This window comes from Balaenoptera musculus, chromosome 15, assembly GCF_009873245.2.
Source record: "Balaenoptera musculus isolate JJ_BM4_2016_0621 chromosome 15, mBalMus1.pri.v3, whole genome shotgun sequence".
In the NCBI taxonomy this organism is placed as follows: Eukaryota; Metazoa; Chordata; class Mammalia; order Artiodactyla; family Balaenopteridae; genus Balaenoptera; species Balaenoptera musculus.
This window is the reverse complement of record NC_045799.1, coordinates 10,620,837-10,692,026: the sequence shown is the minus strand read 5'-3', so window position 1 is coordinate 10,692,026 and position 71,190 is coordinate 10,620,837. Positions and strand designations below refer to the sequence as shown.

General features: G+C 48.5%; 1 protein-coding gene across 2 annotated transcripts; it reads right to left on the bottom strand.

The window, feature by feature from the left end:
* Positions 1-35,292: 35,292 nt before the first annotated feature.
* On the bottom strand, positions 35,293-52,644 carry KCNG1 (potassium voltage-gated channel modifier subfamily G member 1). Of its 2 annotated transcripts, none has more exons than XM_036824192.1 (3): positions 52,212-52,287; positions 40,484-41,283; positions 35,293-36,553 (listed from the first exon to the last, which is right to left on the bottom strand). In XM_036824192.1, exons 2-3 carry the CDS (start codon positions 41,255-41,257, stop codon positions 35,783-35,785), a joined length of 1,545 nt encoding a protein of 514 aa, XP_036680087.1. In that variant the 5' UTR covers positions 41,258-41,283; positions 52,212-52,287; the 3' UTR covers positions 35,293-35,782. The 2 variants fall into 2 exon arrangements, with proteins under 2 accessions (XP_036680087.1, XP_036680086.1); XM_036824191.1 differs by lacking the exon at positions 52,212-52,287 and adding an exon at positions 52,411-52,644 and having other exon boundaries at positions 35,294-36,553.
* Positions 52,645-71,190: the final 18,546 nt, after the last annotated feature.

Below are 71,190 nucleotides of genomic sequence, written 5' to 3'. Positions count from 1 at the left end.
ATGACGGAGACAGCAGAACATTAAAGCACACGTGGGATATTTGGCAATGTCTGGAGACATTTTGGTCGTCACCCTGGGGATGGGCAGGGGAGTGGGTCACCAGCATCTAGTGGGTACAGGTCAGGGATGCTGCTACACATCTTACGATGCACAGGACAGACTCACAACAAAGATTTACGCGACCCCAAATTTCAGTTGTGTCAAGGTCCAGAAATCCTGCTTCAGTCAATGACAATCGGGCCAGAAAGAAAAGAAATGCAGAGGGGTTTATGAAAACATACAGCCAGGGGAATCTGCCTTGGTCTAGGGAAGGCTTCTTGGAGGAAAGGCCTTTTGAGCTAAAACGTGAAGACCGCATATGCCCTGGAGGAGAGGAGGTGGCAGATGTTGGGGTCTTGAGAGGGGGTGTCAATTCTTAACATCCTTTTCTTCTTTAAGGAGGTTCAAAACCAACAGAGAAAGAGACATGGGATTTAGGGAGACGAAGGTGAAAATTCTACCTTGATAACTAAGAAAGCTACTTAAGGACTTGGCTTAGGTTCCACCAAACTGGCTGATACTCTGTCCCCGTCCCACCCCGTCCTCACCATGCACTTACTGCCCCAGTGGGTAGGCCCACCCCAGGGAAAACAGATGTCCTACTACTCACTAGAGTGCACCCCCCGCCACCAATCTCAGAAAGACAGGAAGGGGCCAAAGCACATACGCCCAGTTCCCTCGCCCCAACTCACCAGCGGGATAAATCAGTCGCAGTCATCCTCTCCGTGGAGGCATGAGAGGGTGAGCGAGGGTTGAGAGAAGCTAGGATTGACGGGGTCAGGCCTTGGTATTTTTTTAAAGTTCCCCCTCCCAGGCTGGTCCGATAAACTACAGGATGCCCAGTTAACTTTGTACTTCAGATAAACAACAAATACATTTTTGTAGTTCAAGTAATGTCTCAAAGATTGCCTGGATGTACTTGAATTACAAACGTATTTGTTGTTTATCTGAAATGCAAAGTTAACTGGGGCGTCTTGTATTTTTATTTGCTGAACCTGGCAAGCCTGTGAGCCCAGGTGATTCCCACCCGCAGCCAAGGTTGAGAACGGCTGACCCAAGGCAACGGGAGGAGTGGGAAATAAGTATACTCCTCCCACCTTTGTTCTTCTGACCCTAAAGCACAGCCATTAAGCCTGTGGACGGCTGGGGCTGGGCTGTGCCCTGGGGCGGGTGGGCAGCGGGATGGCGGTCTCTCGTGCCCGTCCTGGGCTTGTCTTCTTGAACCTCAATACCAGCCAACGCTTCTTGTGGATCCTCCTAGAACGACGGCTCAACAGTCGACTGGGAAAAACACGGTCTTTAAATCAACACAAGCCTACTCCCCACTGAAAATGAACTCCCTATTCTTTTCCCATCTCAAATTATGTCCAGCTTTGTTATCCAATATGGCTTATCAGAGGTGCGGTCACGAGATTATATAGACTCCCATAATTCAAGCCAACAGTATATATATATATATATATAAAATATTATTATACCACTCTTTTTCCTTTGGGTTTATTTATTTTTGGCTGTGTTGGGTCTTCGTTTCTGTGCGAGGGCTCTCTCCAGTTGCGGCAAGCGGGGGCCACTCTTCATCGCGGTGCGCGGGCCTCTCACTGTCGTGGCCTCTCTTGTTGCGGAGCACAGGCTCCAGACGCGCAGGCTCAGTAGTTGTGGCTCACGGGCCTAGTTGCTCCGCGGCATGTGGGATCTTCCCAGACCAGGGCTCGAACCCGTGTCCCCTGCATTGGCAGGCAGATTCTCAACCACTGCGCCACCAGGGAAGCCCCAAGCCAACGGTATATTGCCTCGCATTCGAGTATAAAGTCTTTACGATAGCCCCTGGGACAAATTCATGTCCAAAGATTCCTTGTAACTGAATTTGCAAGTAAATTGAAGTCGAAAGGAATGAAAGGCTGAGCTCAAATCCACTGGCGCTTGTGAGTTGTTAAGACCAAAGCAGTTAGGGTCCAAATTCATCTGCCCTCGTTTCTTATTCTGCTCAGACTCAGCTGTGTAGGGCCTGTAAGGATACCAGGTGGAGTTAGGGGGTCCTTCAGCAGCTGCAGCGGGGGCTGTTTCCCTCTGAACAGGTGCAGTTCCTTCAGGGTCTCAGAGGCTGGACTAGTCACGTGAGACCCCCTGTTTAAAGAGCTGAAAGAGGGAAAGTGAAACACAGGTGTGGTGGCCCCGGCCCTGTGCCCACAGCCTTTTATAGGGAAGCAAGTTCCAGCCCTGAGCAGCCCCCAGGCAATGATACTGCCACACCCACCTCCTGGTCTAATCCAGACCCATGTTATTATTGCTAATGACAGCAGAAAATAACACTGGTGCCAGTTCCATGGGGATGCAAGCTGAAGGTGCAGACACCACAGCCGGTGAACGTAAATCCAGTTGGAACAGAGAGCTTGTTCTGTAAAAGGCCAGAAAGTAAATTTTTTTGGCTTGGTGAGACATATTTGTCTCCCTTGCATCGTCAAAGGAGTCAGAGACAATACCTACTTAGCCAGTGGGCATGACTGTTTTGCAATAAAACTTTATTTAAAAAACAGATGGTGGGCTGTAGTTGGCTGACCCTTTAATTAGGAGCAATATCTCACTAAAAGGTTACTCTGGGCACTAGCCACTTATCATATTTAGAGGGAACATCCATTTACACATATGTCCTAGTTTTCTTATTTTGTGCCAAGTTTTAAAATGTGAGGGTCTTGGAGAGTTCCCTGGTGTCCTAGTGGTTAGGATTCTGGACTTTCACTGCTGTGGGCCTGGGTTCAACCCCTGGTTGAGGAACTAAGATCCCACAAGCCGCGCAGTGTGGCCAAAAAAAAAAAAAAAAAAAGCGAGGGTCTTATTTGAGGTCTTTTCCTTCATACTCAGGATAATCATTTATAGCAAAGAATGATCCAATTCAGTTGACTGACTGCATGCCAACACTGTCCTATGTGCTTTATAGTTATTAATTTGATTTCTATGAGAACTTGTCAGGTAGATTCTATTATTATTCTTGTTTTACAAGCAAGGAAACTAAAGTCCAGAGAAATGGAATAACTGGGTCAAGTCTACCCAGCTAGAACGTGGTAGAGACAAGATTTGAATCCAGGCAGCCTGGGCTGGTCCAAAGCCTCTTTCTGTTTGCTACCCCTTCGAGTCCTATTTTTCTAGGGTCCTTATGGGAAATGGGCATGAGCTCTTGGTGAGCAGGTGTGTTCGTCCTGGGCCCTGACTCTTGATGGGAAATTTCTTTGGCCTGCAAAGCCTGCCTGCTGGGTATGTTTCTTACTCCTCCTGCAGCTGTTGTTTCAGCTGCAGATTCCAGAACTGAAGTTATTGCTGAAACGTCTGAACCCCAACCTTGGAAGGCTGGTGAGGACCACACTTCTGCAGGTGCTCCTCCAGACATTCCACTCCTCTTTCCCTTAGTTTGAAGGAAATCCCAAACATTATCATTCCTATTCATTTTCTATTGCTGTATAACAAATGACTGCAAACTTTGCAGCTTAAAGCAACACAAACTTATTATCTCACAGTTTCCGTGGGTCAGGAGTCTGGGTGTGGGTTAGCTGAGTCTTCTGCTCAGAGTGTCACCAGGCTGAAGTCAAGATCTTGGTCAAAGCTACAATTCTCACCTGGGGCTTGAAGTGCTCTTTGAAGTTCACTGGTTCTTGGCAAAATTCACTTCCTCATAGCTGTAGGACTGAGGTTCCCGTCTTCTCCCTGCTGTCAGCGGACTCTTGCTGTCTGCTCCTAGAAGCTCCCCATAGTTCCTTGTCACGTGCCCCCACAAGCAGTTCAGGACATGGCTACTTGCTTTCTTCCAGGCCAGCAGGAGCACATTCCTCTGACTTCTTCTGTCCCTGACAGCTAGATAACGTTTAAAGAACTCACCTGATTAGGCCAGGCTCACCAAAGATAACCTCCCTTTTGATGATGAACTCAACTGATTAGGGACCTTATTTACAACCACAACAATCCTTTTTGCCTCTAATGTAACATATTGGGTGAGTGGTATCCCTCGTATCACACTCAAGGGCATTAGTGAATGGGGATCATCTTGGATTTCTGCTTACCACATCATTATATCCATACCTTTTTTAAAAAAAAATAAGGACTTAAAAAAAGCAATAACTGCAATACTATTATTGTATGTTGAGTAATAATTCTTTAATATTATTAAATATCCAATAAGTATTCAAATATCCAGTTGTCTCATAAATGTTAGAATTCTAAAAATGTTTGAATGAGGATTTAAATAAAGTCTACAAATTCCAGTTGGTTGATATATGTCATCTATCGTTTTTTAAAAATTTTTTTATGCTGCAAACATTTTAATGATTATTGTTGAGCATACATTTTGGAACTTTTTTTACTTCAGACTGCAACAAGTTAAATAAATGTTTATAATATACAAGGAAAATACAACCAAAAGTAAAACTTGCTTTAAGTTTGCCTCGTATCTAAACCAGTATTTCCCACCCCCCCCCCCTTAATATATCTTTATTTTTGAATTGCACAAACACACTTAAGAATTTGATCTTTATAGTATGGCATTTAGGAAATAAAAATATACTCCCACCTCAAAGAAATAAAAAGATTGTGCATGATTATATGCCAAACAAAAGAGAAAACACTAGATATACTCTGATAGTGCAGGCATCATTAAAAAGGAAAAGAAAAAGCTTGAGATGCTCATTAACTCTCTATGTCATCTACCTTTTAATCTACAGATGTCACCCTCCAACTTTTCCTTTTCCCTGGCAGTATGTTTGTTGAAGAAACTGGGTTGTGTGTCCTGTAGATTTTCCCACAGTCTGGATTTTGCTGATTGCAGCCCTGTGGTGTAATTTAACATGTTCCTCTGTCCTCCGTATTTCCTATACATTGGTGTTTAGGTTTAGTGGCTGGTTCAGATTCAGGACTGATATTTTTGGCAAGACATCTTTACAGGGGGCGGTGTGTTCCTGCAGCAGAAGGCAGATAAAGTCTGGGTGTCTCTTTGTTTATGATGTTAGCAGCCCTTGATGGTGGACATAGCCCTTGCCTATACTGATTTATTCACCAGGGTTTGCAAAATTGTGACCTGTATTGATTTTCATTCTTCCACTGTTCCTGCTCTGACAGTAGGAATGAAGCTCATATGTTTCAAACCACCTTCATTCCTCCTTAATTCCCTGATCAAATTGGATTTGGGGAAACAGAGTTCCAGGCAGAACCCATTTTGATGGTCTTCTCAGACTTTGGATTTGCCTTAATTTCATCAAACGATTTCTTTGCTTCCATCTAAGAAGTTGGCATATTATCTCTATATTAAGGCTCTTGTTCCTTATTTCGTTATTAGTAAACTCTATCACCTGTCAGTGGGTGATGCCACACTATGTAAAGTCATGGTCATAGTTTATGTAATTGATAAATCCAGAAGACACACGGAGGATGGTGTCCTCAAGAGCCTGTGAACCAGCCATGTGAATTCCAGAAGCTTCTTCTCTCAGTACCCAAAGCCATTAAGAACAAAAATTCCCTCAAAATAGTAATAGAGTTTGGGGCAGCCAATTGGGCAGAACCTACCTGGGCTGGGCAGCAATTATTTAAAGCCAGACTCTCTGTAATGCAGTTGAGAATCCCAGACTGCAGACCGGCTGAAAGCCACAGTAAAATCCAGTCATTGTTATCAAAAATCTGCCTCTTAGAGGTGAAGCATTACTGGAACCAAAAGATGGTCACTTATAATCAAATCACAACCTAGACCCAGACCTGACCTCGTTACCAATAATCAATCATGTCTCCTCCATAACAAATTTCAAGGTCCTAGCCAATGGTGGATTCACCATGAAGATAATGAAGTTTAAGCTTTGGCCCTCTCACCTGCCTGGGCCCTCTTCAAAGCCCTGAATGAGATCCTACTAATTTTGTAATTTTTTTTTTTTTTTTTTTTTTGGGCCACACTGCATGGCTTGCAGTATCTCAGTTCCCCTACGATTAAACCCGGGCCATGGAAAAGTCTGGAATCCTAAACACTAGGCCACCAGGGAACTCCCTGTAATCCTTTTCTTAATGAAAGTCCCTAAATTATATAAGCATCAGGGCCCCCAAGCCTGGCTCCACCCCTTTCCTAGCCTTTCAACTCACTCCCTCTATTGCCTCAATTCCAACAATGCCTTTGCCCACCAGACTGTACAAATCCATGGCCCTACAACCTACTCACTGTACTCCCCAGCTCCCCTCTCCCCATATTTTCACTTTCCTCTAACCCATTTTAGATTCTATTTTCCATTGCTATAATCACTTTCTAACATACTCCACACCCTTGCCCCTTTTGCTATGTTTATATACTCCATTGGCAAAATCCCAGCCCTAATTAAATCCAGCCTTCTGGTCTACTCCTGCACCTGTGCAGCTCAACGTAGCAGGAGAAAACACCACCCTGCTGGTGAGCTGAGCCAGAAGAGCAAAGCAGAGATGAGACATCATCCTTTCAACGACTCTTTCCCGATCCTTCTAACTAAAATCTCAGGACTGACTCTCATTGGACATTTAACGGTAGCAAGCAGGGACGGGATACTCTGATTGGCCAGGTCTGGGTCACATACCCACCCCTGAAATGGGGCTGGGGGTAGGGTAAGCTCCATCCAGACCCATGGACTGCAAGTGGGGGAGAGGTCATTTTTATTTTGAAACGTAGGTTTTATTATTATTCAGGAATGATGAGGCTAACAGGTCAGGAGATGGCTGCCATTGAAAAGATGGTTTTGTACCCACAGATTCCAAAAAACAAACAAACAAACAAACAAAAATGTGTCATGGGGGAGAATGGGGGTTGGTCAGAGTGAGGGGGTGGGAGAAACATTGACAAGAGCCTTCCTTGTGGTTTCCATGAGAGGGAACAAGGAAACAGGGTAAGCAGCCTCAGGACTGGCTAGTTTGAGTAACTTCAGTGGGCTCTGGGGCAGAGAGGCTGTCCCTAGTGGCTTGGTCCCTGGGCCAAGTGATCAGAGCAGGTGGATAGTGGCCTGGAGTGTGAGCGCCAGCAGGGGAGGTAGTGGGGGTGTGGCTCTGAATTGGCCGGTTTGCATATGAAAAGCAAGCTCCAGGGCAAGAAATTTACCATCTTTAGGAACTGACTAACTCTGGGAGGGGCAGTCCCTTCAGGGTCTGCAAGGCCCCAAACATCAAAGCATCAAAAATACAGAATAAAAAGATGTAATTAATACAGTTCTCCAAATAAATATCCAATTTCTGTGGCCAGAAATGGAGACAGATGCTGGGCAAGCAGAAACAAAAGATCCACTACAGAAATACAATTCCAGCCGTTCTCACCCCAAATTAGGACTCTGCTTACCTTGTCAATTTTTTATCCTTGCTCTCCCAGAGGGATGCTCCTTCTTTGTCACTGGGATTTAGTGCACCCTCAGGCCTCCGGGTTAGTCCTGTCCTGGGATCCCTAACAGAATGTGTAGGTCTTCTCCAGGTTTCTCAGCCTCAGGTCACCGGGTCCTCGGGGCCGCACCTGCTCCTGCCATTCATTCTGGATCACTGTGGGGAAAAGCTGACAGTTGACAGTGGCCGTGGTTCTCACTTCCCCTGGCACCAGGCCCTCTTGTTTTGTTTAATTGTGACCAGAAATTGTGCCTGCTGTCGCCAGGAGCAGGGGGTGATCGGAGCCACGTGAGATGTTTGTCTTCAGGCGGTAACGGGATTGTCAGTCACCTCAGAGGCACGAACGTTGGACAAAGTGAGAGACGCACCATCAGGGCACCTGCCATTCGTTTTGAGACGCTTTGGGCTGTTCAAGGGACTGGGCCCTTTTTGTTCCCACCTCCGTATGTGTTGAGCTCTTTCCCAAGGGAGCTGGGCATTCATTAGAAGCTGCGGATTAGAAAGTGCCTCCTTTGTGGTTTTGAGGTTGAATCATGTCAGAAGTGGGAGCTGATGAACCAAGGTGGCAAGGAGCGGGGGTCCTGGATTCTGTGTGGGGAGGGGGCTCAGGTGCACCCCCTTCCTCCTGCAGGAGGCTTTTGTGCTCAGCAATCATCCTTCTCTTTTCTCTAGCAGCCCATTTTATCTCTCAGCTTCTTCCAGCAGGAGCTTCTGAAAACTGAATTCAACAGTTTTCTCTGCTGCTTGTAAATTGCGTGAACTGAGCAGTTTCCCTGGCGCTGGACTGGTGTTTGGGTTTTTGTCAGCGGTTGTTTGGGGATCCCCTGGATCTATATGAGTCCAGACGAGTCTGGTTTACTATGCTGATCTTCCCCCAAACCCACCCTTCCTACAGCAGAATCCCCAGCTCTGAAAGTGGTACCACGCTTCCAGGTGCTGAGGCCACGAAGCTTGTAATCATGCTCTCTCTCCCTTATTCCCACATCCCATCTGCCATCAAACCCTGTCAGCTCTACCTGCAAAATACACCCAGAATCTGGACCTCTGCTGGTCCAAGCACCATCACTTCCAGCCGGAACTGGTGCATCCCTGGTCTCTGCTCCTACCTTGCCTGCCTCCATCTGTTCTCCCAAAGCAGCCAAAGGGAATCTGGTAACACCTTGGTGGGTCCTGCCACACTGGTGCTCAAACCCCTCCCCTGGCTCCCATCTCACTCAGAGTAAAAGCCAAGTTGTCCAGAGCACTGCCAGCTGCCCTCTCACTTCTACGGCTTTGTCTCCTTTGCTCTCTCCTGCTCACTCTGCCCCAGCCACACTGCCTCACAGCTGTGCCGCCAACATGCCAGACTTGTGCCTCAGGGCCTTTGTATCGGCTTTACCTTCTGTTTTGCCCAAATGTCACTTTCTCAGAGAGGCCTTCATTTACTTAATTAAATTAAAAAATCAAAAATTTAAAATGCAGTTTTAAGTTACACCTTCTCTCGGACTTCCATGCTTTGTTTTTCTCCATGGCATGTCACCCTATGACATAATTATGTTTTTCCTTGTTTATTTGTTTACATCTGTCTCCGTCACTAGAAACGGCAGCTCTGTAAGGGCGAGACTTGTGTCTGTTTTGTTTCCTGCTGTATGTCAGTGCCTAGAACACAGTAGGTGCTCAATAAATATTTGTCAAATGATTGGTTGAATCACTCTGGCAACCATGTTATGGTCTGAATAAGGGTTTGGAATTGGTGATGACCCATTAAAAAAAAATCTGCATGATGTGTCTGTTTTGAGGATGCATGAGGGCCCCCTTTTGTCCACTGCTCTCAGAGGCAATTCACTTGCCAATTTGGTGGCTGAGGGAAGGAGTAAACCGATTACTCTTCCCTGTGAGTGAAAAGTTCCACGGATACTGTATCTACACATTCTTTGCAAATGTCACTGGGGGTGAGTCATGGGCTGAGGGGTTGATCCATGGAGCTGGCCCCTGAGCCGACTCGATGACTAAGTCTCCCCCATGTGATGTCACCAGAGTCAGAATGACCCCCCGACCCTCGCCAAAAGGGAAAAGCATTTTCAATGAGGATGCCTGAGCCGACTCGGGTGCAGCCAGGCTGGACCTGGGTAGAGTGGCATAGGTCGAAGGCGTGACCTTCGGGGACACTTCTGTCTGGCAAGTCACTCCTCTTCTTGGAATTTCCTTGTGTGTAAAGTGAGGATACCATTTATTCATTCAACCAATATTCATTGAACACTGAGTAGAGGCTGGAGATGTTTAGTGAGCCAGACAGACAGGTACCTGTTTTCAAGGAGCTCACAGTTGGTGAGAGATGTAGATGACAAACAGGTGAGGAAAGGAGGACAGTACTTGCTCTATTGAGAATGTCATGGAGGGAATAAAACAGGATAGTGGCAGAGAGAGTTGGGGGCCAGCGTCAGCAGGACAGTCAGGAGGAGATGGCAGCAGGCAGAGACCTGCAGGTGGGGAACGAGCCATGTGAAAATCTGGGTGGGGGAACCAGCAGGGGTAAAGGCTCTAAGGTGGGAGAAAGCTCTGTGCATTTGAGGACAGAGGCTGGTGTTGCTGGTGGTGGAAGGGGGTGAGGAGAGGAGACAGTGTAAGGTCAGGGTCAGAGGACGTAGGCACTGGGAAGGTACAGTGAGAAATTTGGGTTGTGTTCTGTGGACCTACCAAGTGCTAGCTGCCATGATGTATAAAGAGCACAAGGGCAAGAAAGGTGAGTCCTTCCTTCTGACGTGTCTGGCGGGGCCTAGACCCCTGCTGGAGCAGAAAGACCTCTGGTGAGTGTTCCCTGGGCTTCCTCAAGCCTGCAGACATTCCCGGGAGAAAACCAGGCTGTCCAGAGCTGTGCCATATGGGGAACCAGAGACGGATCCTGGAGTGGGTGCAGGGTGGCTGGCTGAGCCTGGGTTACCTTCACCTGGGCCACATCAAGCCCTTGATTACCAGAGAACAACAGTCTCTGAAGAAAGTGAGCTACGGAGCTGACATGGTCCGTCTCTCTCATTTTCTGCTTCTCAATTACAGGATCAGCCCGACGCTGCTGCCCCAGTACCAGGAGGGGGCACTAGTTGGCTTTGAAAAAGCTTGTCATTTTGTACACTTGTACTTCAAAAAAAAATGGAACATTCTTTAAATCAACTTTTAAAAATTCAAAACATATTTTAGTCTCATTTTAAGCAATTCTATTCATGAAGTCATAGGTTTGCTGTACTGGTTTAATCTTTTCCCTAATATACATGAAAATAAATACATCCCAACCATCATAACTATAGCCATACTTTATACTATATAAAGTACTTTATATAGTACTTCCTGTGAGCCAGGCATTGCTCAAACAGCTTTATAAATAGGGCTTCATTTAATTCACACAACTTTGTGAGGTGAGTCCTGTTGTCATCCCTGCTTTACAGATGAAGAAAAAGAGGCAGAGGTTACCTGACTTGCTCTGGATCTCACTGTGGCCAGTGGCTTCAAGGTTTATGTGAGGTACCTTGAGTAGATAAAATCACAGGAACAGAAGGTTGAATGGGGTTACCAGGGGCTAGGGGGAGGGCAAATGGGGAGTTGTTGTTTGATGGGTATAGAGTTTCAGTTTTGCAAGTTCTGAAGGTCTGTTGCACAAAAATATACTTAATATACTTAATACTAATGAACCGTGCATATAAAAACAGTTCAAGTGGTAAATTTTATGGTATGTGGCTTTTTAAAACAACAATTAAAAATTAAGGAACTTCGGAGATTGGTTCAAGGTGGCGGAGTAGAAGGACATGCTCTCACTCCCTCTTGCGAGAGCACCGGAATCACAACTAACTGCTGAACAATCATCGACAGGAAGACACTGGAACTCACCAAAAAAGATACCCCACATCCAAAGACAAAGGAGAAGCCACAATGAGACATCAGGAGGGGTGCAATCACAATAAAATCAAATCCCATAACTGCTGGGTGGGTGACTCACAGACTGGAGAACACTTATACCACAGAAGTCCACCCACTGGAGTGAAGGTTCTGAGCCACACGTCAGGCTTCCCAACCTGGGGGTCCGGCAACAGGGGGAGGAATTCCTAGAGAATCAGACTTTGAAGCCTAGCAAGATTTGACTGCAGGACTTTGACAGGACTGGGGGAAACAGAGACTCCACTCCACACTACAAAGTAGTGTGTGCATTGGAACCCAGAGGAAGGAGCATTGACCCCACAGGAGACTGAACCAGACCTACTTGCTAGTGTAGGAGGGTCTCCTGCAGAGGCAGGGGGTGGCTGTGGCTCACCGTGGGGACAAGGACACTGTCAGCAGAAGTTCTGGGAAGTACTCCTTGGCGTGAGCCCTCCCAGAGTCCGCCATTAGCCCCACCAAAGAGCCGGGTAGGCTCCAGTGCTGGGTCGCCTCAGGCCAAACAATCAACAGGGAGGGAACCCATCCCCACCCATCAGCAGACAAGTGGATTAAAGTTTTACTGAGCTCTGCCCACCAGAGCAACACCCAGCTCTACTCACCACCAGTCCCTCCCATCAGGAAGCTTGCACAAGCTTCTTAGATAGCCTCATCCACCAGAGGGCAGACAGCAGAAGCAAGAAGAACTACAATTCTGCAGCCTGTGGAAGGAAAATCACATTCACAGAAAAACAGACAAAATGAAAAGGCAGAGGACTTTGTACCAGACGAAGGAACAAGATAAAACCCCAGAAAAGCAACAAAATGAAGTGGAGATAGGCAACCTTCCAGAAAAAGAATTCAGAATAATGATAGTGAAGATGATCCAGGATCTCGGAAAAAGAATGGAGGTAAAGATCGAGAAGATGCAATAAATGTTTAACAAAGACCTAGAAGAATTAAAGAACAAACAAACAGAGATGACCAATACAATAACTGAAATGAAAAATACACTAGAAGGAATCAATAGCAGAATAACTGAGGCAGAAGAACGGATAAGTGACCTGGAAGACAGAATGGTGGAATTCACTGCCACAGAACAGAATAAAGAAAAAAGAATGAAAAGAAATGAGGACAGCCTAAGAGACCTCTGGGACAACATTAAACGCAACAACATTCGCATTATAGGGGACCCAGAAGGAGAAGAGAGAGAGAAAGGAACCGAGAAAATATTTGACGAGATTATAGTAAAAAACTTCCCTAACATGGGAAAGGAAATAGCCACCCAAGTCCAGGAAGCACAGAGAATCCCAGGCAGGATAAACCAAAGGAGAAACACGCCGAGACAAATAGTAATCAAATTGACAAAAATTAAAGACAAAGAAAAATTATTGAAAGCAGCAAGGGAAAAATGACAAATAACATACAAGGGAACTCCCATAAGGTTAACAGCTGATTTCTCAGCAGAAACTCTACAAGCCAGAAGGGAGTGGCATGATATATTCAAAGTGATGAAAGGGAAGAACCTACAACCAAGATTACTCTACCAGGCAAGGATCTCATTCAGATTTGATGGAGAAATCAAAAGCTTTACAGACAAGCAAAAGCTAAGAGAATTCAGCACCACCAAACCAGCTCTACAACAAATGCTAAAGGAACTTCTCTAAGTGGGAAACACAAGAGAAGAAAAGGACCTACAAAAACAAACCCATAACAATTAAGAAAATGGTAATAGGAATACACACATCGATAATTACCTTAAATGTGAATGGATTAAATGCTCCAACCAAAAGACACAGGCTCGCTGAATGGAGACAAAAACAAGACCTATATATATGCTGTCTACAAGAGACCCACTTCAGACCTAGGGACACATACAGACTGAAAGTGAGGGGATGGAAAAAGATATTCCATGCAAATGGAAATCAAAAGAAAGCTGGAGTAGCAATACTCATATCAGATAAAATGGACTTTAAAATAAAGAATGTTACAAGAGACAAGGAAGGACACTGTATAATGATCAAGGGATCAATCCAAGAAGAAGATATAACACTTATAAATATATATGCACCCAACATAGGAGCACCTCAATACATAAGACAACTGCTAACAGCTCTAAAAGAGGAAATCGACAGTAACACAAAAATAGTGGGGGACTTTAACACCTCATTTACACCAATGGACAGATCATCCAAAATGAAAATAAATAAGGAAACAGAAGCTTTAAATGATACAATAGACCAGATAGATTTAATTGATATTTATAGGACATTCCATCCAAAAACAGCAGATTACACTTTCTTCTCAAGTGCACACGGAACATTCTCCAGGATAGAACACATCTTGGGTCACAAATCAAGCCTCGGTAAATTTAAGAAAATTGAAATCATATCAAGCATCTTTTCTGACCACAACGCTATGAGATTAGAAATCAATTACAGGGAAAAAAAATGTAAAAAACACAAGCACATGAAAGCTAAACAATACGTTACTAAATAACCAAGAGATCACTGAAGAAATCAAAGAGGAAATCAAAAAGTACCTCGAGACAAATTACAACGAAAACACAACTATCCAAAACCTATAGGATGCAGCAAAAGCAGTTCTAAGAGGGAAGTTTATAGCAATATAAGCCTACCTCAAGAAACAAGAAAAATCTCAAGTAAACAATCTAACCTTACACCTAAAGGAACTAGAGAAAGAAGAACAAACAAAACCCAAAGTTAGTAGAAGGAAAGAAATCATAAAGATCATAGCAGAAATAAATGAAATAGAAACAAAGAAAACAATAGCAAAGATCAATAAAACTAAAAGCTGGTTCTTTGAGAAGATAAACAAAATTGATAAACCATTAGCCAGACTCATCACGAAAAAGAGGGAGAGGACTCAAATCAATGAAATTAGAAATGAAAAAGGAGAAGTTACAACAGACATGGCAGAAATACAAAGCATCCTAAGAGACTACTATAAGCAACTCTATGCCAATAAAATGGACAACCTGGAAGAAATGGGCAAATTCTTAGAAAGGTATAAGCTTCCAAGACTGAACCAGGAATAGAAAATACGAACAGACCAATCACAAATAATGAAATTGAAACTGTGATTAAAAATCTTCCAACAAACAAAAGTCCAGGACCAGATGGCTTCACAGGTGAATTCTATCAAACATTTAGAGAAGAGCTAACACCCATCCTTCTCAAACTCTTCCAAAAAACTGCAGAGGAAGGAACACTCCCAAACTCATTCTATGAGGCCACCATCACCCTGATACCAAAACCAGACAAAGACACTACAAAAAAAGAAAATTACAGACCAATATCATTGATGAATATAGATGAAAAAATCCTCAACAAAATACTAGCAAACAGAATCCAATAGCACATTAAAAGGATCATACACCATGATCAAGTGGGATTTATCCCAGGGATGCAAGGATTCTTCAATATACGCAAATCAATCAATGTGATACACCACATTAACAAATTGAAGAATAAAAACCATATGATCATCTCAATAGATGCAGAAAAAGCTTTTGACAAAATTGAACACCAATTTATGATAAAAACTCTCCAGAAAGTGGGCATAGAGGGAACCTAACTCAACATAATAAAGGTCATATACGACAAACCCACAGCAAACATCATTCTCAATGGTGAAAAATTGAAAGCATTTCCTCTAAGATCAGGAAAAAGACAAGGATGTCCACTCTCACCACTATTATTCAACATAGTTTTGGAAGTCCTAGCCGCAGCAATCAGAGAAGAAAAAGAAATAAAAGGAATACAAATTGGAAAAGAAGAAGTAAAACTGTCACTGTTTGCAGATGACATGATACTATACATAGAGAATCCTAAAGATGCTACCAGAAAACTGCTAGAGCTAATCAATGAATTTGGTAAAGTTGCATGATACAAAACTAATGCACCGAAATCTCTTGCATTCCTCTACACTAGCAATGAAAGATCAGAAAGAGAAATTAAGGAAACAATCCCATTCACCATTGCAACAAAAAGATAAATACCTAGGATATTTTATCCTAGGATACCTAGATAAAATACCTAGGAATAAACCTACCTAAGGAGGTAAAAGACCTGTACTCAGAAAACTATAAGACACTGATGAAAGAAATCAAAGGTGACACAAACAGATGGAGAGATATACCATGTTCTTGGATTGGAAGAATCAATATTGTGAAAATGACTATACTACCCAAAGCAATCTACAGATTCAATGCAATCCCTATCAAATTACCAGTGGCATTTTTTACAGAACTAGAAAAAAAAATCTTAAAATTTGTATGGAGACACAAAAGACCCCGAATAGCCAAAGCAGTCTTGAGGGAAAAAAGCGGAGCTGGAGGAATCAGACTCCCTGACTTCAGACTATACTACAAAGTTACAGTAATCAAGACAATATGGTATTGGCTCAAAAACAGAAATATAGATCAATGGAACAGGATAGAAAGCCCAGAGATAAACCCACGCACCTATGGTCAACTAATCAATGACAAACAAGGGAGGCAAGGATATACAATGGAGAAAAGACAGTCTCTTCAATAAGTGGTGCTGGGAAAACTGGACAGCTACATGTAAGAGAATGAAATTAGAACACTCCGTAACACCATACACTAAAATAAACTCAAAATAGAGACCTAAATGTAAGACTGGACACTATAAAACTCTTAGAGGAAAACATAGGAAGAACACTCTTTGACATAAATCACAGCAATCTTTTTTGATCCACCTCCTAGAGTAATGGAAATAAAAACAAAAATAAACAAATGGGACCTAATGAAACTTCAAAGCTTTTGCAAAGCAAAGGAAACTACAAACAAGACAAAAAGACAACCTCAGAATAGGAGAAAATATTTGCAAACGAATCAATAGACAAAGGATTAATCTCCAAAATATATAAACAGCTCATGCAGCTCAATATTAAAAAAACAAACAACTCAATCCAAAAATGGGCTGAAGACCTAAATAGACATTTCTCCAAAGAAGACATATAGATGGCCAAGAAGCACATGAAAAGCTGCTCAACATCACTAATTATTAGAGAAATGCAAATCAAAACTACAACGAGGTATCACCTCACACCAGTTAGAATGGGCATCATCAGAAAATCTACAAACAACAAATGCTGGAGAGGGTGTGGAGAAAAGGGAACCCTCTTGCACTGTTGGTGGGAATGTAAATTGATATAGCCACTACAGAGAACATTATGGAGGGTCCTTAAAAAACCAAAAATAGAATTAACATATGATCCAGGAATCCCACTACTGAGCATATATGTGGAACCTAGAAAAATGGTACAGATGAACCAGTTTGCAGGGCAGAAATAGAGACACAGATGTAGAGAACAAACGTAGGGACACCAAGGGGGAAAGTGGTGGGGGTGGTGGTGGTGGGATGAATTGGGAGATTGGGATTGACATGTATACACTAATATGTATAAAATATAAAATGTATAAAATAGATAACTAATGAGAACCTGCTGTATAAAAAATAAATAAAATAAAATTCAAAAATTCAAAAAAAAGAGAAATAGATTTAAGGAAAAATATTGATTATGAACAATAGTAATACATGCAACAAAAACTGTGACAATGTAGGCAAATAACAGAAGTTTGCTGAGTACTGCTGTATCTCCTAACTAGTTTGGGACATTAGCCAAGTTAAAATCAATAAGTGCTATAAACCACTTTATGTTGTTCTTGTCAGATTTCACCACCAGGGTGATAGATGGTCTGTGTTTGAAATGTATACACAGCTTGTGTAGAAAGGTTGGAATCAGCTTACAGCTTAAACCAACCCAAACAAACCAAGTGGAGACTGAATCCAGGTATGGACTCAGGAAGAGTGGACACCGTCATGCTTCGAGATTCACAGATCACTATCTACAACTTGGCCCCAAAGTCATGGCAAACATTCCTGGCAGCAAATGCAAAAACAATAAATGTTGTGCACAACCATTTCTGTTTTCTTAAAAAAAAAAAAAAAAAAAAATTAAGGGACTTCCCTGGTGGTGCAGTGGTTAAGAATCCACCTGCCAATGCAGGGGACACGGGTTCGAGCCCTGGTCCGGCAAGATCCCACATGCTTTGGAGCAACTAAGCCTGTGTGCCACAGCTACTGAGCTCGCATGCCACAGCTACTGAAGCCCGTGTGCCTAGAGCTTGTGCTCTGCAACAAGAGAAGCCACTGCAACGAGAAGCCCGTGCACCGCAACGAAGAGTAGCCCCCGCTCGCCGCAACTAGAGAAAGCCCACGTGCAGCAACGAAGACCCAACGCAGCCAAAAATAAATAAATTTATTAAAAAAAAAAAAAGTAGAATAAATTTTTTTCTTATTCAAGGTCCAGCCGCTTAGATATTCCCCAACAGAATATAAAGGTTCAAAGGAAGAAAGGTGTGTGTGGGAGACCCCACAGCATGGTATCCGTGGGAGAACACAGAGATTGGGGACCTCTCCATCCACTTCGTGACAGCCATGCTCCACTGGTGTCACCCCAAGGGCCCTTTTCTGGGAGAGGATTCTGAGCAGGGTGGACCATGCACTTGACCTAGTAAGGTTTTTTTTTTTTTAAGTTTAAGTATGTAGTCATTTTATCACGTATTTAATCTCTTCCCAACAAATGTCACGAGACTCTATTAAGTGTTTTGGCTTCAAGGATTAAGCCTGAGATTTATTTAAACTTTGCAAATTGAACTTTTAAAAAAGAGATGTTTGCAATGTTTAAAAAAATCCAAACAATTCAAAAAGATAAAGAGTAAAAAGGAACTATTATTCCCACCCCCAGCTCTCAGACCCCCAGTTCCCTTGCCCAGAGCAGCCATGGTTATCAGCATCCTGTGTCTCCCTCCCGAGATGGTATGTGTGTGCACAACCATAGATGTAAAGATACCCTTCTCTTAAATATAAATGTGACCATAATACACACCATTCCACACTGTTAACAATGTCCTTTTGAGATTGTTCTAGCTCAGTACATGTAGATAACCTACTTCTCTTAAATAGCTCAATGACTATCCACGCTATGCATGTGCCCCAGTCAAATCAACCAGTCTCTTTGGATGAAGGGGCTCTTCAACTTTTTTTGTGCCATTGTTACTGAACACAACTTCCTGTGCCTGACACATAGTGAGGCCAAACAAATCAAAATATTGGAGCTCGGAGCAGAGAAAGTTTTATTGCAGGGCCAAGCAAAGAGAACAGGTAGCTCATGCTTAAAAACCCTGAACTCCCCAATGGTTTTTGGGGAGAAGTTTTTATAGGCAAAATTTGGGATGAAGGCTGCAGGATGTGTGACTTTCTCCTGACTGGTTGGTGGTGAGGTAACAGGGCAGTGTTCCAGGAATCTTGTGCTCAGCCTGAAGTTACCATCCTCCACTTGGGTGGGGGCCTTGGTTCCAGCAGAACTCAAAGATATTGTTATGTGTAGCCATTGAGGAGGAACCAGGATCCTACTTTAATCGTTGCACTATCATTTTTTGATTGCTCTGCCTTTGTTTCTGCATTCTCCTACTTCCCTGATTTGTAAATGTTTGAATCTGCCCTTTGGTACTCAGGGAAGGTCTAGGAGGCTGAAGCCTTTATCCTGCAAATAAGAAATGGGGGACCTGAAATGTACCCAGGAGAGCCCCACAGGGTCCTGCTTGGTTCCACCATAGTTCCCTTTGACAGGCTGGTGAAACTAAAGGACATCTCAGAAAAAATGTTTTTAAGAGCATAAAGTAAGATACATAGTGACACAAGGGAAACCAATTACATGGAAAAACATATCTATCCATGGACACTCTGGGAGTCTGTGGACCCTGGGATAAGGCCCCCTAACTGGTTCCCAGTCTTTTCTTCTACTATAAACTGCTTCAGTGAACATCTAGGTACATATACCTATTTATTTCTGTAAAATAAATTTCTAGAAGTTGAATTGCTGGGACAAAGATCTCAGTTTTCCATGAAAAAGTACTGCCTCTACATAAAAAAGTGTATTTATAAAAGTAACACTGTCATTGGGAAGACACTTTGTATTCTGTTACAAGTTAATCACTAAAGGGATGTTGCCTATAAACTTAAATTATCCATAATGGCCCATCTCTGGGAACCCTGCCTCCCAGGTAACAAGTGTTAAACTAAAATACCTTTGTTTAGCTCATAGGAAACATCCTGACCAGGCCCACCTGTGAATGGCTTCGGGAAGGAAGAAATGAACACATCCCATCCAGAGTCTGGCTGGAACCAGGACTTTACCCCCTCCCCTTTTAGTATGAAAGAAGACTAAATGAATTCTAACTCGGGGAAGATGGTTCTTTGGGACACTAGTCCACCATCTTCTTGGTCTGCTGGCTTTCCAAATACAGTTGCTATTCCTTGCCCCAGCAACTCATCTCTTGATTTATTGGCCTGTCATGTGGTGAGCAGTATGGGCTTGGGCTCGGTAACAACACTAGTCCCCAAAAATGATAGTGGGTCAAATTAGACCAAAATAGAAGGACGCTTACCTTATACTTGGATCAACAGGTGATCAGGTAGAACATACATAGGTGATAAATTTATCTACGAGGGAATTCAATCCTTGTGATGTGATAAGGAGGCTCTAGGTGGGCAGGTGGGTGATAGCTTCTTAAAAAAGGATGGCCAAGGCAAAACTATAGAGGGGGTGGCATTTGAGTTTGAGGACTAAAGAATGAGAAGTAGCCAGACATGTAAAGATATGGGAAGAGATTGTATTTTTCTCATGCTTACATTATCCAAGTTTTGGGATTGATTTCTAATCTAAGGTTGAAACCATGAAACTATTGTGAAGAGAGCCCATCAAATGTCTACATGACATGGAACAGATGTTAGAGACCACTTGAATGATTTCCCCCTGCCGGTATGGAAGGGTCTAGGAGAACATGGAGAATAAAGGAGAGCCTAGGAGAGAACTTCTTCCGGATGCACAGGTATTTTAGGGTTCTTACCTCCTTTATGGAACTTTACAGACCTGAACCTTTACAAGCAGGGTCAGTGGGTAGAGCTGTCTTGACTCCAGGTTGTAGTTCTCAGAAAGACCAATAGGTGGCGGTGAAGGACAAGAAACAGACAGCACTTCGTAGCGTCTACAATAGATGGCTGCAGTTCAGGTTGAACTAATTACTCCCTGAGTGTAGCTCAAGAGTACATGAATGCCAGCTTCTGGTACATTAATATGTCTGAGGACATGGGAGCTCCAAAGGAGGAAATTAATAAGGGTTTATGTAGCACTTGTTATGGGCCAAGGAACCTCAAGCTTATTTGCTTGCAAACCTTTTCCTCCCTCCTCCCTCCTCTCTCCTCCTCTCTACTGCTAATCAGGCTTGGTTCTAAGTTCTCTCCAGGCCTGAGCTTCTTTCATCCTGATCGCACAGCCATGAAGTTTAGACGGTGCGTTTCAGAGTTTACCGTGCACACCAGTCCCCTGGAGAGCTCATTAAAATGCAGCTTCTGATGCAGTTGGTCTGGGTGGGGCCTAAGAGTCTGCCTTTCAACAGGCTCCCAGATGAGGCTGGTGCTGTAGGGCCTTGGACCTTGCTTTCAACACTGAGGGTTCATTAAGTTTGAGTAAAATAGGCACAGAGGTCTTAAGGAACTTGGCCAAGTCCTCCACCTCATATATGGCCGAGCTGACATTTTTTAACTCACTCAGGTCAACTACACATCAGGGGAGGTGGAGAGGCCACTAATTGATGCTGAGGGGTTAGCTAATTGTTAAGTGTTACTTTGTGTTGGGTCAAGGGTTGTTTTTTACTAAGGGTGCAGAGTTAGCATTCAGATGGGAGAAAAAATATCCATCTTTATTTCACTAACCTCTAACTGAAGTTTAGCATTTCCTCCCACCACGAATGTAGCAGCAAACCTCCCTAGTATTAGCCATGTCCGTGATCTAGGATGGAGTTCAGGACCTGTAGAGGAATTCAAGACGTGCCACCTCCAACTGTGCTGCTTTGGCATATTGATAATGTTGAGCTTGAAAACCAGCAGGTGCAAAAAGGGCTCTCTGGCCTCTCCTTTTCTTCCTGAAAGCAGGGGATAAACTCCCAGGTGAAAGAGGCCCTCCCTGTACCAGGAGGAAAGAAACAGTCCTATCACCAATGATGAGGCTGAGAAAAATCTGTACAAACAGACCTTGTTAAAATATTTCACCTTCCTTTATGTTTTTATTTTTTAAATTTATTTATTTATTTATATTTTTGGCTGCGTTGGGTCTTCGTTGCTGTGCGTGGGCTTCCTCTAGTTGCGTCGAGCGGGGGCTACTCTTCGTTGTGGTGCGTGGGCTTCTCATTGCGTTAACTTCTCTTGTTGCGGAGCATGGGCTCTAGGTGCGTGGGCTTCAGTAGTTGTGGTGCACGGGCTTAGTTGCTCCGCGGCATGTGGGATCTTCCCGGGCCAGGGATCAAACCCGTGTCCCCTGCACTGGCAGGCGGATTCTTAACCACTGGGCCACCAGGGAAGTCCTCATCTTCCTTTAGTCTCCCCATAATTTTAGTTATTTTTCCATAACTGCTACTCTTTCTTCAACCTAGTATATAAGCACTAAGGCCTCGTCACTTCTTTGGGTCTTCATGTCCTTATGAGGAAATGTCACATAAAACTTTTATTAAATCAATTTCTATGCTTTTCTCCTGTTTATCTTTTGTTGCAGAGCCCAGTTGAGAACCTAGAAGGGTAGAAGGAAAAAGCTTTTTCCCTACATCTATCCCCTACATCTATCACAGAGAAAATTCCAGATATTTTCATATTATATTACACTTGCTGCAGGTATCTTGAAATATTGTTTATGTTCCTCAATGTCTCCAAATTATGGTAATTATTAGAACCACTGCTATATCTTATTAATTCATGGATAACAAAGAAGTTCATTTATTACTGAACTACCTGTTCATTTAAAAAATATTTAATAACCGTGTTTCAGTATGATAGGCTTCTGTTGCAATCCTATACATTTTATTTTATGCATTGAAAACTATTGTTCTGAGCAGGTGCCCATGGTCTCTGTTTTAGTGCTGTGCTTTCCATGTCCTGTCTTATTTAACTTTCAAAACAGCTTATTGAGGTTTGGGCTGTTATTTGCACCCTTTTTTTGTGGAGGAGGATACTGAGGCTCAGACAGGTAACTTGGTCAAGGTCACCTACCTGGAGAGTTGGAGCCTGGATTTGAATGAGGCTGTTCCTACAAAGGGAAGTGTTGGTGTTAACGGCTGAACCTGTTTAGAAGGATTCTCCAAAGACAGAGCCCAGGCACAGAGCAGGCACCACGAGGAAGTCTGAGCAGTCCCTGCCTCTTCCTGACCTTCGCTGGCAGCTGCATCTGATTGGTGGATCCCATGTCACGTGCCTGTGCCCTGGCTGCAAGGGAGGCTGGGAAAGCGAGTCTAATAGTGGGAGGCTGGCTCTGCACCATAAAGTTGGGGATTCCTCAAAGCTGGAAGGAAGTTCAGAAGACAAAAACCAAACCAAACCAAACCAAAAACTAGTTCATTACAAACCCTAGCTATAAACCTGGCAGCCCAGGGGATGCAAATTTCCGGCAGTGCACAGGCTATGGGCTGTGGTTGGCAGATAATAGTAATTACAGCAATGCTAACTGAACACTTACTATGGGCCAAGCAATATTCTAAGCACTCTACATGCAGTAACTTATTCTATCTTCACAACCCTATGAGAGAAGTATTATCATTAGCATACCCATTTTACAGACATGGAAACTGAGGCTCAGAAAGGGGAAGTTGTTCCCTCTTAACCACCTGTAGTGTCATCCATTGAATGTGCCTATCCTTTGAGTGGCTTGTGTACTCTCCAAGCTCTGCCACCCTCTATTGCCTGATACTGTTCCTAATTCATACATGCAGGCTGCCAGTCTGGGCTCTTTAGTTTTACATTTGAGTTTCCCACCCCTGCCCAGTTCTCTGAGATTTTTGGGGTAGAGATGAGGGGGAGAATGTCTTGCAGGTTCATCTGAGTGGTTCTTGACCAGAATCTCTGGCATTGAGTCCAGGTATCTATAATTTTTCAAAGCCCCAGAAGATTCTAGTGTGAGCAGGGCTGAGCACCTCTGGATTGCTTAAAAATCTTAGGCCGGCTTGTGTGATGAATCCCGATTACACACTGTCCCCTCACTGGATAGGCTGTGTCTCTTTGCAAATGTGTACGGAGCAGGGGTCAAGGTAGGCACCGGGATGCAGCGGTGGAGGTGAAGAGAGGCACAGCCGCTCACAGTGGGGTTGCTGGGGGGTGGGGATAGGGAGTGAGAAGGCAGGTGGGAAGAGCATCCCAGACAGAGGGGACTCTGCACGCATGAAAGTCTGGGGTCAAGAGAACTTGGAGGGTTTGGGCATGAACTCTCACGCCATCAGCTGCCACTTGCCCGTGCCCGGCCCCCTCTCCCTCTGCCTGCATGCCCGTGTTCCTGGTTGCAGAACCCTTATGTGCCTGGAGCTTCCACGAGAGGATGGAGAAGTGAAAGAAGAGGAGGCTGGGGAGCGGAGCTGGGGCCAGGCTGCGGAGGACTTGAGACCACCCTACACCTCTTAGATGTTAGCCTGAGGGCCCTGGGGAGCTGGGTGTTTTATTTGGGACTTTTAAAAAGCATCTGGGCTTCCACAAGCTGGTAGAGGTGGTTTGGAGCAGCAGCTAAGGTAATCAGGTGTCCTGGTTTACTCAGGACTTTGAATTCTAAAGCCAGGAAAGTCCTGGGCAAACTGGGATGGTTGGTTGCCCTACTAGAAGCTAAGCGTCCCCTCACCTTTGTCTCCGCAGGATTCTGGTCCCACCAGTGTAGGTTTAGACCAGTGTTTCTCAAACTTCACCATGTATACAAATCACCTGGATTCTTGTTGAAATGCAGACTCTGATTCCACAGGTCTGGGATGGGGCCTGAGAATCTGCATTTCTAACAGGCATCCAGGGGGCACAGGTCCATGTTTGAGTAGCAAGGGTTGAGAGCACACTCAGGCTCACTGTAAACCAGCTACTTTGGATCACAACTAGGAGAGAGAGGCTACGATCACCCAAAAAACGCATCTATCTCCCAAGGCAAATGCAAACCAGTCCTCTCTCTAATGGGTTGCTCAGGCCCCACCCAGACAGCAGAAAAATTAGCTGCTGAATATATTTTTGTTTAAAATCCAATGCACACCTCTCGCAGGCAGCACCCACCACAGGCACTGTCTACTTGGTTTGATTTCCAATTATTGGGTCCCTCCTGCTTGGGTGCAGTGGGGCTGCATTTTGCATCTTTCTCTCCCCCTCTCTTTTACTTTTATCTCTCGTACTTTTCACTCCACAGCAGCCTGGGTCAGTGTGCAAATGAAAGACAGTCCCCTGGAAAACGACAACCCTTGTTGGGCAGCCTGTTGGAAAGAGATTGAAAGCAGTATTTTTTTTTCTCTGTCCTCCTGTGCAAGTAGACGTAGGTTTGTTGCAATTGCTGGAAGGAACAACATTGACCTTTGAGCTTCTAGGAATGCTTTTTTGAAGAGTCTCCGTTATAGCACTGCCATCACCCCTGCTCCCTCTCGCTGCTGCTTACATAGAATGGCTCCAGGGCTGGGCAGTTCAGCACGGTGAAGCTGGGTGGTATGTGAATTTGGCAAGTTTCTTGTCCTAGCTGTAAATGGGGATAGTGACTGTGACTGCTGAGCTGGGCATTCCCTGTTGGCTCCCAGACCTATTCTCTGCCCTGAGAAGCTGACTGTTAGGGACTACATCCCTTGGGCATCCTGTCTTCTGGCTTTGGGTTGGGTTTACAATGGGACGTACCTGTAGAAGACAGGTGTTGTTATTTATTACCTGTTCCCTCCTTACTATAGGTTGCAGCTGTGCATTTCTGTGACCACAGCTCCTGCCAAGCAGATGCCGCTATAGCTCCAGCCCTGGGTTGTTTGCCAATTACTAATTATTGCTTCTCAGCTCCAAATTCACCCTTCAATACCTGCTCTGCCACGGTGGAGAGTTCCTTTCCAGCATCTCCCGTTTGCAGTGAGTGCCACGTTAAGCTTTCTCAGTAGAGGGCGCTAGAGGGACACTGCTGGCTCTGCTTCTGTTTTTATCTGTCATTCACTTTTAGTCCGTGAGGTGGAACACGTCTCCAGGACCTGGCCAATCAGAGCACCGCCTCCTCTTGGCCCCACTGATTGACTCAGGGATGTGCAGGTGGTCTAGGCTCCCAATCAGAGTGAATCTCAGGGCTTATGGCAGGAGCTCTCCCAAAGATGCCTTGCTCTTTCCTGTTAAGACTTGAACTTGAGAAGATGCGAGGCTGGGCTGCTGCAGCCATGTTGTCACCAGGGAGGGAGAGTCCTGAGCTGCCAGGTGAAACAGGAGCGCTCACCACAGGGGTCACGAGAGTGAAGCCGACAAGGTGGGGATTGTAAGATGGGGAGAAAGACTCCTCATGACACTGAGCTGTGACCTTGACTTTTCAGTGATGCGAGCCTATGCATGTCCTCTCTCCACATTCCTTCCTCCACCACCACGTTCCCTCCCACCCCCCTTAAGCCAGTTTGAGTTGGATTTTCTGCTATTTAGAAACATAGCAATCCTGCCTGATAGAATATCTGTTTAGATTTTTACAAAATGGCTTTAGGGAAAGAACTATTTCTAAATATCTGCTCTTTGCCGGGAACTTTAATGCATTATCTCATTTAATCCTCTCACCATCCCCTCACAGCCCTTGTAGGGTGGAAGGAAGGTGTGTTATCATTATCCCCATTTTCCAGATGAGGAAACAATGCTCAGGCAAGGTAACTAGTCAAGGCCACCCAGCTAGTCAGTGATGGAAGCAGATGACGGACCGTGCAGAGTGGAAGCCAGTTGTCCATCTTCTCAAGTGGCCAGAGCCGTGCATCACAGCAGAGGGGTGTCCACACTGGCCAAGGAGGAGGGCAGGGGTGAAATCCAGATCCCTGAGTAATCGTACAAAAATGCAGCTCCGCCACATTCATTCTCTGCTAACGAAAAGATCTCCAAATTGTGGTTCTGCCAAGTCTTTTGGAACGAAGTGTGAACGTGCATTTGTAATTAGCAGCCGCTGTGCAGGCAAATGAGAAAAGTGCGAATGTCCCTTGAAATGTTATAAAAAGTCAGGCCAAAGCATACCTCCATTACCTTGTGTATGCTATTAATTTATCAGACCCTTTTCATTGTTGCTGGCTGAATTTGGGGAGAATAATTAACAATAATAGCAATAGCTACTGTTTGTTGAGCACTGACTATGGGCCAGATTCTGTTCTTGGTGCTTTGTATTCTTTATTTCATTTAATCCTCATGTCATCCCAGTATGGTGGGTGTTACTGCTCCTTTTTTTTTTTTTTTTTTTTTTTTTACAGAGGATGAACTAGACGTTCATTTACTTGCCCAGGGACACACAACAAGGCAGTGGCTTGTCAGGGAGTTGAACCTGAGATTCTCTGGCTCCAGAGCCCAAGTTCCTTCTGTTTGTCCTGGGACTTGCAGCACTTCCTGCTCCTTCAGGGTGTCCCACTCACATAAATTAAGAAAACCATATGGATTGACTCCTCTGAAGACCAGTGTTACCGGCTGGCTAGAGTGCTAAGTTCAGCTTGAAGATGCTCTTATTGTTAAAGGTGTCTTGATAGATGCTAAACTTCACAGGACCCTTCCTGGACTTCTAATTCAGATTCAGGTATGTATCAGTCAGTTAAAATGACAGAAACCCAATTTATTGGATCACATGAATGAAAAGTCCAGGGGAAGGTATGGCTTCAGGCACTGCTGGTTCCAGGGATTCATTGTTGACATTAGAACCTAGTTTCTCTCTCTCCATCCTTTGGTTCTGTTTCCTCTGTATTGGCTCCGTTCTTTGGCTCCCATATGTGCACCATTCAGATTTATATCCACTGAGGAAGAGAGAGGTTCTTTGCTGATAGGGCCTCTATAAATCCCAACATCCATTTGGAGGATGGAGTCCAGGATGTGGCAGCCCTAAGATGCCCTCAAGGACCCAGGTACTCACGTTCCTGTTCTATCATCCTTGGTACTTGGCTTATATCTTCAGAGTCACTTCACTGTCCAAGACAGCTGTTAGAGACCCAGCAATCACATCTATGTTCCAGGAACAGGGAGAACAGAAGAAGGACCATTTACCCCCTCTTCAGGAGCCTTTTCAAAGCCCCTACAAGACTTCACTTACATCTTACTGGCCAGAACATTTTCATTTGGCCCCATCTAGCTGCAAGGGAGGCTGGAAAATAGAGCCTTTATCTCAGTGGCAGTGCACCTGGATAGAACTGGGGCTTGTTAGTAAGGAGGAAGGGGAGAATGGGTGGTAGATGAGCCACTAGGGTTTCTGTCCCAGTGGCCACTGCCAGATGCTGGGGAGGCAAACTACAGGTGCCCACTAAACTTGGCAGTTAGTGTTCTGCTGGGGTCTAATAGCTCCTCTTCAGTGAAATAGATTATTTCTGAAAGAGTTCTGGATTAGAGGTCAAAAGTTCTGATTGCTGATTCCAGCTCTGCTATTAACTGGCCGTGCGGCCACATACACCTCATTTTGCCTCTTGTGTCTTAGTTTCTCCAACTGTAAAATGGGGACTATAGTCATATCACTCGGATATGCCTCTGACTACAAGTCAGATATGCCTCTGCCTCTGAGAATGCCTGACTGACTAGCAGTAGGGTGACCAACTCATCCTGGTTTTCCTGGGACTTTCCTGAGTTTAGCACTGAATGCTAAATGCTAAATGCAGCATCCTGGGAACACCCTGAGTTCTAGGCAAACTGGGATGATTGGTCATTCTAAGTAGCAGTAACTTAAATCAGAAAGGCATTTATCATTTGGAGGTAGGTGTCCCTGGGTGAGTTCAGCAGCTTTACGATGCCTTTATGGACCCAAGCAGGCCCTTTGCATCTTTCAGATCCACCCTGCTTGGCAGGTTGGGTTTCCTTCCTCCAACTTGCCATCCCCTGGTCATGAGTATGGCTGCCCAGATTCAGCACCTGTTGTCTTAGGTTGGCCTCCCTAGAAGCAGGGGGCTGAGATGGGGAATGAGGCGCATGTGCTTTACTGAGATGTGCTCTCAGGAGAAAGCTGCAATGGAGAAGGGAAGCAGGATTGCGCAGGGGAAAAGGTAAGCAAAGATGTGGTTTTGCCTGGAGTTTAGTTTCTGCCTGATCCCACAGGGAGCTCTGAAGCATGAACAGCATCACAGAACAAGTTCCACCTTGAGGCAAGGGGCTGAGGACTTGCACCCCTGTGTCAGCCAGCCAGTGGCTGTGAGCTGGCTTGGTGGGGTAGGGCTGTAACCTCGAAGGCATCTCTGGATGCTGTGATTCCCTGGAGAGGGGGCTGCCCTGAGTTATGACAACACAGCATCTGGGGGCTGGACAACTACAGCTTCTTCTACCCATGTCCTCACTCAACAGCATCCAGGGCAGAAAGGAGGAAAGAGGAGAAAAGGGCTTTCTCATATCAGAGGGAAAATCTCCCCAGCAACCTCAGACAGACTTCCTCTGGGGTCTTGTTTGCCAAAACTGGGTCACATGCCCACCTCTGACGACTCATTGCAAAGGGTGATGGGATTACCATGGTTGGTGTAAACCTTGGGACTGGGCAAACAGGGGACCTGCTGGTGGGGAAGATGGGGAAGGCTTTCACATGGGCAACTAGCAATGTCTGCCCCCAACACTGCCCCAGCTCTGGGGCTGTGGTGAGGTCCAAGCACTGATCGCAACTCTGTAGACACGAGTGGTTGTTACTTATTTTCCCTCTACCTCTTTCCCTGGTCTCTGCAGGCAAATAGGTTAGGCCTCCTTAACAGAGATGAGGCTACCCTCATAACTCTCCCAGATCCTTTGCTGAAGTTCTGGGCAAACTTGGGCTCTTGCCTTGGGCACGTGGAGGAGGCTGGAGGGCCCACCCCAAGTCTCTGCCAGAAACCATAAATCTTAGTGTTTGGGGATGTGCTTTCAGCTGGGCCTTCCAATTTATTCTCCTTCAAAAGCAAAGCACAGCCCAGCAGCCCGGGATGGGTAAGACTGAATAGCTGAGGGCAACAGAATAAAGGTATTGCTTCACTTTTGCCAGTTCCCTTCCCTTCCCCAGAACTGCCCCTAGAAACCTTGGTTGACCTCACTGCTGAGTAATTTTTATGCCTGTTTCAAAAGCCTCTGAGCTTCTAAAATGAGGCATTTTCCATCTAATCTTCTTTATGGAGAAACAGCTTTTATCTATTTAGCAGCTATTCTGTTAAATGGGGTCACATACCCACCTCCTTGGGCTTGTCCTTATTAAATGGACTTGTCATTTAGAGAATGATTCTAAGGACTTCTGTTTTGTGTCCCATGTATACATAATAATAAACATGGTGGAATGTCAATAGCTACCAAGTAATCCAGACCTGGGACGTAGTCCTATTAGGTTCTTTTTGCCCCCTATTTTTAAAGGCAAGGCTAGTTGGTGGCTTTAAATTTATTACAACAAATTTATTTATTTGGACATTTCCAGGTCATTTGGGTAAATGGCATGTTCTTTTCAGAAAAGAAAATGAAAAAAATATTTCGGGCTCTGTTTTATGTTTTCAAACAAACTCCCACAGTATCTTTTTATACATTTAATTAAAAATACATGGATGTTGATGGAGGACTAAATTCACACGGTGGAGGGACTTCCCTGGCGGTCCAGTGGTTAAGACTCCGTGCTCCGTGCTCCGGGGGCATGGGTTTGATCTCTGGTTGGGGGAACTAAGGTCCTGCATGCCATGCAGAGTGGCCAAAAAAATAAAATAGAATAAATAAATTCACATGGTGGAGGTGGTTTCCAAGCAGACATCATCGGGTGACCTGGGGGTGGTGGTCGGTTATTTGACTGCTTAATTGTGGTGCCTTTATACAGGAACAGATTGTAATGAGAGTCATGCCACCATATGTATGAACAAATATGGTTGATATGTGTATGTATTTTGTAGGGCTCTGTATAGAAGTAAGGGATCCACAGATTCATTTATTCAGCAAATACCTATTGAGCACTTACTATGTGCCAGGTGCTGTCGTAGACTGGGGATACTGCTGTGCAGGTCCCTGCCTTCATGGAGCTGACCATCTAGTGGAGAAAGAAAGCCCATGAGCAATAAATATATAAGGTACTGGGTGATAATAAGGCTCTCAGAGAAGGATGAAGCAGGTTAAGGGGCTGGGTGTTTTAAATATAGATTTTATTATTATTCAGGTACGGCGAGGCCAACAGATCAGGAGACAATTGCCATTGAAAAGAGAGTTTGTTATACTCATAGTTCCCAAGTGAAGGGGGCATGCCACATCGTGGGGGGACACATGGGGAAGCACAGGGCTGGTCAGAGGCAGAGGGAGGGGGTAACTGTGGGCAAGAGCTTTATTGAGGTTTTTGAGGGAAGGAGTGGGCGAGGCAGGGTAAGCTGGCTTAGGATTGGCTAGTTTGAAAAATTTCAGCGAGCCCTGGGCCATAGGGCTGTCATTGGTTGTCTGATCTGGCCCTGGGATGATTAGGGCATGTGGATAGTGGCCTGGTGTGTGAGAGCCCAAAAAGGGAGGTGGAAGGAGGTGGCTAAGGGTATGGAATCTGGATTGGTTGGTTTGTATTTGAAAAGCACGCTTGTGGGTGAGTGGTTTACCATCTCTAGGAATTGGCTATCCCTGGAAGGAGCAGTCCTTGCAGGGTCTGCAAGGTCCCGGATGTCAAAGCATCAGAATACAGAAAAGAAAAGCCATGGTTAATACACTGGGGGCATGCTAGGAGTGTGGTCTTTTATACAGGCTGTGGGGAGGAGGTCAGATAAGGGCTCTCTGTTTAAGTGACATTTGAGCAGAGACCCTAATGAAGAGAGGGAGCACATGGATATACCTTAGGGAAGAGTCTTCCAGGCAGAGGAAACAGCAAGTGCAAAGGCCCTGAGGAGGGACTGTATTTGGTCTGTTCATTGAATAAAGAGTTTGGTGTAGCTGAAAGGAGAGATGAGGAGGAGACAAGGAGACCAGGTCAGGGAGCTGGGGCCGCGAGAGACACTGGCTTTGACTGAGTGGGATGGAATGTCACCAGGTTGGGGGAGACACTCTGTGCAGAGGATGAGTATGATTGGAGTTGCATTTCAACAGGGTCCGTCTGGAGCTGTGCAGAGAACAGATGGGAGGGGAAGCAGGAGAGCAGGGAAACCAAGGAGGAGGCTTCAGCAACAATCCACGTGGGAGAGGATGGGGGCTGGACCACTGGAGGAGGTTAAGTGGCCAGATTCCTGATATAAGTTAACAGGACTGGATGGAGAGATAGGAGAACCAGTGTTAGGAGGAATACTATTTTTTTTATTTTCTGGAGGAAAATGTATGTGAGGCCGTTTTAGCAAATGTAAATCTGAGTGAAAATCACGCTTCCTTTAGCTGATGTCTTTTTTTCTTTTTTTCTTTTTTTTTTCGGCTGTGCTGTGCAGCTTGCAGGATCTTAGTTCCCCAGCCAGGGATCCAGCTCAGGTCCTGGCAGTGAAAGTGCCGAGTCCTAACCACTGGAACACCAGGGAATTCCCAGCTGATGTCGTTCTCCATGCTCCTACAGCTCCCTGCGCCTGCACCCCCATCATCCCACGTGTGCAGAAATCTTTTATTCACCTTTTCTCCATTAAATAATAAGCACCTCTGGGGCAGGGACTGAGTCCAGTTCTGTTGTTTTATTGTTTTGTCCCCAGCTGCTCTGAGAGGGCCTGGCTCACTGTAAGGTCTCTGGAAATGTTTGTTCAAAGAGTGTCAACTTTGCAGATCTGAGTGTTCTCCCTAGGAGGAAGGACTCTCGCAGTGGGGCCATGGGCCCACAGGCTCCCTCGACAGCTGGTGGCATGTCCAGGGCTTCCCCACCGCTGGGCTTTGCACTGGCTGTCCCTTCCCCTCCTCCCGGTCCCCACTTCAATGTCACCTACTCAGAAAGTCCTTCCTTGACTCCCTTCAGGGGCTGCCCTCCACCTCTCCTCTGGCCCCAGTCGCTGTCTGCCAGGTCACCTTGTGCTCACCAACATCAGAAATTATTTTCTTCAATTTGCATGTCACTGTCTCTCTCTCTCTCCCCATCACTGTGCGGGCCCCATGAGGGCAGGGGCCTGGTTCTCAAATGTTCACTGGGGCAGGAGGTGGGGTTGGTGGCCATTCTGATCCCCTCCAGTGGGAAGGGTGCCCATGCCCAGCAGCTGCGGTGCCAGGTGCTAAAGGCTCCCACCCGTGCTTCCTGGGGGACTGGCTTGGCTGGCTGGAACTGTCCTGCAGGATATGGCAGGGGTGTCCAGTCAGGACCGGAACTGAAGAGAGGTATGTGGGTCAGAGTTATGCAATGGCAAAGGCAGATCCTGTCTTTATTTTGCTCCTCATGGGTTTTTAGCATTAGTCTTGATTTTTTAAAAATATTGCACTGAAATATGATTTATCTTGATTACTAAGTTTTTTTTTTTGACTCCCCCTTAAATTCTGTGCCCGAGGTGAGAGGTCCCAGCCCTCCTCAGAGGTGGGCTGAGAATCTGTACTGTGAAATCAGCCTTTCCCAATCCCCACTGTGAGTCTTAGGGAAGCACTGAGCTCAACGGTAGATGGGGGATGTCCATGTGACCTAAAAAATAAGACACATTTGGGAAAGGTCTGCTTTGCCGTTTCCCCTAGAGCAGTGATTTTCACTCACCGTGATTTTCACTGCATGGAGTTAGTTGCCTGTACCAGGGTCAAAAGGGAGGCCCCATTGGGGCCGGGGGAAGAATTGTGCCCCCAACTTCCATCAGAACAGCCCTTATTCAGTCCAATTTACAGCTGGGCTTCTTCATCAGATTTCATATTGCTTAAAAAAAAGTGGAAAAGCCACGATGGTCAGTCGATGATGGTCCTAGAAGTGGCTAGTTAGGTGTCCTGAGGCCTCCGGATTCTTAATTAGGGCAAAGGATCCTTAAGCACCACTCTGGGTGTGAAGGTCAGTATCTCGAGCCCCTTTGTCCCTCACGGGAGGTCTTGAGAGGTGCCTGCGTCTGGGCCTCCGCCTCAGCCACCAGCACAGATGAGAATCTGGGCAAGAAGATGCCATAAACCTGGACCCTCAGTGACCCCAGCTCCTCCTCTGCCCTCGGTGTGGTGGGCGCGCGACTCCCCTCCCAGCGTGGCCCGTTCTGGGTTCCCCCAACTCAAATGGTATTGGCTTTCCCCTCCCTGGAGTTTTAAAGGCTGTTTGTGTGTCACGCTTCTGTCTGTGTTGCGTTTTCAATTGTCTTCCGTTCTCTCTTAGCCACTTCGGAGGGGGGAAAAGCTCATTCCATAAATCTAAGGTATTATTACGGTGACGGCACTGCCTGATCTCTATGACACACACCGGGCTCGGGAAGGTAGAGCTAATTAGTCGGAACACTTACTTTTCAGGCGTGAGTCACTGGAAGCAGGTGTCAGGGGGAGGCTTTCACGAGGCCCTCGTGACTTGCATGATATTTCCAGTCGGCATCACTGCGTGTACACTGTTTAGAGGTAGCCCTGCCCCCTGCCTCCCCACTGGGTAGGGGGAGAGAGAGAGAGACAGAGAGACAGAGAGACAGAGAGAGAGAGAGGTGCTCGGACGTCCCGCTATCCAATGTTAAAAGCAAAAGCCGTTCTACTTTATGGCCCTTTTTCTTGCTTCCCCTCAGTCTTTCATTCATTCCACAAACGTCTGTTGAGTACCTGCTGGCTGCCGGGCCCTGTGCTAGCTGTTGGGAGTCAGCCGTGAGCTCTAGCGCTGAATCCCTGCCACGATAGCACTGACCTCCTTGGGCGGGAGACAGACCATAAGTGAGGAGCAGAGAAATAAACAAGGCAATTCCAGAGGCCGATAAGTGGATGGAGAAGATAAGCTGGGTGAGAGAGAGAGAGAGAGAGAGAGCGCGGGTACCGTGCGCGCTGGAAGGGATTCTATAGACAAGTGGTCCGGAAGGTGATGGGAGGAGCCAGCTCTGCAGAGTTCGGCAGGAAGGGCGTTCCCGGCGGAGGGATCTGAATGTGTGAAGGCCCGGGGCGGGAAATGCGCTGGGTGCTTCTAAAGAGCAGTTTGGAAGCCAGCGTAGTTGGATGGCGTGAGCGAAAGAGAGACACGTGGGAAATGGGGCTGGAGAGGGCGGCAGGCCCAGGCAATGCCGGGCATTTGCGCTTTATTCTCAGCGTGATGGATGCCGCTGTGGGTTTAGGCAGGACAGTGATGGGACCAGATTTGTTTTCGAGCTTGCTTTCCGCAGCTGGCCGAGGGGAGGGGCCGGGGCCAAGGCCGCAGGCGTTTGGGGTGGAGAAGCCAGCGATGCTGCGGTATCCGTGAGGCGGAAGGCAGGCGTGTGACCGCCACCTGGGCGCCAAGCCCCCTCTCCAGACTGGCACCGAGGGGCTCTGAACTCTGCAAGCAGAGTAAATCTGGTGGGCTGCCCTGGGTCTCCCTCTCTACCTGGCACCATCCACACTGCATGAGATCGGGAGGTGTTCCTGGTCGGGTGGGTGCTCTGTAGGTCTTTGAGGGGCCCAGGGAGGCCTTTGGGGGCTTCAGACTATGCCCTCAGATGGCCCAGGAAACTGTGGTCCACCTTCCCAAAGCATCAACCTAATGTCATCTAGGTTTACATTTAGATTCAGATAAACGGTCTGAAGCATTTTTTTTTTCAAAAATTAAAATAAATGTGGCATAGAATTAAAAAAATCCACACTATTTTTTTTAAAGAGAAAATCAAGTGATTTCACCTTTGTAGTCAGCAGTGCTGACGTGGTATCTACTTGGCTGTTAGGGGTGCCTTGGCGGAAAAGTTTGAGAAACAGGCCTTAAGGTGCAAAAGTGGAGAACAGCAGATGGGAGAGAAGGAAAAAGGAGGGAAAGAGAGGCCTGGAGGTGGGGGGAATCAAAGAGAAAGAGGAGCGAGGGACTGCAGTCTTTACCAGCAGTTTCCCAAAGGTACCTGCCCTGTTTTCCTCCAACCCCACGGGGACCCCACCAGGCATGAAGGACCCAAGGAAACAGGCCCTTTTACTTCTGGTTCCCACACTGGCTGGCCTTGCTGGGAAGCGCCGTTTCCTCTCTTAAGAGAGCTCCATGGAAGGCTTTTTCTCTCTTTTTCACCGGTTTTGTTTAATTGCACATGATCCACACTAAAGACAGACGTGTAGCTGCTGCTGTTTGTATTTTTTCTCTAGGCAGCCCCAGAAAGCAAGTCTTTGCTGGGCATGTTATTTACATGGTGGAAAGAACAAGCCGTTTCCTTATTAGGGAAACAGGCGTGGGGGCTGGGGCGGGCGGGGGGACCGACAGGGCTGTGTGCTGGGCTTCCCTTCTGGACTCTGAGGACCAGGGACCCCCTGCGGATGGATGCTGGGACATCCTCCCTGGGGCGTGGCTCGGTCTCTCCTAGGCCAGGGCTGCGCTCAGAAGCAGCACGTGCCTTTGAAGGCTTCTGTAGTGATGGCGATAGCTTCAAGCCTCAGAGGGCGGGTAGGGCTGGGGGCGTCCTGGCGGTGGCGGTGGCGGGGTGTGTCCTCTGGGCTCAGTTGTTGTCTCTGGTGTCTGAGGAGGCACTTCCAAACAAGATGTCACTGTCGTGGGACATGCTGCTCAGCTGCGACTTGGTTTTGATGAGGAACTGGGTCCTCCGGAACATCACCCTCTCTTGCTCCTGCTTGAGCTCCAGGTAGGAGCGGGAGAAGGTGTGGAAGATGGAGGTCACGGGGAAGGCCATGAGGAGAATGCCGCTGAGGATGCTGCTGAGCGCCACCACCTGGCCAGGCGTGCTCCTGGGTACCATGTCGCCATAGCCCACAGTTGTCATGGTGATGACGGCCCACCAGTAGCAGGCGGGGATGCTGGTGAACTCAGGGCTATCGGCCATCTCGTTCTCGATGACGTAGAGGAGGGGGGCAAAGAGGGCGATGGCCACGCAGAGGAAAAGCAGCAGGAGCCCGAACTCGCGGGTGCAGCGGCGGGCCGTGAGCCCCAGCGTCTGCAGCCCCAGCGAGTGGCGGGCCAGGCGCATGACGTACAGGATACGCAGCGCCCGCAGGACCCGCAGCACCAGCCCCACCTTGTCCAGGTAGCTGTTGCCTGTGCCGGGCTTGCGGCGGTCCGCGGCGGCGCCGTCCACCAGCAGGGTGATGTAGTAGGGCAGGATGGCCACCATGTCAATCAGCGTCAGCGGGCTCCGCAGGAAGGCAAACTTGCTGGGCGCCTGGATGAGACGCAGGAGGAACTCGAGGGAGAACCAGCCCACACACACAGACTCCACGATGAAGATGTTGTGGCACATCTGGGAGCACTGGCCCTGGGAGAGAGGGGAGAGGTCAGCGGTCCCACCAGCAAGGAGTACGGGGCTCTGTCCTGGCTGGGCTGCCCGGGTGAGAGGTGGTCTGGGCACGATGCCTGTCCCCGTCCTGTGGCCCCAAGTCCTCTCTTTCTCTGGTTATGCTCACTCCCTGGTTGATCCCGTGCAGACCTAGGGCTTGAAGTACCATCTCAACACTGACCATTCCTAATCTCTCTCTAGCCCAGACCTCGCCCCTGAACTCCAGACCCCAGACGGGCTGCCTCCTGGGATGTCTGATAGGTGTCTCAAACTCATCATGTCCTGAAACGGGCTCCTGATTTCTTTCTTCTTAAAATTTGTTTTTATTGAAATGTAATTGACATATAACATGGTGCACAAATTTAAGGTGTACAGTGAGTTGATTTGATACATTAATATATTGCAATGTGAATAATTATCGTTCCGTTTATTGTGTTGAGAACATTTAAGATCTAGTCTCTTTGGGCTCCTGATTGCCTGCACACCTGCCCACCTGTGGATTCCCTTCTTAGCGATCAGCAATCCCATTTTTCCGGGTGCTCAGGACAGACTTGGCCTCATCCTGACGCCTCCCCTGTAATCCTCATGAAATCCCACTGGTGCTTCATTGAAAATGATTCCAGAGTCAAAGCACTTCTCACTCTGTCCACTGCCCCACCCGGGTCCAGTCACCGCCCTCTCTGACTTGCACAGTTGCAGGCACCTCTTCCCTGGGCTCCCTGGTCCCTGCAGTCCATTTCGCACACACGGCCAGAGGGACTCAGAACACGAATCGGATCCTGTCCCTCCTTGCTGAGCATCCTCCGTGGCTCAGAGAGATGGCTCAAGTCCCCCAGGGGCACAGGTGGCCAAGCCACCACCTCTCCCACTTCCTTGCCCCCTGCCTGCCTCACTCACCTGCTCCAGCCCCACGGGCCTCCTCACTGCTCCTCCAACACCCCAGGCTCACCCCCAGCTCAGCATTGACTTTTCTTGACTTTCCCTGCAGGATTCCTCTTCCCCCAGATGCCCGTATCGCTCTGCCCTCCCTTCCTCCAGCTCTTTGCTTCCATATCACCTTCCCAGGGAGGGCTTTTGGGACCTGCCCTGTTTAAATGCCACCCCCCCCCTTTGTCCGGTACCCCGATTCCCCTTATCTTGCTCTATTTCATCGTAATGCTCATCATCTTTTAATATGCTCAGTAAGTTACTTATTTATCATGTTTATTGTCTGTCTCAGCCCTGCCTGCCTGCCCCACTGCCCCAGGAGACTGTAGCCCCACAGGGCAGGATAGTTTGTTATTGTTCACTCTCAGGACCCCAGTGTCTGGAAAGGCCCAGCACGCGCCCAGTGATCAATTCATATCTGTTACCAGGATGGACGGAAGAGCCCTGGCCTGGTGTTTAGACGGGGTGTCAAGTGAAGGCCAGTCAGGCAAAGGGAAAACGGTGGAGGTGGCCCAGGTTGGGTGGAGGCCTGCTGGGGAGCGCAGCCATCTCACTCATCGCCCCCTGATGGCTGTCCCAGGAGAATTCAGTCTTGAGGCTGCCTCACTGAATTTTTCAAGAGAAGCTGGAAATTTGGAGTTTTACATGAAATCTCCTGGGTTTTAAATGTTGTGACAATTTAATACAAAGAAAGCACTCCGTGGTCCACTCAAACACATCTGTGCGCTGCATCTGTCATGTGGGCTGCCAGCTTGTTGCTCTGGTCTGCAGTACAACTGGATGGTGGACCGTCCCCAGTGGGTTTGGACCTCAACCTCAAAGGGGCCTTTGGCAGAGAGGGAAGGCACAAATGGTTCTACCTGGGGCATCTTGTTGGTTCCCGGGCACAGCTGGGTTCTACCACACCTGCTCTGCCAGCTCTTTCTCTAGGAATATGTGAGAGGCTGGAGAGATGAACTAGTACTTGGTGAGGCTTTGAGGTCTCAGACCTCTGGGACAGGAAGCCCCCTCCTCTGGGAAGCCTTCCTGGAGTGCTTCCCCTCCAAGTATCCCCAGCACAGTTGGTGGTCCTCTCACAAGAGCCCCCTTGGCTTGTGTGTCATACTTATGGTCACGGGGCTGTCACCTAGACTTGAGCTCCCTGAATCTGGAGACTCACTCTGGTCACCCTGTCTGCCCTGTGGAGCCTGAATACAGTAGGCACTCAAACGTGTGCTCAGGTGAAACAGTGAACCCCACTGGTCCCCCAAATGAAGTAGAAGAACAGCAGTTTTACTGAGTCATGAAAAAGGCCGGGTATTTTTTTTTTTTAAAGCAACTATCAGAAGTTGAATAAAACTGTGGCTTTGTTAGTATTTTCCTGATAAAATCAGTATTGTGTACGTTGGAGCCAAGAAGAAATCTACACTAAACACAGGTGTTTCCAGACAGGTCTCAAATGATGGGCATTTCCTCTGTTTTTGGTAGGCACGTATAATCCTCATAGTGAGCACTTTCTGCACGCAATCGCCAGGCAATGTTCCAATCACTTCCCGTAGACCCATTCACTGAACCCTCAAGTGCTGTGAGGTGAGCCTGTTCACAGACTCTTGGACATGTCTGGAAACTGAGGCACAGAGAGGTTAAGTAACTTGCCTACAGATACACAGCCAGAGTGGATGAAGTGGGATTCAAATTCAGGCCGTCTGGCTCTAGCCCTGCCCTCTTCATCACTACCCCTTATGCTTCTCAAAAGTTCATTTTACTGGTTGAGTGCTGTTTTCTTAACACTGGTTTTTAAAATTCAATATATTAAAAAAGAAGTGCCAGAAATTCCCTGTGAGTTATAAATGCAACACTATTGCTACTTTTTCCATAATATATGTGTGTGGAAAAACCCTCACGTGGTGAGTGGTTCTAATGTTTGATCAGAGAGTTCATGTAAAGCCCTTAGCACATGCAGGGTACACAGCCAGTGCTCAATAAATGCTGGCTGGCATGATATTTATGTTGAGTTCCTACCGCCATACTACCTATTTCTCTAATGCCTACACAATTTGCACCGTTTGAACCTTTTGGTCTGTCTTGAGACTTGCTTCCAGAACCCCTATGTATGGGGAAAGGGTCCCAACTAAAAGGCTGAGGGTTTCATACATAAGGAGGCTGAACTGTGGGGCTAGATGAGGTCCCAGGCTGCCATGTGGCACCCATATTTCCATGTTTAAGAACCAGACTAGGGACTCAGTCAGACCTGGGTCTGGGCAAGCTGCTTTGCCTCAGTGTTCTCAGCTGTCAAGTGGGTGTGAGAACACCTCCCATACCAGGATGCTGGAAGATCCGCTGAGAAGATAAGTTGCAGGCAGAGTGGCAGCCCAGCCCTTGGCTCCTAGTAACTGCCGGCTAAGTGAGTGGTATCCCTGAGAATTGGACACACACCCCGTCAGGCCCTGGAGTAAACACTTTATGGGAATTCTCTTATTTAACAGAAAGAAATGCTCACTATTTGAGGTCATGTGCACACACACACATCTATCAATAAAAATCATATTCAGGACCCAGAAAAGCTTTCTGGGATATTTTCATGCAAGGGAATTAGGAAGACTGAGAAAGGATGCAAGTTAGTGAAATAAATTTTGATGGTATATGTCATGTGCTTAGCTGGGGGCCAGGTACATCATAAATCACATCATCCATGACATCATCCATCCATCCATCCATCCATCCAACAGAGAGTGGCTGAGTGCCTCCTCCCTGCTGGACAATGTTGCGGGGGGGGGGGGGGGGGGGGGTGGGGCACAGCGCAGACCTGCACAGGCATGGAGCTTGTGTTTGAACGTGGAGACGGGCAACACACATGTAAACACACTTACAAACATATGTAAGCACAATGATGGACTGGGGTGCTGCTCAGCCAGTGCACTCAGGGAAGACCTCCTGGAGGAGGTGACAGTGCAGGTGAGAAGGCTGTGTACTTCTGGGAGGAGAGTGGTCCTGGGATCTTACCTTCTCCTCCTCCTCCCTCAGGCTGGGTAAGGTGCTGATGGAGAGGTTGACGGCAGTGACGGTGACAAAGAGCACCGACAGGCAGGCGAACACCTTGCCGGGCAGCCCTGAGTGCGGCCTCTCTACCATGTCGCGCAGTCTCCGCATGCAGCGGCCCAGGCGGCCCTCGCCCTCCGTGGGGCCCTCGCTGTCGTGGTCCTCGCTGTCCAGCGGGTCGTCCTCATCCTCCCGCTCCACCATCTCGGCGAACTCCTCGATCTTCTGCAGGTAGCGGCGCTTGCAGCAGCCGTCCAGGTGGTCCTCGGCGATGCCCCAGTAGAGCAGCTCCTCCTGGAAGGACAGGGCGCACATCTCCCGCAGCAGCCGCAGCTTGCCGGCCCGCAGGAAGGTCAGGATGGTGCCGAAGGCCCCCGGGTTGCGGTCGAAGAAGAACTCGTTGCAGGTGACGTCGTAGTCATCGCACACGTTGAGGATGTCGTCGAAGTTGGTGCAGGCCTTGAGCTGGCCCAGCCGCGTTAGCGGGAACTCCTCCAGCGTGGTCCAGGGCAGCGAGTACTTGATGCCGCCCACGTTGATGATGATCTGGCGCCTGCGGTCCTCTGGCTGGCCGCCCTGGCGGGGCTCGTCTTGCGGCCGCAGCCGCTGGGCTCGGCGGTAGAAGACGCCCTTGAGTGACTGGCTTTGGGGGAAGAAGGCCGGGTGGAAGGAGGCGTCGGAGGCGCAGCTCAGGGCGCTGTAGTCGTAATCAGAATTGTCTCCCGGTAAGAGGGTCATTTTGGGCCTTCACATCCCTCTCGGGCCTGTGGGGAGAGGGGAGGAAAGACCCACAGTGACTCCTGAGTCTCCGCGGATGATGCTGATTCTGCAGATATTTGCTGATATGGACTGAATTGTGTTCCCCCAAATTCACAGGGGGAAGCCCTAACCTCCAATGGGTTGGTATTAGGAGGTGGGGCCTTTGTGGGGGTGATTAGGTTTAGGTGAAGTCATGAGGGTGGAGCCCCCGTGGTGGGATTAGTGCCCTTATAAGTAGAGGAAGAGACACTAGAGGTCCCATGTGAGGGCACAGTGAGAAGGTAGCCACCTGCAAGTCAGGAAGAGAGCCCCCATCAGAACCCGACCATGCTGGCACCCTGATCTCAGACTCCTAGCCTCCAGAACTGTGAGTAATAAATGTCTGTCTGCTGTTGTGGTTACGAGCATAGATTTTGGAGCCACGTGGCCTGGGCAAGTTACTCGACCTCAATGTGTTTCAATTCCTCATCTGTAAAATGGGTATGACCATATGATCTACTTCACAGGATTACTGAGAGGATTCAATGAATTATGTACCATCTAAGACCACTTAATAGAGTGCCTGGGACATGGTAGGTACTCAATACTTGCTGTCTACTATTATTTTTAAAATTATTTTATTTTATTTATTTTTTGGCCATGCCATGTGGCTTGCAGGATCTCAGTTCCCTAACCAGGGATTGAACCTGGGCCATGGCAGTGAAAGCCTGGAATCCTAACCACTAGGCCACCAGAGAACTCCCACTGTCTACTATCATTATTAGTATTTAACTCAAAGGGACACCTTGTATTCCTTCCATACATGGAAAACTGATATCACTTGCCATAAATCAGGGTCAATGTCCAAAAAATGCACAGTTATCACAACAGTCCCGTGTTTGCTCATATATCAGTAAACATCATCTTGAGGATACAGGAATGAATCGGACAGGCATGCTCACTCCTCCAGAAGGCCCTCCTTGGCTCTTCCAGCTAAATCGAATGTCAGGCCCACCCCCGACCCCCATTTATCTTCACTGCACTTGCCACCTGTTTTCGAATGATCTGTGTGCAAGCCTGGCTCCTTTAGTAGACTGCTTGCTCCCTGGGGGAAGAGCGTGCTTTACTCATCTCTGAATCCCTGTGCCCAGCAGTGTAAAAGCTCCAAGAAATGCTCAACAAATGAGTACGTCTCCTGTTGGTGAGGCCAACATGATGAGGGCACTTCTGAGAAACTGAGGTCAAAATCTCAGCTTCCATAGACGTCTTCCTTCCCAACCCTCAAAGCTAAGGGTTTGTGCCACTAGAATGAGATCGCTTATTCATTCATAGCTCATGGGCTGCATTTGGTTCACAAGTATTTTGCCTTGCTGGGAGAAGATTTTGAAAATGGAGACATTTCATGTAAAAATTCGTATATCTTGGTTTCTTTTGAAAAATCAGACTATCTGGTAATATTTGACCCAAATTCCAGCTGAGAAATGACTGCCCCCTTTAGGCAGGGCATGAATGCTACAATCCACCACAGTCCCTACCCTTCCCTGTTGTCCTCCTAACACCCACTTTACTTCTCTCATGTATGTTTCCTTCCTGGCCCCTGTAGGCATTTGAGTTTGAGACCCCTAGATGACAGCAACAGAGCTCTCCAGAATTCAGCTGATCCAGGGAAAAGTAGTAAGAGTCTAATACTTTGCTTTTAAAAATCACCACTCCTCCCCCCAGCTCAATCCCCCATGGATGCAAGTGGTACCAGCAAAGCCTATCAATTACAAATGGAAACCTATTTCCGATACCTGAGTGTCCATCTGTGCTATGGACATGTTCAGGGGAAACACACGTGGGTGCACACACATACACGCAACCCTGCATGGATGAGAAGCAGTGTTTAACAGGAGCCACGGCGGTTTCCACATCTGAAAGGGGCACCTTCCTAACAAAAATTCTTTCACAAAAGCAAATCATCACTCCACTCATTTATCTTTGGGGCAAGCTATAGTTTCACTCAGGTTTTGGAAAACTAGGGTACACCCGTGTTTGAAAAAAATGATTTGATTTTAAAGAGTTGAGTGTTTTTAACTTCACCTAAAATTGGAACTCATCTCCTCAGGCAAAGCCTGCCAGAATCCCTTGGAAGAGAAAGATCGCTTTTAAGTGCAACCGCTTTTCAGCTCTGCTGCTTTATCTTTGCCACCAAAGACAAGAGGGAAAACGACATTCTGTTTGGCAAGAATAGTGATGAAGGCAAAGGAATATTCCTCTCATCCTGCAAGCCCTGGAGAGCTTTTGTGAAACCCCACATCTGTAATCACTTCTCTTCTTGCAGAATTTCTTCTTTCAACCCTCCTCGATTTCCCTCCAGCAGAAAGCTCCCCCAATTAACGATTCCTCATTTTTTTTCTCTCATGACCCGTGTCAATTGTGAGTTAAAGCCTCAGTCTCCTGTGTGGAAAGTTGTCCTGTCTCAGAGACTTGTTAGTATGGAGAGGAGAGAAAAAGCATGCTTCGTTCAGGCTGCTTGTATGCAGAGGGCCAGAGGGCCCTGGGGAGGCCCAGATGCTGGAATTTGCTAAGCGAGGGATGGGCACACTTCTCCTGAGCCTTTGGTCTTGGGGTTACCCAGTCTGATGGGTGTGGGGTGACGGTTCTGCATGCTAGAGTCTCGGGTGAGGATCATAGATCAAACAGGCTCTGAAGTCCTGCTTCTGGAATATAATGCTTCTTTTCACCCAGTCTGATACCCTCACAAAAAGGCTGATCTTTTAAAATTTCCCTACAGTGTTAGGTTTGTCAGTTCTCGAGCATGGTGGAATTTAATGATTTTGCCTCTTAGGGTCTATATGTCTACTTGGGAAGAGGAAGCCATTTGAGAAAGGGGCTCCGATGGTGGGGATGAGGAGGAGGAGTCCTGAGGGAGCTGTCATTCATTCAGTCAACACTTATCATGTGTCGGACTGGGCTAGGTCTGGAGGCACAGCAGAGGACAAGACAGACCCAGCCCTGTCCTTATGGAGGTGACGTTCTAGTGGGGGAGACAGTCTCTAAATAAGTACACAGGCTGTAGCGAGTGTTGTGATGAAAACAGAACAAGGTGACAGATGGGAAATGACTGGGGGTCAATGTTAGCTGGAGGGCTAACCCAGGAGGGCTTCTCGGAGGAGGGGACCCTGGGGGCAGAGCCAGCCCTGGGAGGACCTGGGGGAGGGTGCCTCAGGTGGTGGGAATGGGAAGAGCCTGCTCCCCGACCTGGGGATGGGCTTGGATGGTCAAAGACCAAAGTGAAGCCCGAGTGGCTTGGCAGAGTGAGTGAGGGGAAGGTAGTAGAAGATGAGTGTGGGGGCATCGGCAGGCATCAGATGGAGCTGGGGTTTATTCCTCGTGGGCGAGGCATCCTCAGGAGAAGATTCAGGCTGGGTCGGGGAGAGCAGGCTGGAAGCCCCTGTAGTCATTCTTGAAAGAGACCATCGAGGTTTGGATCAGCGGAGGGGTCTGGAGAATTGGATGGATTTGGGGTGGACTTTGGTGGAAGAGCTGACAGGACCTGCTGCAGGACTGGAGTGTGGTGAGGGGGAAAGACTAGGCTGCAGGATGATTCCAGTGCCATTCACCCAGGTGACCGATAGGTGGTGCTGTGATGAGGCCTGAGTTAGAGGCAGCCTTTCCTGGCTGTGGGATGATGGACAGGAGAGGGTGTGGGCAAATCAGGGAGAGAGAGCAGGGATGGGGGCCTCGCACATGGATGGATGGGTGGTGTCAGACCACCAAAGCTGACCTGATGATCATGTGTGGTCGGGGAGGGGATGGTATTAGCTGATAGCTTTGACCTGGCTGGGCTGGGGTGGGCAGGAGGGCCAGGCTAGCAGAGATATGGCGAAGCCCAGAGGCCGGTATTCCCTGTGCTCAGTGCCCGCCGCCCAGCACCCACTTCCCTGCTGAAGCTGCACTCCACCCCAGGCCCGAGTGGTCAGTGCGGGTAGACACCACTAGGGGGGCTATGGTAGGCAGAATAATCCCCCCAATCCCCACCCTGCCCCGCCCAAAAGATGTCCGTGTCCTTATTCGAACCCCTAGAACCTGTGAATATGTTAGATTATGTGGCAAGCAGGAATCAAGCTTACAGATGGAAATAAGGTTGCTAATCAGCTTCCTTTGAGGTGGGAAGATTTTCCTGGATTCTCTGGGGCCTCCATGCAACCACAAGGGTCCTTAAAAGATGGCAGAGAGAGGTAGGAGGGTGCATCAGAGTGTTGCAACGCTGCAAGAAAGACCCGACTAGCCAATGCTGGCTTTGAAGATGGAAGGGGCCATGAGCCAAGGAAAGCAGGCAGCCTCTGGAAACCAACACAGGCAAAGAATGGACTCTCCCCTCCAGAAAGGAACGCAGCCTGCCCACACCTTTATTTTAGTCCTGTAATGCCCATTTGAGACCTCTCTTCTCCAGAAGTGTGAGGTAGTAAGTTCGTGGTTTTTAAAATTATTAATTTTTTTTTTTGGAGTATAGTTGATTTACAATGTTGTGACGTTCGTGTTGTTTTAAACCACTCAGTTTGTGGTGATCTGTTACAGTAGCAATAGGAGACAAATACAGGGGATGTTGAGAAAAAGCTGGTTAGACTTCAGCTTGGGGGGCAACTTGCTGACTACCCCAAGACGGGGAAGCAGAAGAGCCCACTAGCTCTGAAGTCAGAACATCTGGGTTCAAGCCCAGTCATTCTGTGACTTTGGAAAAGTCATGTCCTGCCTCTGAGATGCAGTTTCCTTCTCTGTAAAATGGGGATATGAGTTGCTCCAACCTCCCTGAGTTATGCTGAGGACTAAAGCAGATATCACAGGTGATGTGCTTGGCCCAATGCCTGACACCCTGTGGACCCTCAGTGGGCCTGCTGTATTATTATTAGCTATGAGGGGGGTTTGTCGTCCTCCCCCTCCACCAGCCAATGGTGACTCCTTTCTTGACCTGATCAAGCAGGACCGGAACCCAGTATTGTCTGACCCCAGAGCCCGTTGCTGGAGGGAGTGCAGTCTGGTATAGCCTCTGGGAAAGCCATCAGGGGTACTGAGGGGAATGTGCCTTATGACCCAGGAAACCCACTCTTTGGTATATTCCCCAGACCTGGGTCCATAGGGGTTGTGATAGACATTGTCTGTAATATATTATTTACACTCAAATAGTTGACTCAGCATCTGCTTCTGGGGACTCATATCTAAGCGAGGAACAAGGCACAAGAGTGTGCAGCTTGTGTTGCTTTGGTGCTAGGAGGTCTCCCAGTGTCCCTCCCAGGGGGGAAATGAACAAGCGATGCAGATGGCGGATGCCTGGAGGTTGCACAGGAATTAGAAGCAACGGACTAGATGTAGGTTTAGCAACACATTTAGATCTTAAAAACATGGTGCCGAGTGGAAAAAGGAAAAGAAGTTTATAGCACTATGCTATTTATGTAAATGAACACACACACAACATTACATATTTTACAAAGACTTGAGCACATGTAAGGACCTCTATCAACCACAGGGAGGGTGCCTGGGAGGGCAGGGGGAGGGGAACAAGTGTGGGGATTGGAATGAAGGGAACAGTGACTAAGGTGGCCTGGCACAGGCCAGTGATGAAGAGTGGTATGAAGTAGATTGTGGTTAGCACAACCCTGGGTTTTAATCCAGGTTTTAGAAAAAAGAAGAAGAAGAATACGAAAAAAATCAAGCCACTGGGTTCGGAATCTCCCTGGACTCAGTGGAGATACAGATTCCCAGGCCCCTCCCCAGAGCCTCTCCATCAGAATCCCCAAGGGGGAGGCCCAGGAATTGGCATTTTCGAAGGCTCCCTGAGAGCCTGCTGACGTTTGAGAGAGAGGAAAGGGAGGGGCCAGGAAAGCCTGCAGACCCTCTAGCTGCTCTGGGCTATGGCAGGAAGCCCCCTGCCCAACTGCTCAATCTCCTTGGGGTTCTGGAAGGCTCTGTGGATCCCACGCTAGGGGAGCTTCACTGGAGAAGTGGAGACCCTCTGTTTAGAGAGAAAAACCTTCTGCACTGGGGCTGCCTTGATCAAATGCCCCTTTGTGAGCCCACAGATCCGATGACACTCCCCATGCAATTTCTTTTCCTTCTTCCTGGGAGAAAGATGATTTTCACGAGCTATGATGGAGGGCTGAGGATACATTTCCAGAGAGAAATGAGCATTGAAGCCAGGAGGAGTTCTGAGGGGCAGCCCCCCCCCCACCATGAGGCTGCTCTGTGGTCAGCATCTGACTGAGGGTGGGGTGCAGGGCCTGGGGGGTAGGACTCAGGCGTGGGGAGCAGGATGGGAGGAAGGTCTAAGTCAGGCTTGCCTGGCTGTCACTGCTGCTTTTGTTAATACCCATTTGGCCCGATACAGCCATCTGCACCCACTGAGGCGCCGGCCCTCTTCTGGGCCTGTTTCCCCCTATAAAGTGGGGATAAGTGTGCCGACCTTACCGGGCTGTTATGAGGATCTGGTGAACGGAGGTTTGCTGCAGGTACGATCACTGTCACTTGATCTCTCATCCCCACGGCCACATCCCATCAAGGACAGGAAGGATTCCACAAACTGTTATGTACTGATCCCAACTGCTAAGACACCTCTTGGGTCTCTCCAGGGTTTTGACAAACTGCTGTCCTCTCTCGACTCCACTCTTCCAGTCCTAGGCCTGTCCCTCTTCTGAGCAGGAGGTGGGGGGATGCAGAGAGAGCACCAAACACTCACAGTGCTGGAGCAACACCCGTCACAGCCTCCCATCATCACACACTAGGTGCCAGGCACTGTGGAAGAGCCTTAACTGTGCGAGCCCACGTCCTTCCCTAAGAGGCAGGTGTTACTATTAACACCCCCATTTTACAGATGAGGAAATTGAGGCTTTGAGAAGTGAAAACTCATGACTCTGGCGATGAAACCAGACTCCAACTAGGTCTGTGGGATTCTGACCAAACCTCTTTGACTCTGCATTTTACTGGGCCCCTGCATTGCTCATTCCTGGTGGAGCGGGGAGGGTGTCCAGCACCAGGAGCAAGCCAGGGACGGGGTCTCTCGACTCTATTTTCTATGCACAAGCTTTCGAAAAGTCTTTGAGGATGGGGAGAAGCAGGCAACTGCCCATAGCTGGGGAAACATCTTTATTCCTACTGGGTATTTGCACAAGAGCAGAGTAAGAAATCAACAAAACTCCTGCTTGCGTCAAGTTCTCAGTTGCCATTTTGGTCTCTCGGCAGAACTCTCCTATGGTGTAGACAGGCACCAGCCAGGGGTGAGGGTGTGGCCTCTGGACCACGCTGCCTGGCTCACCAGTTACCACCTGTGCAGTCTTCCGCAAATAACTTCACCTCTCTGTGCTTGAGTGGCCTCAGCTGTAAACTGGGGGTAATCATCGCACTCTCCTCCTAAGTGCTTGGAGCCGTGCCTGGCACATTAGAAGGGCTCTGTGCTTGCTAGAATGGCTTCTGCACAGCACGCTTGGCGCCTCCCCTGCCCGCTCCTCCCCTTGCATTTCCTTTCTCAGAGGAGGAATGTGAAGCAGACAACTCCTTCCAGAGGGCTGGACCTCAGTGCCGGCTCTCCATCTCACCTGGCACTGAAGTCAAGTCACTCGCTTGGCTGGGCCTCAGTTTCCCTGTCAGCAATGTAAACTGATGAGGCACGTTCCTGTGCTTGGCAGAATAGTGGCCTCCCAAAGATGCCCATGTCCCAAGCCCTGGATGGAACCTGTGAATATGTTACCTAACATGGCAAAAGAGATTATGCTGCTGTGATTAAACCGAGGGCCTTGAGATGGGGAGATGACCCTGGATCGACTGGTGGGCCCAATATCACACAGGCGTCCTTAGAAGAGGGAGGCAGGAGGATCAGAGTCAGAGAAAGAGATGTGATGACAGAAGTAGAGGTTGGAATGATGCGAAGCCAGGAGCCAAGGAGGCAGGCGGCCTCCAGCAGCTGGGAAAGGCAGAAACGGATTCTCCCCCAAGAAGGAACGCAGCTCTGCTGCCCCCCTGATGTTAGCCCAACGAGACCCATTTGGACTCCTGATCCCCCCAAACTGTAAGATAATAAATTTGTTGCTTTCGGCCACTAAATTGGTGGTAATAGGTGGCAGTAAGAAATGAACCAAGTGCAATGCAACTCTCTTAAAAAAAGAAAAAAGCAGTTTTTCCTGAGCTCCTCGGTCTTTGGTTTCTTTCTGCCCACCCCGCTCCACACTTGCCAACTTGTGTGATCCCCTGACCCCGAGCGGGTGTCGAGGGCACCCCACTGATCTCTCCATGCAGCCCTGCCCCTGCCGGTGCAGCTTCATCTGTCAGGGTTAGGGCTCCTGGCTGGGCTGACTCAGAGGTGGGTCACGCCGCATTAATCCTCAATTAAAACGTTAATCCAAACAGATCCAGCCATTAGGCTGGCCCAGGTCCTGGCATGCTGGATCTCTGTGAGATGCTGTGCCCGCGTGGGGAATCCATCTTCCTTGGCTCACTCCCGTCCTCCCTCGTTACAAGCCAACCATGCTGGACCTCAGCCCTGCTTCCTGCGAGCTGGGGCCCAAGTCACTGGGGTGGGGGGGATATTTGCTGGCAGCTGGGCTCTCTCCTCCACCCCGCCACCCCCAAAGAGAGAACATGCCGGAGACGCCCTTCCCCCCAGACAGAGGCGGCCTCTGGAGCCTCCCTACTCTGCTTCTGGCAAAATAACAGTTTGCCTTCTACCAGGAGGGGCTTTGCGGGTGGGAGCCGGACGGTCCGTTTCTCTCTGCCTCCTTGCAGCCCCCCAATTTGGGAACACAGGCGTTAAGTAGAGGCACAGGCTTGGAGAGCAGTGAGGACCTTGGAGCAGCAGGAAGGGGACACCGGCTTAAACAATCCCTCGTTTCTTATTCCTTAGCAAGTGTTGAGGCCGCGTGTCTGTGGTCAGCTGCGGCGGGGAAGGGAGGAAGGAACAAGGGAGAGCATGGCGTGCCCGCCCGCCTGGGGAGACGCAGGTGTAAGGCTGTGACCACAGGGCAGGGGGAGAGCTGAGGCACCGTTCGGATCCTATCTGGAGCACATTCACTCCGTGTTCTGACTTTGTCAGTCAAATACTGGCTGCTATGGAACAAAAATGGCCAGCAGGGATCGAGTGCTTGCAGCTAGCCTTTCTTGCCTCCCCCTTTATATTAATTCTCTTTAGAGTGGCTTCTCCAGCCGCCATTTTCCACCCAGGGGCTCCATATCTGGGTTTAATGAGCCAACCAAGAGTGGATTCCCAGACCCTATATCTTTGGCAACCGGAAATGTTGACTCTTCCTCACATGTTCGGAAGGGGGATGTGGAGAAAAGACGGCCCAGTCAAGACACATTTTAGGGGTCCAGGGGGTTAATTCCTTAGTCTCGGTTTGAGTCTCTCAGCCCTACATCCAGGACACATCTCTCTGCTCTTCTGTTCCCTGGGGCATCTCGCTCATCTCTTGCCAGAGCCCAGCTGTATGGCTGGTGCAGAGAATTCAGAACAGCAGTGGGACAGGAGCTTAGCCCCCAGACCTGCCCCAATCAGACTCCAGGACTCCCCCAGCCTGGGTTCTCAGGGCTTGGCACAAGAATCAAGGCTGTCTTGTTTCTAGCACATTCACAGTCCCCTGTGGGTTTGGAGTGGGTCCCATGACAGACATCTTTCCACTGGAATGGGCTGGCTTAGGGAATGACTGGTGAGGGCAATCCCCAGGGGCCATCCTCACCTGTCTTTCAGACACACCCTCCCTCCCTCCCCGCTTGGCAGGTGCCTCTGCAGAGCTCCAAGACAGAGGACACAAGGTCAAGCTCAGGTCTGGCTACCTGCCCCTCCCCTGGCTCCAGCAGTGCCAAATCTGCCTTGGAAACGTGCTCCGGGGGGGCTCCCTGAAGTGACTCTGACTGCAGTCATGTGTGTGGGTATCAAACACACCCTAGTGAATAAACCTCTGCTTAGATTCATAGAGTCAGAAGCAGCCCCTCCCCCTTTAACACACATACAATGAATCAGGGCAGCTCCTGCTCCCTCCTCCCACCTCCCCTGCATTTGTCTGAGGGGTCAGCAAACGGGGTCTCTGTGTCCGTCTCATTCTCCTTGGTGACTTTGGTGCCTGGCACCCTGTATGTACTTAAGAATAGCAAGTGCTTAAGAAAATGCCTGCTGAATGGACAACTTAACTAATACACCCCATCGGTGGGAGCCTCCCTTCATCGGTATGGTTAGATCAGTGTTTCACAGCCCCCCTCCCCACTACCACCCTCCCCTAAAGAGCTTTTTAAAGACCTTTTCTTCTTATCCAACAACCTACTGCAGCCTCCACCCCTCCCCTTGAGAATGAATGCAGTAGGCGAACCAAGGAAAGGCCGTTCTGCAACCTTCCAGTGACGTTCTGCCTACACACATGGGGAGGGGGATGCTCTCCAAGCTGCAAGCTGGCTTCCATCCTCTCCTGCCCCCATCCCATCCCTCTCCTTCACGGTTCTCTCCTCAGCACAGTGCCTCAATAACTGTTAAATGAATGAAATAATGAACGTTGGGCACTTGGCATGGTGAGCTGTGCACAGTAGGTGCTCAACCAATCTTTGTCCTATCCATGAATGAATGAATGAACTTCTCTCTTTTCCTTCCTCATCCGAAGACTCCAATCCATCCAGGCTGAGCCCCTTCTGGGTAGGGAGCCCCGGAGGCTGAGGAGTCCCCAGAGCCCAGCACACAGTGGGCGCTCAATAAAAGCTTGTGGCGTTAATGAGTGGCTCAATAAAGCCCACTGACGGGATGCTCCCTTCGGTGCCTAAGGATGGAGTGAACGAGCGAGTGACAGACGCCCCCCTACCACCTCCCCCCAACACTCCCTCCTCCCTGGATCCTCCCGCGAGACGGCGAGAAACCTCTGCCACGGCCGGGATGTGCCCCCCCACCTCCTGCCCTGTCACTTCGCACCCCGGGGACCCCCGGGAAGAAAAGAAGCTGGACCCGCACCATGACCGTGGCGAGCGCGCTCCACGCCGCCGCCCGCAGCTGCTCCCGGGTCCTCTGTCGTCCCGGCCGCCCCCCTCAGTGGCTTTCGGGGTCCCCTCTGCGGGCGCCGGGGCCACGGCCACGTGCATCTCCCCCCACCGGAGCCCGAGTCCGCCAGTCCGGCGGTGCTCGGAGAGGCTGCAGCGCGCCAAGTTCCCACCTCAAGTTCGCGGCACAGCGTCCCCACCGCGGAGTTGGCCGGGCCGCGGCTCGCCGGCGGGTCCCGGCGAGGACACGACCAGGGGCTGGAAGCCACCCGCGCCACCTCCCGGAGCCGCCGGCAAACTTCGGCCCCCGGGCCCCGCTCGGCTCCGGCACTCGGACCCAGGGCCGCCCGCCTCTGCCTCCCGGTCCCCGCCGGGCTCCGAGTGCGCCGGGAGCGCCGCGAGGCAGCCGCCGAGGGAGGGAGGGAGCGGGGCGGGAGGCGGGCCGGAGGGAGGGGCGGCGCTCGGGGCGGGGAGCGCGGGCGGCGGCGGGGAACGCGGGGGCCACGCGGCGCCGACCCCGGGCGTCCGGGCGGCCCAGCGCCGGGCCCGGGCCCTCGGATGTGCAGCGATCCGCTGGGCGCCTTCCCGAGCCCCGGCCCGGACCGCACGCGCCGAGCGCCCCGCCGCCGCCCTCTCCCCTTTCCCCGCCCTCCCGCCCACGCCCCTCCGCCCGCCTGCCCTCGTGGTCCCCGCGCTCCGCTGCCCTCGGGATGCACTCGCCCCGCCGCGCGCCAGCCTCCCGGGGTCATGTGCTTTCCCCGGAGGTTCGAGTGCCCGCTGGCCCTGGACCCCTCGCGTCACTGCCCCAGGCGCCAACGTGCCACGGAAAGTCTCCACGCTCCGCCGCCCCGGGGCCGCACGCACCACGCGCCCGGTCTTGTGCTTCTCCCTGGAGGTCCGAGTGCGCCGTTGCCCTTGGGCCCCTCGTGCCACTGCGGGCCAGGGACTGCACGCGCCTTGCGGCGTCAACTTCTTAGGGACAGCACGTGCCGCGCCAGGTGCCTTTCCCTCCAAGTCCCTGTGCGCCACCGCCCCGGAGTCCGCGCGGCCCAGCTGCCAGCACCCCCAGCCGACGCGGGGCACTCGGACCGGGTCCTGGGGTCCCGAGCCGGCTGAGAGCGACGCCTCGCCTCGGAATTGGTAGGAGTCGCGCTTTGGCTGGGGGTTGGGTTGGAGGGCTCTGCCCGAGAGAGGGCGCCACCGCGGAGCCGGCCTTTTAGGCCTTTTAGGGTCGCTGGCCTCGCACCCCGCTTTCCTCTTTTCCTTCCGGTCTCTACCGCCCTTTCTCACCATCAGAGAACCCAGCAAGGCCGTGAAGAAACCCTGCCCTGAGCCCGGCCTGTGGCCTCCTCCTCAGGGGTGGGGAGCAGCTCCGGAGCTGGGAGTGCACGAGGAGGAATAGGGTTAGGGTATCATGGCTCACCGGTGCCGCAGAGGCCGCCGCCACAAGGAACTGCCCCCAAGAACTCACTTTCTGTTGGGAGAGAGGCAGAACCAGCAAAGCCGCTGAGGCGCAAGATTGGAGGCTGTGAGAAGGGCAGGGAGGAAGCCCGAGCAGGTGGTGGGGCTACAGAGTGAGGGGAGAGACCGCCTTAGCTAGACCTAGGTGGAGGCGACATTTACACTGAGCCCTGAACAAGGAGAAGCAGCCCATCTTTGGAAGATCTGGGAAGAGAGCTTTCCCGGTAGATGGAACCGCAAAGACAATGGCCCCGAAGCCCGGGAGAGAGAGGTGTGTTTGAGGAGCTGCAGGGACACTAGAGAGGAGAATTGGGGGGCGTGTAGGAAAGGAGGTCTCCCTGGCTGTGTGGGCTTTGGTGCTCAGGTGGTCCCTGGGGTGCACTTTGAGAAACACAGCTCTATGTGGTGGATCAGGCCCCTGCCTTTCTCTCCCTTCTGAAAATGGGCGTTGATATCTTTTTTCCTTGCTTATTATCTGTCTCCCCACTAGACATCAAGCGCCATCAGGGCCAGGATTATGTGCTGTCCCCCTAGCATCTTCCACACTGTCTGGCACAGACAGACCAGGCTTCTGAAATAGTTGTTGGAGGGATGCTCAGGACAGTCCCATAGGATAGAGTTGATCATCTCAGTGAGACATAGGTCTTGCTGAAGACCACAGGATAAAGATGGAAAGCGGGAGTTCTCAAACTTACTGTGCATCGGAATCCACTGGAGGGCTTGTTAAAGCCCAGGTGGTTGGCGCCGCCCCCCCCCCCACCCTGAGGTTTTGTTTCAGTGGGTTTGGGGTGGGGCCTTTCAAACAAGTTCCCTGCTGCTACTTCAAACAAGTTCCCTGCTGCTACCGCTGCTGATGGGGTCGCTGCTGGTCTGGGGATCACACTTTGAGAACCTCTGATGTTGAAGACTTGAAACTCAACCCAGCTGGGTCTGACTTCAAAGTTCATGTGAGCTACCAGATCCACTGGGGTGGGAGGGTGGGGAGACTCAAGCCTTGTTTTCTGTTGTGTAGGATCAGCTGGGCGTTATGAGCACCTCCGTGGAGGGGCTGTCCCCATCCGAACACTGTGAGCCGGAGTCAGATGTTGGGGTGACCTGTGGATAGAGGACCCGAGACACTGGTGGAGACCACAGTAAGAACAGTTCCTCCCTCCCACCCCCCATCCACCCCACAGGCACAGACTCGCTTGCTGGGCCCAGGAGTTAAGTTACTGCCTGATCTTATCCCTGACTTGTGCTAAACTATGGCCAATAAAATTCTTTTAAATCCTTTTAAGGAATTCCCTTGGCAGTTCCTCCCTCCCTTTGGAGCCTTCCAGATTTTCAGCTCTTCTTTTCGTATCTTCATTTTCCTCCTGAGGAGCATTCCTTCCCAAGCTGTTGTGTGGAAATAGATGTTGATGATGCCTGGAGAGTTTCCTGAAAAGATGGAAATGGCCTGTGTTTGCTGAGCACCTACTAGGTGCCAGGCAGGTTTCTGGGTGATTTGTGGATGTCAGAGGCACAAACTGGGCCAGTCGGTGGGCTCTGGCTCGCAGACCTGTTTTATTTGGCCCTTCTGGGTTGACATTTTTTTTTTTTAAATTTTGAATTAGTTGGCCAGCCTGTAAAAATCAGGAGACTTCACATAATTTTTTTTTCTTTTGAAACACTGGGAGGTCTGGCTGACCCCCCTGAGAGCAGTGTGCTGGTGTTGGGTTGTGCCCTGCCCCCTTCGCCTATGGTTTGCCCCTCAACCCCCATCATGTCCTTTCAGTTACCCCCGGAACCCCTGGAAGCATGAGTTGCTATCGTCTCGTCTCAGTAAATTGTCTAGGGCCACCCAGTAAATGGCAAAACTGGATCTGAGTCCAGGCCTGGCTGACCTAAAAGCCCAAGCTTGTCACTAAAAAACAAGCTGCTATTAGAACAGGGGGCAGGAGGAAGATGTGGCGTCTCTGGCCCCAAGGAAATACCTTAAAAGGGAGTTACGGTCTGCGGTTTAAGGATATGCTTTCCTTCCCATTCATAACCCACTGTCAGTAAGTCATAAAGTTCTGGGTTGTTTTTCCATGGCGGGAAGGGTTACCCAGAGCTGTCCAAACTTTTTAATCCATCCTGCCCCTTGAGGTGAAAAGGCTAAGATTTGCAAGACAATTGGTTAGAGTTAGGAGGGGGGTGTCTAGGAAGGGGGGTGGCGGGTGGAATTTTCTCCCTGAGCACTCCTGGCAGGGGGTCAAGCTGGGTGTCCCTGCACACAGCTTGTTGCAGGAAAAATGCTGCCCTGCAAGTTGGGGTGGGGATGGGGGTCGGGGTGGCATTCACCTGCCACCTCTCCCGGCACTCTGCCTCTTTTCGGTGCCTCAGACACCCCAAGCAAGCCACGTCCTGGGAATTTCCTGGCAGGGAATTTTTGAAGTTTCCTGAGTGATTCTAAAGTGCAGAGGTTGAGGGAATTCCCTGGCGGTTCAGTGGTCCTCGCTCTCACTGCCGAGGGCCCAGGTTCAATCCCTTGTTGGGGAACTAAGATCCTGGCGTGATCTTCCTATAGATTTCCACGCAACCATTTCCTCCACGTCTTAGTCAGTTGTCACCTCGGGGCTCCTAGTCTAGGCTGGGATCAGGGTGCAGTGGAGGAGGTTGAGGCACACGAGGGTACAACTTTAAGTCTTTGTTTTATTAATTAATTAATTTATTTATTTTTATGGCTGTGTTGGGTCTTCGTTTCTGTGCGAGGGCTTTCTCCAGTTGTGGCAAGCGGGGGCCACTCTTCATTGCGGTGCGCGGGCCTCTCACTGTCGCGGACTCTCTTGTTGCAGAGCACAGGCTCCAGACGCGCAGGCTCAGTAGTTGTGACTCACGGGCCCAGTTGCTCTGCGGCATGTGGGATCTTCCCAGACCAGGGCTCAAACCCGTGTCCCCTGCATTGGCAGGCAGATTCTCAACCACTGCACCACCAGGGAAGCCCTAAGTCTTTGTTTTAAAAGTTGCTGTGTTGCTTATCATGGATTTGTTTTGCACTGATTTTGATTTTTTAAAAATATTGCATCAAAAAAAAATATTGCATCAAAATGCTACTTACCTTGATTACAGAGCTTTTTAGCCTCCTTACATTTTGCTCCCCGGGCGAGTGTGCCTCACCTGCCTCACCCTAGTCCCAGCTCTGCTCCTGGTCTAGAGTGTTCTGGAATGGGAGTCAGGAGAGCTGAGCTGTGGTCCAGCCTGTGCTCCTAGACTCGCTGTGTGACTGGACCCAAGTCCCCTAGGTGCCCTGAGCCTCTCAGCTGCACCATCTATCCAGGGAAGGGCTTAAAATAATAAGTTAGTTTATTTTAATTTTTTATAATACATTAATTCTAGAATGATCCAAGACACCCACTGGAGCTTTGATAGGTTGTGCATCGTGTCTATCTCCTGGGGGCTTTGGGGTGTTGTAAGCCTCACTGACTCTGGTCTTTATGGGATGACACCGTCCTTTTCCCGACACCCCACGCGGGGTGTTTCTCTGTACGAACACCAGGTCTTTCATGGCTGCTGAGTGCAGTGACCACTGATGCCTTTGCTCATTTTCCCTGAGGGAAATGTTCAGTTCTGGAAGTGTGGGCATGCGCCCTATTCTTTGATGTCTTGCTTCTTGTTCTTTGGTTTCATTCAGTGGATCATGTGACACACATTCATTACGGACCTTCTATACGCCCAGCACATAGAAGTCACATTTCCAGCTTTAGAAGAGCTTAGTTCTAGTGAAGGAGGATGCACGTGTAAGCAGATCATGTGTTGAGCGAGGTCTGCACCGGGCAGAGGACTTCCGGCTAAGGCCACATCCAGGGAGCTGGGCACTGTCCTTTCTCCTGGGAGGAGCCTGCATCCTTGGTGCTATCTCCAGGTGCCCCCAGCCCAGAGTAGTGTACAATCACCTTCCTAGCAGAATCCTCTGGAGAGTGATGCTGTGTGACATTTTGCATCCACACTTGAACAGGCAACGCTCTGAGTTAGAGCTTTCAGTTCCTCCCTAATTCCCCATCTCCCTCCGTCCCTCCTCTGGACTGTGCTTTGTTCTTCAGTTTTTCCTGGTCCGACAGCCCCCAAAATCCATTTCAAAGCCCACCTCCTTCTTTTAGCTTTCCTCCACAGCTCCAGCCCTCAGGGGACTCTTCACTCTTTTCCAAAGCCTTTATCAACTAATAGGTGCTCTGCCTGGAGCTTAATTAAGATCTGTCTCGAGTTCCTTGTGACTTCAGCCCAGCCAGGATTCTGATTCTTGCAGGGAGAGGGCAGTTGCCCAACAGCCAGTAACAGCTGGGAGGGCTCTGCCCCTCAAGTCAGTGGGTACAAACAGATGAATCTTGCTAGGACTTCCATATTTTTAAAATAATGAATTATGTGCCAATATTTGAACATCAGGAGATCTCACATAAAAATCTGGATTTCTGGCTTCCCTGGAAAACTAAAAGATGTGCCAACTCTGGACCTACCTTCCTCCCTGGCAAAAATTGGCTAGAGCTGGTAGCAGCTTCTTCCTTCAGATGGGACATGGGTTCTCTAGTTTGCCACAGTCCTCCCTACTCCTTGATGTCTAACACTGGGCTCCCTTTACTCATCTGTTTTACCTTCCTGGCCCCTGTAGGCATTTGAGATTTTAACCCTTGCTTTCAAATGTCTTTTCCTCTAAGAGGAGGGACAGTTCATCAGAGCGCTGTGCCCTGGCAGAGGCTTAGCAAGGCTCAGAGGGAGGCTGGGTGTCATTGCTAAAGAGTGTTGGGTTGATGGGGGAGGGGAGAGTCAAGAGATTGTTTGGCTATGAATCCAGGCTGTAGATTCTTAGTATCAATGAACCTAGATGGGTGTTAAACTTGGCTGGTACTATGTTGCTTTACCTGTACATATAGAGACATGTTTAACGTGACTATAAAACAATGTAAAAATTAAACTAACTTATTGAGAGCACTTACTATGGGCCAGAAACTGTACTCAGATTTTTACATTGAATTCTCATAATAACCCTGTCTGGTCAGTACTATTGTTTCCCCCGTTTTAGAGGCAAGGGAACGGGTAAGTAACTTGCTCAGGATGACACGGCCAGAAAACTGGAAGCTGTGATTGCAGTGTCCACAGATGACCCTGGAACCTCGAGCTTAGCAGGACTGGAGGTGCCGGTAGATGATGGTTTTGAAAAATCATTGTCTTCTCTATGTTGCCTCATTTCCTGGGATTGCAACCTGCAGACCTCCTGCTGGGAGGCTGTCAGCTTTGAGGCTCCTTTCCCTGGCACAGGGTTGGAGTTAGCCAGCCCTGCAGGTCAGTTCCTGGAGGCTCTTTGATCTGGAGAAATGCAGGAGGATAAGGCTTTCCCGAGAGGAGGACGGGCTGGGGTGGGGCAGGGGCCGTGTCAGCCCGGCCCAGGTCCCCTCAGACAGCCCCTGGATCCCAGAAACGCAGGCCCCGCCAGCCGGCCCTGGGGCGTGAGCTCATTCCTCCAGTGTCCCCACATCCGAGGTCAGTGCCCCGTTGCACCGCTCTCAGCATCCATCTTTCTGCAGTGGAAGATTTTAGTGCCCTTATCGTTACTTTGCATTGCTTCTGGGCTGCGTTCCCTCTTATTTCATTTTCATCTGAAATCCTGAGCTCACCCTCCTCGGAGCTGATGGGACCATTTATTTCCAAGGCTGCAGCCAGTCAGAGGGCGGCCAACAGCTAAGCGGAGTACTCTGGGTTTTTGCCACCTTGTTTTGTTCCTGTAGACAGGGATGGGAGACAGGAGAACGTCTTCATTTTGCAGCAGCAAAGCTGTCAGAGCCTTAGAGCCTCAGTGCTTATCCCCTTTGCCCCAGAGGACACTGCCTTGGTGGACTCTGCCCCTCGGTGTTTTATCCTTTCAGACTCAAAAGCTTGGGAGAGCACAGCATGGGCTTTGCAAGTGTCCAGTCAGATACTCCTGGATTGTCATAGTTGCAATGGCTCCGAGAGACTGTTTTCAGACCTTCTCTCAGTGTTCTGATAATGAAACAAAGCCCAGAGAGGGCAAGAGATTTGCGGAGATTGCACAGCAAGTTGAGTGGCAGAGTAAGACTGACAGGCTCCAGCTCTTTTACATTATTCGAGCCGGCCTCTTGAGAATCTCAGGCCAAACCTCAAGAGGTCCCTTCCCTATGCTCCAACCATCTGGAAAGCTCTGCCGCCAGCCCTTCATGGGACTGCTCCTCCTCTTCCTTCGGTTTTAGCTCAGATGTTTCTTCCTCAGAGAGACTGCCTCTGAGGTCTTCATCTAGAGCAACCCCTGTCCCACATCACATTCTTTCACAGCCTCTATTTTCTTGTCCTCAAGAGCTCTGATCCTATCCCAATTGATCTCCTATCAGAGTTTCATTTACATTTTTATTGTCTCTCCCACCAGAGTGCAAGCTCCCTGGGGGCAGGGACCATGTCTGTTGTCTGTTTTATTTACCACTCTCTCTCAAGCACCTGGCACACCAGAGGTGCTCCATAACTATATTTAGAACGAAGGAATAAACCTATGCAGGTGGATTTCAGGGACTTCAGCTGATCCTTAAACAAAGGAAACCGTTTTCAGTAAGTGATGAAGATTTAAACATCTGCGGAATCACTTTCATTTGCTTTAGGTTAAGTTTTATTTGTGGAAACAAAGTCCACTCCTAAAAATGCTTCAAGGGCATATATCTAGCCTCACTTTTATTGGTTCATTTGACACTCTTTGCTCAGCTCCGGGTCTGTGCCATGCCCTGTGCAAGGTGCTGGGGGTGCAGAGACAAGGAGAAGCCGGGGTTCACCAGGATTCTTCTCAAACTGGCCTCCCCACGAAGGAGAAGCCACTGGTTCACGTGGTTGAAAAGTCGAGGGCTTGGTCTGCCTGACTCCAAAGCCCATGTTCTTTAAAAGCTACTTAAACAATGATGGTGTAATTTACATAGGGTGAAATGCTGCAGATCATAAGTGTGTGGTTTGATCAGTCTTGACAAACGCATGCACCTTCATAACTCACACACCTGTCAAGGAACAGAGAGTTTCCATTACCCCAGGTAGTTCCCTCCCCTTTCCTATCAGGCCCCCCTCCCCCAAACCTGCCATCCCAGGGGCCACAACTGTTCCCATTTCTTTCACCGTAGGTTAGCTTTGTGTCTTCTGGAATTGCGTGTGAGTGGAACCATACGGAGTGTACTCTTTTGTGTCTGCCTTCTTTGGCTCAGCATAAAGTTCAGTGCTCAGCTTTGAACTTGGCTTGTTGCTGCAAATATCACTAGTTCGTTCTTTTTCATTCCTGAGTAGTGTTCTGTTGCACGGATGCACCACATTTTGTTGCTCTCTTCCCCTGTTGATGGACATTCAGGTGTTCCCGGTTAGGGACTTCTGTGGATAAAGCTGCTCTGAATGTTCTCGTACAAGTCTTTCTGTGGACATGTGCACCCATTTTTAGTAGATTCCTAGCAGTGAACTTGCTGGGTGAAAAATCCCACATCCTCATTTACAATGATAGACTACCTCCCTGTGCTAGGGTCTTCTGTCTGGAGGCGTGACCCGGGTGTGAACTGTGTGAAGGCCCAGTGCATTATTATTCGAGGCACTCTGCTTAGTAGCTTGTCCACAGCCAGCGCTGATGAGTAGCTTGAGGGGTGAGTCTTTCTTGGATTGCTAGTTGTTTGGAGATAATCCTCCTGGGTGTCTTGTGTTTCTGCATGTCTTGTAAGCAGAGGCACAAACTGCTTTCCTTCAGACCACATTTTAGAGGTTGTTTGTGTTGGGAAAAGTTTTGGAAGATAGAGATAGTGTTTCTTTCCGGAGCAAAGGACAAGCATGTTTACTGTCCATTATAAAAGATTTAGGTTTCCAAATCTTATTCCAACTTAAAAAGAAAGGAAATTCTGACAAGGGCTATGACATAGATGAAGCTTGAGGACATTATGCTAAGTGAAATATGCCAGTCACACACACAAAAAACCAAATACTATATGATTCCACTTGTATGAGGTATCTGGAGCAGTCAAATCCATAGAGACAGAAAGAAGAATGGTGGTTGCCAGGGGGGTTGGGTGGGGAGTGAGTGGGGAGATGTTTAAAGGGTATAGAGTTTTGGAAGATGGAGAAGTTCTGGGTATCGGTTGCACAGCAATGAGAATATTAACACCACTGAACTGTACACTTGGAAATGGTTAAGATGGTAAATTTTATGTTGCGTGTTTGTTTTTTTTTAATTTATTTATTTTTGGCTGCGTTGGGTCTTCATTGTTGCGTGCAGGCTTTTCTCTAGTTGCGGCGAGTGGGGCTGCTCTTCATTGTGGTGCACGGGCTTCTCATTGCGGTGGCTTCTCCTTGAGGAGCACGGGCTCTAGGCGCACAGGCTTCAGTAGTTATGGCACATGGGCTTCAGTAGTTGTGGCTCACTGGCTGTAGAGTGCAGGCTCAGTAGTTGTGGCGTACGGGCTTAGTTGCTCTGCGGCATGTGGGATCTTCCCGGACCAGGGCTCGACCCCGTGTCCCCTGCATTGGCAGGCGGATTCCTAACCACTGCGCCACCAGGAAAGTCCATATGTTGCATGTTTTTAACACACACAGACACACACGCACGAAAGATTTGGGTTTCCTAAGCTCAGGGTTCCTCTCGTGTAATGCAGCTCACTGTATGTCTCTGCACTGCCCTGTGGGAGCTGGGGCTTGGGGAACTCCTATGAGAAAATGTTGCTCCTCTAGCTTCTGCTCTTGCTGTGAGTAATGAACTGTCCTTTGTCTCTGACCCAGGAGGCTCATGTCTTCTGCCAGCATCCAGCAAATCGTGGCAGGCTAACCTGCTAGCTTGCAAGTAGGGCCAATCTCAGAACCTTCACAGTTCTTGACAAAAGTGATCTCTGTATTTTTTTTCCTTGGGGCACTTTTGACAACAGTACGTATAGTTCAAAACTTATCTTTAAAGATCTTGAGGTCCTTGCCTACGCCCTCTTGTTCACAGCTTTACTCCCAGGGGCTTGCACAGTGCACAGTGATACACAGAAAATGCTTAATAAATATTTATAGAATGAATGACTGGATGGCTGAGTGAATGAATGCGTGTTGCCTCGATCCCGCCATCTCTTCCTCAAGAAGGGAACTTCGGGAATAGATGGCCTGGCTAATTGTCAGAGCTGTTTGGAGGCCAGCTCCTGGGGAGCCACCTCTGCTTTGCGCCAGGCTGGCTCTCATCTTCCTCCCCATCACCTCCCCTGAGCTTCTCCCACACAAATGCTGCTGAGAGCACTTCAAGGGGGACAAAGCCCCACCTCTCTTGCTCTGCTAGATGTTTGCTTGTGATGGTCAAATATCGCCCTCTCTATGTTACAGAAGAGGAAACAGAGGCTCACCAAAGTAAAGGTCTCATGTAACTGCCCTGGGCTTGACCACTGGCTGGCCAGTCTCAGATGGGTCCAGGTGCTGGGGCTTTTGCCTCCTTGTACTACTAGCAGCCCTCTGGACATCAGGGGGGTGGGATGGGGGGGAACTTAGAAGTATCTTGGGTTTGTTGACAAGAGGGTCGACCCACCTGTTAGCGCTCAACAGAGTCCTGGTTTTAGGTGGGCATCATCCTGCTGGGTGATCCCTGAGGCCTTCTGGACAGCTGCCGATGGAAGGCCCTTGTCTGACTCTGAACAGCCCAGGGGGTTATTTAACTGGTGGCTGGTGGTCTGCAGGGGTGGGCTTGGCTTTCATGGCTCTCTTGATACTGACTCAAATCCTATTCCTGGTCCTCCCAAGTCTGGTCCCTCAGTCTCCCAGTCTAGTCGAGTCCCCTCCAGCCACCCCTGGAATGGAGGGCTCTGGCAATTTCTCTGTTCTTTTATCAGACCCTTATTATGGCGCACGCTTAATGTTCATCCTCCTTGGGGGCTCCCATTTATTTTCAAGAGCTTCCTTTTGAAGTAAGAAAAAAAGGAACCATACTAATTTCTCCTTTTATTTCCTCTGAAACAATTTTAATTCTCTTTCACACAATGTGGATCCTTCTGACTTATTGGGGCAGAGTCTTGGATGGGAAGGATGGGCAGAGAAGGCAACAAAAACATAAAGACTCATATTTCAAGAGAGTCTGTTGTGGCATTTAGAAATTGTAGGATGGGTTTGGGGTAGAATGGGGCTCCCAGGTTAATGCTTTCTCATCACTTCAGCTTACATGCCTGGTCAAATTACTGAATATTTATTAAGCATCTACCGTATGCCAAATGCTATGTTGACTCATGGACCCTGAATGCTTAAAAGCTATGCTTTCTTCTCAGGGGTAAAGTAGTAGCTCTTGTCTTTAATTTCATAGGAACTGAAATGAAAAATCTTTTGGGGAAAAGAAAAAAAAATTAGCTGTCAGCAGTAGTAGTAGTTTGTGCATTCATTGGTCCACTCATTTATTCATCTTGAAACAAACATTTATTGAGCACCTGCTATGAGCCAAGCCTTCTACTGGCTCTTGGGGATATGGCTTTGGCCATGACAGGTGAGATCTCTGTCTCCATGCATTGTAAACATTAGTGTGAGAGAGAGGCAGTAAATAATAAACAAATGCATATGGAATGATAGATAATGGTAAACGAAGGGCGGAAAAGTAAAATGGTGAGGGTTCAAGAGCAATGGGGGCAGCTCTGGGAAAGTCCTGTCCGGGGCTGAGTACACTCCGGTCACTCAATAATCACTCCTTGAAAAGCATAGGGCCGAGCCGCAGATCCTTTGTCCACAGCGTCTGTCCCTTGTGTTCTTTCTCTACGAGTCAGGAATTTGCCATGCTGAACCATTGTCACCCTCACCCCGTTCTCTTTGGCTCCTGGCCCACCTGCATTCTCCTAAATCCAGTCCATCCACTAGTGCCCTGGACCACCCCTTGCTCATCTGCTCCAGCTGCCCTTGCCGTTGCTCCAACACACCAGGCGTCTGGAAAATTCTCCTTCCCCAAGCTATCCGCACAGCTTGATCATTTACTTGTTTTTAGGTCTTTGCTCAAAGGTCAGTGACCTTCATGGTGAAGTCTTTCCTGGTCACTCTATTTAAAAGTACAGTCACCCCATCCTTACTCCTAGACCTCTCCATTCTCTATGCTGTTTCCTTCTCCTCCTTAGCTTTTGATTTGACATACTGTAGATTTTGATCATCTGGGATGAGGGAGGGAGCATTACCGGAATCTGAGGGAGAATGGAGACAGAGAGCTGTCTGGAGAGAACCAATGACCCGCAGTTGAGGGACCAGGCAGCCTGATGAACTCGTCCTCGCCTCACTCCCTCTGGTCTTGCTGAGGCTCCCCGTTGGCCAGGCCCAATCAGAAGATGGAGGTAGGTACCTGTGAGCCTCTAAGGGCACAGAGAAGGGTGGAGAAAGTGATCTGGAGTCAAGTGGCCTTCAAACTCTTGTTTGGAGCCCTAGGCTTTTATTAAAGAGTTTGGGGGCCATCACAGTGGGCAAGGGTTGACCCAGTGGACTGGACCTTGGTCAGGCCAGCAACATTTCCACCAGTACGAGTGTGGAGAATAACAAGGCCTGCATTTGAACTTCAGCTCTCCCACTGACCAGGTATGTGATTTTGGACAAATCACTGTGCCCTGTGCCTCATCTGTTAAATGTAGCTAAAAATTCCTGCTCTGCATCCCTCTCTGGATGGTTGTGAAGTTTCAGTGAGGTTCAAGGTGTGGAAATGCTTTGCAAATGGCAGAGTCTTGGACAAATTGGTTGCTTTCATTTCAACCACCAGCACGTTGCCTTCGTTGACTCGGGAATTCCAAGTCTAGATGCAAAACGGGTTACTGGTCACCGTGAGGACCTGGGAATGACAAGATGTTTTTAGCACAACCGATTCACTTAAATTGGTTTCTGATGGAAAAATCCACAAAATTCTTAAACTCCCAGGTGTGGGTAGCAGTTCTGTTACCCATCAGTATGCAGGATACCCAGTTTTTGCTGGGGACCTGTAGACAAGATCTTGACTCCAGCTTTTAATAAATGCTTCAGGCAGTGAGCAGTTTATTTCCCTCCTCCCTCCCTCCCTCCAGCCAAAGGGAGCACCTCTTCGGGGGTGAGGGAAGATGGCAGGGTGGTGTGCCAAGCTGCAGGAAGAGTGTAGGGGAACCTGCCCTCCGTCTTTCTTTGTTCCAGGACTCACGTGCCAGGCTATAGCAGCTAGGAGACGCCCCACAGCCGGAGCCCTATGATCCCTGCTCCAAGGAGAGCAGAGAACATTGCTGTGGTTGCCAGGGCATTTAGATGCAGAGGGCGTGGCTCTTCAGCAATCTGGACCACTAGCCCAGCGTGAAGTTGGCTGGTGGGCACTACACGGCTAATTGCTGTGATTTGGCATTCAGTGCTGGGTACAGGCATTGTACCAGGCGCCAGGGTTAGAGGCGGTTCTCAGCCAGCCACCGCTGCCTGCTGTCAGTCTCCGGCTTTGATAATGATAATCGTGTTTGTTGCTGAGGGTGGGGAAAGCGGCCCTCTTTTTCTCCCTTTGTCAGCTTACTGAATCCATCCTCGTTTCCAGCGATGGGGTCTCATGGCTCAGAGGCCCGAACTCTACCCTGGGCAAGGGAAATTTGAGTGTTCGTCTCAGCTCTGTTACTCCCTTATTCCATCTTTGGACAAGTTACTTCCTTTTCTGGCCCTCAGTCTATCTCTTAATAAAATGAGGGTGTTGTACTGTGATATGTAAGGTTTCTTCCAATTTGAATACCTTGTGTTTCTAGGCACGGTTTCTCAGCCCAGGCACTACAAGATACCTTGCGTTATTGTGCTTTGCTTTATTGCACTTCACAGGTATTACGTTTTTTGCAAATTGAAGGTTTGAGGTAACCCTGTACCGAGCAAGTCTGTCGGCTCCATTTTTCCAATAGCACCGTCTCACTTCATGTCTCTGGGTCACCTTTTGGTTATTCTAGCCACCTTTCAAGCTTTTTCATTGCTATTGTATTTGTTATGGTGATTTGTGATCAGTGATCTTTGATGTTACTACTGTTAATTGTTTTGGGGCACCACAAACCCTGCCCACATAAGATGAGGAACTTAATCGATAAATGTTGTGTGTGTTCTGACCGCTCCACGGACTGGCTATCCCCCTTGTCTCTCCCTCTCTCCAGCCTCTCTATTCCCTGAGACACAACAACATTGAAATTAGGCCAGTTAATAATCCTACGATGACTTCCAACTGTTCAAGTGAAAGGAATAGTTACATGATTCTCACTTTAAATCAAAAGCTAGATATGATGAAGCTTAGTGAGGAAGGCATGTCAAAAGCTGAGAGATGCCAAAAGCTAGGCCTCTTGTGACTAACAGTTGGCCAAGTTGTGAATTCAAAGGAAAAGTTCTCGAAGGAAGTTAAAAGTGCGACTTCAGTGAACACATGAATGATAATACAATGAAACAGACTTTCTGCTGATATGGAGAAAGTTTTAGTGGTCTGGATGGAAGATGAAACCAGCCACAGTATTCCCTTAAGCCAAAATCTAATCCAGAGCCAAGGCCCTAACTCTCTTCAATTCTGTGAAGGCTGAGAGAGATGAGGAAGCTGCAGAAGAAAATTTTGAAGCCAGCAGAGGTTGGTTCATGAGGTTTAGGGAAAGAAGCCATTTCCATAACAGAAAAGTACAAGGCGAAGCAGCCAAGTGCTGATGTAGAAGCTGCAGCAGGTTATCCAGAAGATCTGGCTAAGATAATTCATGAAGGTGGCTACGCTAAACAACAGATTTTCAATATAAAGAAAACAGCCTTCTATTGGAAGAAGATGCCATCTAGGAATTTCATAGCTAGAGAGGAGAAGTCAGTGCCTGGTTTCAAATCTTCAAAGCACAGGCTGACTCTCTTGTTAGGGACTAATGCAGCTTGTGACTTTAAGCTGAAGCCAGTGCTCATTTACCATTCTGAAAATCCCGGGGCTTTTAAGAATTATGCTAAATCTACTCTGCCTGTGCTCTAGAAATGGAACAACAAAGCCTGGATGCCAGCACATCTGTTTACAGCATGGTTGAGTGAGTATTTTAAGCCCACTGTTGAGACCCGCTGCTCAAGAAAAAAGATTCCTTTCACAATATTGCTGCTCATTGACAATGCACCTGGTCACCCCAGAGCTCTGATGGAGATGGACCATGAGATTTGTGTTGTTTTCATGCCTGCTAACACAACATCCATTCTGCAGCCGATGGGTCAAGGAGTAATTTTGACTTCGATGTCTAATTCTTCAAGAAATATACTTCATAAGGCTATAGCTGCCACAGATAAGTGATTCCTCTGATGGATCTGGACAAAGTCAATTGAAAACCTTCTGGAAAGGATTTACCATTCTAGATGCCATGAAGAACAAGGGGTCAATAGAGTCTGTCATACAGAGTGAAGTAAGTCAGAAAGAGAAAAACAAATACCGTATGCTAACACATATATATGGAATCTAAAAAAAAAAAAAAAAGGTTCTGAAGAACCTAGGGGCAGGACAGGAATAAAGACACAGACGTAGAGGATGGACTTGAGGACATGGGGAGGGGGAAGGGTAAGCTGGGACGAAGTAAGAGAGTGGCATGGACATATCTACACTACTAAGTGTCAGATAGAAAGCTAGTGGGAATCAACCACATAGCACAGGGAGATTAGCTCTGTGCTTTGTGTCCACCTAGAGGGGCGGGATAGGGAGGGTGGGAGGGAGGGAGACACAAGAGGGAGGGGTTATGGGGATATATGTATGCATATAGCTGATTCACTTTGTTATACAGCAGCAACTAACACAACAATGTAAAGCAATTATACTCCAATAAAGATGTGAAAAATAAATAAATAAAAATTAAAAAAAAAAAAAAGGGATCAAAATATCTCTGAGGTCTGCCTGTATTGACATTTGGGGCAGGAGCATTCTTAGCTGTGGGGGCCGTCCTGTATTTTGTCGGGTGTCTCCAGCAACCCTGGTCTCTACCTGCTAGAAGCAAGGAGCACCGACCCTGAAATTCATGACAAACAGAAATGACTCCAATAAAAAATGGTAACAGACATCCCTGGAGAGCAAAATTGTGCCTGGTTAGGTTAAGAACTATTGATTTAGAGTGTAGGCTAAAAGCTTTGCAGGTTATGGGAAATATTTCCCCTGGATATTACTCTGGAGGATAAATTATTGTCATTGTTGTTATTATTTCTCCCTCTCTCAGTATATGTAGAAGACCATGTACTGTGTGCCAGACATTGGGAATATAAAATTGAACCAGACAGACCTGGTTCTGGTGTGTCCTGCTTCTGGTCCTACCCACACATGAAGCCCATATTCTAGAGAGGGTTTGGGGAGAAGGAGACAATATTCATGTAACCACATAAGTGATAAGGCCATTTCAAATCTCACCTTTAAAAAGGTGATGTGATGGAGTGCTTCATGGTGCCTAATTTATCTTCATATTTAACAATTTTGAAATTTACCACATTAAGTATTAAGTAATTAAGTACTATAACCAGAGCATATTAAGCATTAGGTAACATATCCAGAGATAGGACTAGAAAATATATATATATATTTTTTCCTAGGCAGGGAAAAATCCTTTGAATTCCTAAGCTTTGTGAAATTTATTGAGGAGTAAGTAATCTTATTAGAAGTCTGGATTATTTTCTTGTGGCTGCAGTAACAAAGTACCACAAAGCAAGTGGCGTAAAATAACAGAAATATATTCTCTCATAGTTCTGGAGGCCAGAAATCTGAAATCGATGTATCAGCGGTGCCATACTCCAGAGCCTCCAGGGGAGAATTTTTCCTTCATTTTCCAGCTCCCAGAGGCTTCTGGCGCTCCTTGGCTTGTGACAACATCACTCCACTCTCTGCCTCCGTCCTCATGTGGCCTCCTTCCCTCTTGTGTCTCTGGGTCCAAATCTCTCTCTCTTTTCTCTCACAAAAACACTAGATTTAGGGCCCACTCTAATCTAGTGTGACCTCATCTTAACTTGGTTCCATCTGCCGTGAGCCTATTTCCAGCTAAGGTCACATCCTCAAGCAACAGGAATTAGCTCTTGAACATACCTTTTTGGGGGGCAAATTCAACTCAGTGCAAAGGCCAAGGCTGATTAGTCAGTCATGGCCAAGGAGGAGTGAAATCAAGTCCCTCTTCTCTGTGAGTCTTTGAAATAAGCCAGTGAGAATCAAGCCCAGATTTAACAACCCTGGGAAGAGCAGGCCCATCTTAAATTCCAGTTCCACGGTTACAGCTGGTCTGTGCACACAGCTTCAGCTCTCCGGTCCCTCTCCCTCTGTCGAGTCCTTCCAGCAAAACCCTGACCCTGATTAAATCCAGCTGTCCCCAGCTGCACCCACGCTGGACACTACCTGGACAGAAAAAGACAGCTGTGCCAAGGGTCTCTTTTTAAATCTTCGTGTACAGAAAGCCCTCAGTGGACCCTCAGAAATGCCGACAATCCCACCGCACTTCCTCAGTCTCTCTGTTCATCCTCCTCCTACTCAGGATTTACTATTTTGCATTTTCTACTCCATCCTCAATTCCTCTCGCCTCTTACGCTCAGCTGATGATGTGGCTTCTCACTTTCCTGAGAGAACAGAAGCAAGCAGAAGAGAGCTCTCTCCTTGCCCTCAGCACGCCTGCGTCTGCAGCTATACACCCCACCTTTTCTCCCTCCTCCATCCTCACCCAGCTTCACTTGCACACTGGAACCCACCCCCTTTCCTTGCGGATTTTATTCCTGCATTGATCTCCTCTCCACCTCCTGCATTCTCTCCCCGCCCCTCCTTCAGTATTGTAGGAAAACCTCTGCCTACAGCCCTTGCCTCCTCTAACCACCCTCCCAGTTTCCCACTTCTCTTGAGAGTGACGCCCTTGAGTTGTACATACCTGGGTCTCCAGTTCCTTCCCAGCCCATTGTCTTTTTTTTTTTTTTAACATCTTTATTGGAGTATAATTGCTTTACAATGGTGTGTTAGTTTCTGCTTTATAACAAAGTGAATCAGCTATACGTATACATATATCCCCATATCTCCTCCCTCTTGCGTCTCCCTCCCACCCTCCCTATCCCACCCCTCTAGTTGGTCACAAAGCACCGAGCTGATCTCCCTGTGCTATGCCAGCCCATTGTCTTTTGAACCACTCCAACTGCTCAAGAGAATCGCAAACTCTCAGCAGCATTTGATACAGTTGACCTTGTCGTTGAGCTACACTCTTCTTGAGCTACACCTCACGCACTCCTGGCTTCCCACCTACCTCCCTGACGGCTCTTCCCCAGCCTCCTTTGCTGGCTCCCTCCTCCTCTTCCTCCTGACTTCTGAATATTGGAGTAAATCACAGCTTAGCTTTTGTCTCTCTCCCCTCCCCTTTCTACATACAGAACCTACGTGATCATATTCAGTCCCAAGTCTTAGAATACCATCTATATTGGGATGAATCCTAAATTTATATCTACAGCATTGATTCTCTTTTGATTTCCAGACCCATGTATCTATCTATTCAACAACTCCACTTACACAGGGTACCACTGATTCCCCTCCAACCCAGATCACTCTCGCCCCATCTTCCTCACCTCTTTCTAACCCTAATTTA

Bases quoted from the DNA above. Each gene is read 5' to 3' on its own strand.
- KCNG1 (XM_036824191.1), bottom strand. From the start codon at position 41,257: ATGACCCTCTTACCGGGAGACAATTCTGATTACGACTACAGCGCCCTG. The intron at 36,554-40,483 runs GTAAGATCCCAG...CCTCTCTCCCAG, and splicing joins TGAGGGAGGAGGAGGAGAAG to GGCCAGTGCTCCCAGATGTG.